Here is a 72,089-nt window from a genome sequence, read left to right as displayed (position 1 = left end):
GGGCTATAGAGATGGATTCTGTATCGATAATTTATTTTGCCATTATCTGGGACAATTTTATTATTGAGTGATCCTATTAAGACTGTGGGAACTAATTTTTGTTATTTGTTTGTTGGGAAATTTAACCTAATACTAACATTACGATTGTTTCCCAAAATAATTTTAAGAATATTTCACGTCTATTTGTACAGAACCCACAGAGCATACATTGAATTTTAGTGGAAAACGTGATTCCTCTGTGAATTATGAACTTTTCTAATAGGTTTAATTTCGACTGGCAGATATAAATCAGGTTTTCCAATATCCCATTGATGCACGGACTGTTTTTTTCTGTCCTCTTTTTCTATGGGCAGTTCCTGTGGCGCTAGTGTTTCCTTTGAAATTTTTGACCTTTTAGTTGCACTTTCATGGCGTGTGCGTTGGCACTTTCTGGGCTTGTTCCTTCTGAGTCTGTATGCTCCTCTTGTTCTGACTCACTGCCAGTTTCTGAAGAACTCGTGTTTGCAGATTCACTTCTTCGTTCTTTGGAAGAAGATATCTGAGATTTTGGCGTTGACCCTGCTTGTTCTTCGAAAATTTCTTCTCCTCTAGAAATAGAGGGTTTGTTTATTGATTCTTCTTGTTGATTCCTGGGATCAGGGGAATTGAATTACTCCTGGGAACTTGGTGATGCTTCAAACGTTTTGCTGAGGCTCTTCCATTGTTTGAAAGCCATATCTTCAGGGGGAAGGGGAATTGATTGCATCTTGATTTCTTTCCAAGATACCCAGTCCTTTGGTTTTGGTTTTAATACTGCAATGTCACGATATTGTCGTTCACTGGTAACTGGGTTTGCTCCATACAAACTTTGTCTGGTCTTAATCGGGTAATTAATTAGGTCCATGGCTTCTCGCAGTGTTTTCCTTTGTGTCTGGTTGGCTTGTTCTGGCTTTTGGTCACCCGGGGTGTCTATAGTCTTATTTAATTCATTAAATAACGTCAAAGGTCTGCCTATTGGGGTAGCTGGGGATATTATATCGTCTTGGAAACGTTTTAGAGGGTAAGGAGTCGAGATTATATCTGGAAAAAATTTGTTTTTTGGGGAAATTGTATAATCTAGATCTTCAGAGTTTTCAGTTGATGATCAATCGCTCTCCTTTTGTTTTGGCATAACTTGTGTTCTATCTTTCGGAGTAATCATATTTGTCATTGTTTGAAATTCGTAGAATTCTTCCTCGTCATTGCTGTTTTCAAAATGTCCTTGTTTAAAGTGAAAGGGTTTAAGTTCTCTTAATCTTGATGATAGTGTTTTATTTTCATCCTCGGAAAATATTTCTACTTTTCAAACATATGTATTATTTTTAAGAAGTGAATTTAATTGTAACAAAATATAACCAAATCTGATGAAAATATAATACTTTATTAACACGATTATGGAAACGAAAACAAAGAACTATGGAAAGCAGGCTGCCTAGAACACTCGACCTAGCCTTCTCTATCAGTGTTAATTAAGTGCAATCAGCCCAACTTATTAATTTTTTTTTCAAACCTTAGCGATCATTAAATGTACTTGACAGGAAGTATTGTAAATATTTCAATGATTACGAATGGTATTTACTTAAATTATATTTGGGTGTCTGCACCAGTGTTGCCAACGCTTTGGAAGAAAAAGTACCCCAAAACGCCCGAAAATTGTACCACTGATCAAAAAATTTGTACCATGTCGATTTTTATGGCGCAGAATTTTTTTGCTCTACGCGCAACACGCGGACGATCGGAGAAGTACATTGCAATAAAGAGAACAAAGTATCAGATATCTTCTTTCAAAGATATTTGGGAAATCCCCTTTCCCCTGCGGAGACCATTTTTGAGTCACTCCCGCAAAAAGCAGAATTTTTATTCAATAACGAACAATTGACAACATTATTATTTTATCGTCAAAAACTGAATATATAAATATATAATGTTTTAAGGGACTTGAGAATGAAACCTGGAAAAGATGCCTTTGTTCCACACCACCCTAGAGGTCAAGGCTAGTGGTGCGTCTTTTTAAAGAGGTTCCCCCAGTAGGCCTCATCCTCTGTGTCATGTAATTTAATAATTGAATTTCTTTCCTTTTTTTTGATTTTTTTATAAGAATTGAAAGAGAAAAGAATTGAAAGAGAAAAGAACTGAAAGAGAAAAGAACTGAAATAGAGAAGAACTGAAATAGAAAAGAATTGAAAGAGAAAAGAATTGACAGAGAAAACCATTATAGTTTAGCGACTTTTAAGAGTCGTTAAAAAGTTCTAAAAACTTCTCCTTCTTTTTCTTCTTTGTCTTTTTGGCCTTTATTTGTTCCGTAGCGGCAACTATTTGCTTTGCCACAGCCGTCATATCCTTACCACAGTCGAAAAGTGTTAGCTGCCTACTAATCCCTGTTTGCTTCTCTCTCATGAATCGCCAAGACTCCAGATTATCTCGATGAATCGTCTTGTGTTTGAATTTCCCTTGCTGTTCTCGGTTTTAATTTCCCTGACGATGCATCGCCGACTTCTTTTGGCTTCTTATTCTCCATCGTGACGGCTGCATCTCTCCGGCGTTTCCTGGCCTTACCGGACATGAGAAAAACGATTTCTTGACCTTCGTTGAAGTCACCAGGTCTGACGCCATTATCGTAATAAAGTTCTTCGCCAGCCGAGATATCCCTTGTTGCAACCAGAAATGGCCATTTGACATGTTCAAAAACCAACTGCTTCTATTTTAGGTTTGGGCCATCTTCATTAGCCCTGTGATTAATGAAGCGCCCAAAACAGGTCTGATGAGGATGACAATCACAGACCTCCTGTCTCGCGTCAATTGAATAATCTGTGGCGTGCAAAATGTAGTTGGCTCCATTTTATTCTCCCTTGAGGGTTTGGAGGAGTTTTTTGGCTTCCACGGTTGCCATCCGATTTCCGTGATATTCAACCACTACTTGATTCTCCCAGAATGGCAAACTCACATAAACGCCCATTCCTGCATCTTTCTCTTGGCTCCTGGCTAACGTCAGACCTATCCATGACTGATTAAGTATGCATTGAAGGAGAGTTTTATCCACGAGAGGTTCAATAGGATAGGTTTTCTTGGTCCTGTAGCTTTGGTATTTTGCCGGACATTTACAAGTGACGGCAAGGTGTCCTTGTATCCCAATCGACGTACTGCTTAGCAAAGTTCTCTTCTGTGAGGTTTTTCGAAATGTCCGTGCCAAGACCACGCTTCTCTGACATGGCTTTGAGGATTGCCTGAAGTCGGACCTGCCTAAGTCCTTTGCTATAAAGATCCTTAACCGACTTCAGTTGGCCCAGATCGGTCATATCAGGATTGTAGCGTCGTATTAGAGAAAGTTTCCCCGTTTTAAAGTTAGCAGATGCATCTAGGGGACGTTTTTATGAGAACACGGTTGAGAGCCTAAAAAGAGAAAAAAGAGTTGAAAGCCTGAAAGATAAGATAAGATAATATTTATTTTCAAAAGACTATCACAAGTACTATAGAGCCGAATTTGCTTTACATGTCAGTAAAAGCTAAGAAAAAAAATTCAAATCAGTACATTAAGTCAAACATTTAAAATTTGAAAGAAATTAAAACAACAAAATCATCAAAGATAAAGGGGAAGTCAGTAAGCTTGACAATTAAATTACAAGAACATTATTATAAATCAAAAATAAAAACGGTCAAAGAGGAAAAGGGGACTTTGGCAAATAAATAATCACAAATTGTTATAAAGGTGTTCCAGAATAAAGGGGATAAAACTTCTACAAAACCTTTTTGTAACAACATGGATTGGAGAGTAAGTTGAGATTGCTAAGGAGGCTGACCGGGGGAGTCGGAGTCTTATGGGACAAATGAAAATCGGGGAGTAAGTAAGAAAAGGGTCAAATAAGACTGCTTAAGAAGTCTATATTACAGAATGGAAAAAAAACTTACGTCATTGACCACCCTTTTCCTCGTTGCTTCATCCATGAATTTGATTTTCTTGGTCGTTGACTCCTCCTCCTCTTCGTCTGAATCTTCATTTGCTTCTGAAGCAGAACAACGACTCTGCAGTAAATTCCTGCTTGCGGTAATCCTCTTGAAATCGTAGGCTTCGTAATGATTTTTTGAAGTTATTTCTGAAAAAGACAGAATGGTTAGGAAAATCCTTCAGGAGGAACTAGACACTTATAAAGTTTTTTATAAACTAGAGGTAGACATTCTAACTAAAACAGTCCTGTAAGTTCATTCAGTTCTGGAGGAATCACAAGTGGCTAAGGGCCTCAGGAAAATGGTAGCTGGTTCCCACAATTAAATTTACAATAAGGTAATCATCAATTTTTGACTATGTTAAGGGGTGAACTCAGCTGGAAAGAATATTTAAATTATAAAAATTATATAGAATGAGCGAAACTTACCTGAGTCACAAACATATTCATCCATCATTTGGCACTCTTCCTGAGTTTTATTCGTCGCTCTTCTAATTATGGTTGTTATAAGGTGGCGGACAGTTGTTTTGGTCGGGACACTAGCCCCCCGCCTCATGTCATTTGGGAAAATCTTCCCCAGAAACCTGTTCATTATTTTCGACACATTCTGTAGCTTCCTTCCCTTCTGTGACAGCAAGAAGTTTTTTGGGACAGGCTCACTAGGCTTGAGCAGAGCAGGACGGGCAAATTTAAGGTACTCCAGAAAAAGCTTCTCTTCTTCAAGGCTAATTGCTATTCCAGCGGACTTTAAACTTGCAGTTTTGTGTTTTTCCACAGGGAGGACGTACATTGCTTACTCCTCTACTAACTGACGATTCATAAATTCCTCGATAGTCATAGTTTCCGGAACGCCAGGCCGATGACCAAACATAAACGACACCTGGAAGCAAAGGTAGGCCGTCAAGTTTGGTATGTCATCGTTAAGTAATTGATTTCTCGACACACGCCCGAGGACAGGAACCATAAAATTTTTGACGCCATCCTTCAGCTTTCTGTAATCTTCCATATTGAATGAATCGTAAACACTACCCTCCTCGTCACTATCTATGATATCCTCAGGGTTCGATTCAATATCTGCCCATCGAACCTTCTTATGGGGTCAAGAAGGCCCCATTAGAGGCTCGCCTGAGAAAGTTTCTCTCTGGCATCGCCAAGGCTGATGGCTCAAGGTCTGTCGGTGGAGCAACAGGAGTTTCGTGTCTAATGGAGACAGTTGGAGCTGCTGGCTCGGCTTCATGGATTTGAATTGTACAGTCCCGTACATCTCTGTTGTCAAAATACACGCCGGTAATCTCTATCAAGGCTTTGCTGAATGCGTGGAGTGTTTTGGATGTTATGAGTGCAGCTTTTAGCTCTGAAGTTGAGAAGTAGGATTTATCTCTCGCCCTCTCTTCAAGCTCATCTTTGGCTTTTTCATGAATGTCTTTTGCCTCTGCTTTGGTATACGAGTCTCCATTAGATTTTTTTACCACAGGCTCCTCTTTTTAACAAAAGATATTTTCAAGGTTTTCGAAAGACCAGTGGCAATTCGGACACACCTTCCAAAAAAATCGTTGCTTTTTCTTTTCCTTTGCTGGTGGTGCTGTCGGATTGATCATGACAGATTTCTTGGTTTTATTTCCGGTTACGGTCAATGATGGCTGGTGGGTAGGCTGATTCGGTTGGGGGGCCTTGGGTTCGGTTATGGACAAGGGGGGCTGGGGGGCTTTGTTGAAGCTAATATCAATCCAGAGGAAGCCAAGGTAGCAGACACGGTCGGTCCAGGGGCAGGCAAGGTCATTTCAGGGGCAGGAAAGATTGGTCCATGGGTGGGCAAGGTCATTTCAGGGACAGGTAAGATTAGTCCAGGGGCAGGAAAGATCAGTCCAGGGGCAGGCAAGGTCATTTTGGAGCCAGGCAGGGGCAGGCAAGGTCGTTTCGGATTGTTGTTCAGTCATGGTCGATTATTCCTTGTTTTTTTATTCGTAATGTAATATTCTTGTTGTTAAAAAGATTCTTTTGTAAAAATTCGGTCATGGACTAAAAGGGGCTGGGGGGCTTGGGTGAAGGCAATATCAATCCTGGGGCAGCCAAGGTAGCAGACAAGGTCGGTCCAGGGGTAGGCAAGGTCATTTCAGGGGCAGGTAAGATTGGTCCAGGGGCAAGCAAGGTCAGTCCAGGTGCAGGCACGGTCAGTCTAGGTGCAGGCAAGGTCATTTCGGAGCCAGGCAGGGGGAGGCAAGGTCGTTTCGGATGGTTCTTGGCAAATAATATTTTTAATCTTTCTGGTCATCTAAAAAGAGAAAATAGTGTCACAATGGGGAGAAGAATTTTTTTGGTGGGAGTATTTTAAGGGGGGAACTATATGGAAGGATCTTTAAATGGAGGAATTGGTCATGGAGGGAATAGAATTTCAATGAAGGGGACACAGGTTTTTCTAGCATTATTTAAGAAAATAATGAAAAATAAATATTTTTAAGTGACCAAAAAACTGGAGGGCAACTAAGCCCCCTTCCACGCTAATTTTTTTCAAAAGTCGCCAAATAAAAATTTTGAGATAGCCATTTTGTTTAACATAGTCGACACATCTAATAACTATATTTTTGAGACCTATTTGAGGCCCATAGTCCCTGGGAAGGGCTACAAGTTGTTAACTTTACGCATTGTTCACATATAGTATTTGTTACTGGTACATATATAGACTTTTTCATGGAATTGTTTTTGGATGGGAGGCGGGAGGAACGGGTTATGTGGGAAGATTGTTTTTATTCCTTTTGTTGAGGGAGGGGGGGAGGAAAAACAAATAGAAATTATTACGTCTATAATGGGGCTCATCCGATTGTCAATACCTCGCTGTTAACGCTTATATGTTTTTAGTAATCTCAACAGAACTATTTATTCTAATTCAAGGGCCATTGTGATTTAGTGGTTATTCTTAATAGAAATGGAAAAAAATTTGAACTTTAGCGTAAAGAGCAAGGTATTGACAAGGGGGCGAGCCCCTTCATATTATGCTAATGAGGAAGTTCGCTCCCTCGTCAATAAAAGGGATTATTAAAATTATCAATTGAAATTGTTTTTTTTTTTAATTTTTGACCCCCCCTCCCCCTCCGAACATTCTTGACTAATATTGGATACCCAAAAAACATATAGGCCCTTGAATAGAAACATCCCTGTATTTGTATGTAAACGGATGCACATCACTTGCATACATTTTTGTGATTTAGTGGTTATTCTTAATAAAATGGAACAAAACTTAAATTTTAGTGTAAATAGCAAGGTATTGACAATGGGGTGAGCCCCTTTATATTATATATATATGAAGAAGTTTGCTCCCTCGTCAATACAAGGGATTATTAAAATTATCAATTGCATTTTTTTTTTATAATTATTGCCCCCCTCCAAATATTCTTGCCTAATATTGGATACCAAAAAAATCCATAGGCCCTTGCATATAAACAGCCTCGTATTTGTATGTAAATGGATCCACAGTACCTTTATACATTTTCGTGAAGGGGCTCACCCCCTTGACAATACCTTGCTATTTACGCCTAAGCTGAAGTTTTATTCAATTTTATTAAGATTAACTACTAAATCAAAAAAATGTATACAAGTGCTGTGCATTTATTTACGTACAAATACGAGGCTGTTTGGATGCAAGGGCCTAAAGATTTTTTTGGTATCCAATATTAGTCAAGAATACTCGGGGGGGGGGGGGGTCAAAATTATAAAAATCGATTTCAATTGATAATTTTAGTAGTCCCTCGTATTGACGAGGGAGCGAACTTCCTTATATACAAAATATAAAGGGGATCGCCCCCTTGTCAACACCTTGCTATTTACGCTAAAGTTTAAGTTTTGTTCCATTTTATTAAGAATAACAACTAAATCATACAAAGAATTTTTGAATTAAGAATTTTTGGAGGGGGGGGGGTCAAAAACTACAAAAAAAATTTCAATTGATAAAATTAACAATCCCTTTTATTGACAAGGGAGCGAACTTCTTCATATACGTATATGAGGAAGTTCGCTCCCTCGTCAATAAAAGGAATTATGAAAATTATCATTTGAAATTCTTTTTTAAAAATGTTGACCCTCCCCCCCTCCCTGCAAATATTCTTGACTAATATTGGATACCAAAAATATATATAGGCCCTTGTATACAAACAGACCCGTATTTGTATATAAATGGCTGCAAAGCACTTGCATACATTTTTGTGATTTAGTGGTTATTCTTAATAAAATGGAAAAAAACTTAAGGATATTTTAATGAATTGGCAAGGGGATGAGCCCCTTTACAATACATATATGAGGAAGTTTGATCCCTCGTCAATACAAGGGACTATTAAAATTATCAAATGAATTTTTTTTTAATTTTTGATGCAGCCCCCTCCGAATATTCCTGCCTAATATTTAATACCAAAATAATCTATAGGCCCTTGCATACAAACAGCCCTGTATTTGTATGTAAACGGATGCACAGCACTTGCACACATTTTTGTGATTTAGTGCTTATTCTTAATAAAATGGAAGAAAACTTGAACTTTTAGCGTAAATAGCAAGGTATTGACAAGGGGGTTAGGTTAGGTTAAGTTAGGTTAGGTTAAGTTAAGTTAGGTTAGGTTTTGATCCTGGAATCTACCAAAATCATATTTTCCAGGAAGTAGTTACACTTCCAAATTTCAGCTTTAAATTAATCTTAGACACTAATAGATAGAGATCTTTACTTTTAGCATGAATATCAGCACTACTTTATACCCTTGTATTTTTTAACGATCCTACTAGTCTTTGGTTTACAATAACATACTCTATAAGGTTTGCTGTCTTACCATCACCATTTCAACTTATGGGCTATTTTATGACAAAACATAGTATCGATTATAGCTAGGTTGTTAAACAAAGAAAATTGCAAAAGTTTGAACACATTAATGTCTTCTCCTACACCAAATTTACTTAGGCTAGGATATCATCTATCGGTATTTCTACCAGCATGTGCTTTAAATTCTCCAAGAAAAAACACCACATTTCGACCCGATATCCTGTCTATTTCCTCCAATATCTGAATGTAAAATTCTGAGGTTTCTGGTATCTTCGTCAGTTGGTTCAACAGGGGCATACACTACAATAACTGATACCCTGAACCTTTTAGTCTTAAAATGATCAATTAGGAATCTATTATTAAGACTTCAAGCCTAAACAAGACTTAGCAGCTTCCTTATTCTTCCTGAACCCTAATCCGTACTTTTACCCCTTTCTTCCTGCCTGAATAAACAAATTCTATATCATCTAATTTCACGCTTCCTTCCCCTACGATGTGAGTTTTCTGAGATTTCTATTTAGTCCAGTTATAGCTATCTTAATTAATCAGTCAAAATATCGATACAATAGTGCTTTTTTAAAGTCAAAACATACCAAGTTTCAATTTTCGTGTTCTTTCAATAATTGAAATTATTTTGGCCTCAAGAAAATTAATGATCCCGGATACAAGTGCAGGACGGGATTTTTGATGGATGTATTTTTGAATTATATATTATAGGGATATTACATTGATGATGTACTTTGACTTTGGAACTATAGGGAAAATGATTTGTTCTTATCTCACAAGGTAACTGTGTTCTATTTCGGACATTGGTAATTCAAATCATTTTTCATCTCTAACAAATGATTTTTTTTTTATCTCCTTAACACATGTGATAGGAATTTAACAAAAAAACCTGGACATACTTCCCCGGATTCATCCTATCCATCTGCACAGCTTACAAAGCCATCACATAGCGAATTTATTTGTAAGCAATTTCAATACGGACAGTAAAATCTTCCGCTTGCACATTGATTTGTATTGGAACTCATGGTTAGAATGTCAAGTACGTTATCAATGCCAGTTCACTAGCCTAATATAAAATTTGTCTAAAAAACCGAAGAAATGTGATCATGCTTTTAAGCCAAAAGTAGGTCTAGGTAACTATTATGATTGAACACTCTATAACCTTCCTACCTAAGATACCATCAGCAACTCCACTAATTGTTTGTCTAAAATTATTCCATCCATCTTCCACATTGTCAAATTTTAAACACTCAAGTTTAGTAGCAAATGTTCCTGGAAAGTTTCTCTTATGTTTTGATCCTGTAGTCTACCAAAATCATAACTTCCAGGAGGTAGTTACCCTTCCAAAATTTCAGCTTTAAATTAACCTTAGACACTAATAGATAGAGATCATTACTTTTAGATTGAATAGCAGCACTGCTATATACCCATGTATATTTTAACGATCCTGCTACTCTTTGGTTTACAATAACATACTCTTTAAGGTATGTTGTCTTACTATCACCATGTCAACTTATGGACTGTTTTATAACAAAACATCATATTGATTATAGCTAGGTTTTTTAAACAAAGAACATTTCTAAAGTTTGAAGACATTACTGTCTTCTTATCCTAAACCAAATTTACCTAGGCTAGGATACAATCTATACCTATTTCTACCACGAAATATGTCTCATGCTATATGAGTTTTCTGAGATTCCTAGTAAGTCCAGTTAAAACCATCTTAATTTGTCAGTCAAAATATCGATACGATAGTGCTTTTTCAAAGTCGAAACATTCCAATTTTCATGTTATTTAAATAATTGAAATTAGTTTGTCCTCAAGAACAGCAATGATCCCGGATACAAGTGCAAGACCGGATTTTTCGATGGACGTATTTTCTGAATTATATCTTTTAGGGACATTGCATGGATGATATAATTTTACTTTGGAACTATAGGGAAAATGATTTTTATTTCAAAAGATAACTTTGCTTTATATCAGACATTGGTAAGTCAAATCATTTTTCATCTGTAACAAATTAATTTGATTTTATCTCCTTAACACATATAATAGGAATTTAACAAACCAAAAAAAACCTAGTCATGGTTCTCTGGATTCGTCCCATCCATCTGCACAGCTCACAAAGCCATCACATAGCGAATCTATTTGTAACCAATTTGCATACGGACAGTCAAATCTTCCACGTGCACATTGATCTGGAATAGAAGTTATGGTTAGAATGTCAAGTAGGTTATCAATACTGTATATTGTAACGATTCTGCTTGGCTTTGGTTTACCATTACGTACTCTATAAGGTTTTCTGTTTTACCGTCACCATGTCAACTTATGGCGTATTTTATGACAAAACTTCGTATTGATTATAGCTAGGCTGTTAGACAAAGAAAGTGAAAAAAGTTTGAAGACATTACTGTCTTCTTTTCCTACACCAAATTTACTTAGGCTTGAATACCATCTATCCCTAATTCTACCAACCTGGGCTTTAAAATCTCCAAGTAAAAACACCATATGTCGATCTGATACCCTGTCTTTTTGCTCCAGTATCCGAAAATAAAATTATGATGTATCTAGTATCTTCGTCAGTTGGTTCAACAGGGGCATACACTACAATAACTGATACCCTGAACCTCTTAATCACAAAATGATCAATTAGGATTCTAATATTAAGGCTGTTCAAGCCTAAGCAATACTTAGCAGCTTCCTTATTCGTCATGAACCCTAACCCCTATACATGTACCCCTTTCTTCCTACCAGAGTAAACAAACTCCATGTCACCTAACTTCATGCTTCCTAACACTACGAAATGAGTTTTCTAAGATTCCTATTAAGTCCAGTTAAAACCATCTTAATTTGTCAGTTAAAATATCGCTACGATATTTGAGGGGGCTCGAATGAGCCCCCTCTCAAGCTTACACATGCACACAAACAGCCACAAAAATACACAGAGCCCCATACACGCTATTAGGCAGGTTTATTCGGTTTCCCCTGCTTAGGGCGGGGGATCTGCCCTTACAAAAATAATGGGTTACCAAAAATATCCACCCCACTAAACATAATTAAATATAAACGGAAATCACCTAGTCTTCATGCCACTTATAAATTTTCTTGAATTGCCAATTTAGTACATTCTGTTAATCAGCATCAATATTGACTGGCTCCACTGCTACACAGGCATGAGGTAAAAGGTAATAGAGAAGAGGGACACTGGAACACTGAAAAACAGCTACTCTGGGTAATAAGTGAAAACAGCTACAAAGGGGACTAGCTGCATCAACAAAAGGGATCAGGTACAGCTACAAACTACATCGTTTGCTTTTCGGTAGTTAAATTAGAGTTAAATGTTTTAAGGGACTTGAGAACGAAACCTGGAAAAGATGCCTTTGTTCTACACCACCCTAGAGGTCAAGGCTAGTGGTGCGTCTTTTTAAAGAGGTTCCCACAGTAGGCCTCATCCTCTGTGTCATGTAATTTAATAATTGATTTGTTTTCTTTTTTTTTGATTTTTGTCTTAAAGAATTGAAAGAGAAAAGAATTGAAAGAGAAAAGAACTGAAGGAGAAAAGAACTAAAATAGAAAAGAACTGAAATAGAAAAGAATTCAAAGAGAAAAGAATTGACAGAGAAAACCATTATAGTTTAGCGACTTTTAAGAGACGTTAAAAAGTTCTAAAAACTTCCCCTTCTTTTTCTTCTTTGTCTTCTTGGCCTTTATTTGTTCCGTAGCGGCAACTATTTGCTTTGCCACAGCCGTCATATCCTTACCACAGTCGAAAAGTGTCAGCTGCCTACTTTTCCCTGTTTTCTTCTCTTGCTTCTCTCTCATGAATCGCCAAGACTCCAGATTCGCTCGATGAATCGTCTTGTGTTTGAATTTCCCTTGCTGTCCTCGGTTTTAAGCTCCCTGACGATGCATCGCCAACTTCTTTTGGCTTCTTATTCTCCATCGCGACGGCTGCATCTCTCCGGCGTTTTCTGGCCTTACTGGACATGAGAAAAACCAATTCTTGACCTTCATTGAAGTCATCAGGTCTGACGCCATAATCGTAATGAAGTTCTTCGCCAGCCGAGATATCCCTTGTTGCAACCAGAAATGGCCATTTGACATTTTCCACTACCAACTGCATCCATTTTAGGTTTGGGCCATCTTCATTAGCCCTGTGCTTAATGAAGCGCCCAAAACAGGTCTGATGGGGATGACAATCACAGACCTCCTTTCTCGCGTCAATTGAATAATCTGCGGCGTGCAAAATGTAGTTGGCTCCATCTTATTCTTCCTTGAGGGGGTGGAGGAGTTTTTTGGCTTCCACGATTGCCATCCGCTTCCCGTGATATTCAACCACTATTTGATTCTCCCAGAATGGCAAACTCACATAAACGCCCATACCTGCATCTTTCTCTTGGCTCCTGGCTAACGTCAGACCTATCCATGACTGATTAAGTATGCATTGAAGGAGAGTTTCATCCACGACAGGTTCAATAGGATAGGTTTTTCTTGATCCTGTAGCTTTGGTATTTTTGCCGGACATTTATAAGTGACGGCAAGGTGTCCTTGTATCCCAATCGACGTACCGCCTTAGCAAAGTTCTCTTCTGTGAGGTTTTTCGAAATATCCGTGCCAAGACCACGCTTCTCTGACAGGGCTTTGAGGATCGCCTGAAGTCGGACCTGCCTAAGTCCTTTGCTATAAAGATCCTTAACCAACTTCAGTTGGCCCAGATCGGTCATGTCAGGATTGTAGCGTCGTATTAGAGAAAGTTTCGCCGTTTTAAAGTTAGCAGATGCATCTAGGGGACGTTTTATGAGAACACGGTTGAGAGCCTAAAAAGAGAGAAAAGAGTTGAAAGCCTGAAAGATAAGATAAGATAATATTTATTTTCAAAAGACTATCACAAGTACTATAGAGCCGAGTTTGCTTTATATGTCAGTAAAAGATAAGAAAAAAAATTCAAATCAGTACATTAAGTCAAACATTTAAAATTTGACAGCAATTAAAACGGCAAAATCATCAAAGATAAAGGGGAAGTCAGTAAGCTTGACAATTAAATTACAAGAACATTATTATAAATCAAAAATAAAAACAGTCAAAGAGGATAAGGGGACTTTTGCAAATAAATAATCACAAATTGTTATAAAGGTATTCCAGAATAAAGGGGATAAAACTTCTACAAAACCTTTTTGTAACAACATAGATTGGAGAGTAAGTTGAGATTGCTAAGGAGGCTGACCGGGGGAGTCGGAGTCTTATGGGACAAATGAAAATCAGGGATCAAGTAAGAAAAGGGTCAAATAAGACTGTTTAAGAAGTCTATATTACATAATGAAAAAAAAAACTTACGTCAAACTCTTCTTCGTCTGAATCTTCATTTGCTTCTGAAGCAGAACAACAACTCTGCAGTAAAATCCTACTTGCGGTAATTCTCTTGAAATCGTAGACTTCGTAATGATTTTTTGAAGTTATTTCTGAAAAAGACAGAATGGTTAGGAAAATCCTTCAGGAGGAACTAGACACTTATACAGTTTTTTTACAAACTAGAGGTAGACATTCTAACGAAAACAGCCCTGCAAGTTCATTCAGTTCTGGAGGAATCACAAGTGGCTAAGGGCCTCAGGAAAATGGCAGCTGGTTCCCACAATTAAATTTACAATAAGTTAATCATCAATTTTTGACTATGTTAAGTGGTGAACTCAGCTGGAAAGAATATTTAAATTATAAAAATTATATAGAATGAGCGAAACTTACCTGAGTCACAAACATATTCATCCATCATTTGGCGCTCTTCCTGAGTTTTATTCGTCGCTCTTCTAATTATGGTTGTTATAAGGTGGCGGACAATTGTTTTGGTTGGGACACTAACCCCCCGCATCATGTCGTTTGGGAAAATCTTCCCCAGAAACCTGTTCATTATTTTCGACACATTCTGTAGCTTCCTTCCCTTCTGTGACAGCAAGAAGTTTTTTGGGACAGGCTCACTAGGCTTGAGCAGAGCAGGACGGGCAAATTTAAGGTACTCCAGAAAGAGCTTCTCTTCTTCAAGGCTAATTGCTATTCCAGCAGACTTTAAACTTGCAGTTTTGTGTTTTTCCACAGGGATGACGTACATTGCTTCCTCCTCTAGTAACTGAAGATTCATAAATTCCTCGATAGTCATAGTTTTCGGAATATCAGGCCGATGACCGAACATAAACGACACCTGGAAGCAAAGGTAGGCCGTCAAGTTTCGTATGTCATCGTTATGTAATTGATTTTTCGACACACGCCCGAGAACAGGAACCATAAAATTTTTGACGCCATCCTTCAGCTTTCTGTAATCTTCCATATTGAATGAATCGTAAACACTACCCTCCTCGTCACTATCTATGATATTCTCGGGGTTTGATTCAATATCTGCCCATCGAACCTTCTTATGGGGTCGAGAAGGCCCCATTAGAGGCCTGCCTGAGAAAGTCGCTCTCTGGCATCGCCAAGGCTGATGGCTCAGGTTTTGACGGTGGAGCAATAGGAGTTTCGTGTCTAATGGAGACAGTTGGAGCTGCTGGCTCGGCTTCATGGATTTGAATTGCACAGTCCCGTACATCTCTGTTGTCAAAATACACGCCGGTAATCTATATCAAGGCTCTGCTGAATGCGTGGAGTGTTTTGGATGTTATGAGTGCAGCTTTTAGCTCTGAAGTTGAGAAGCAGGATTTATCTCTCGCTCTCTCTTCAAGTTCATCCTTGGCTTTTTCATGAATGTCTTTTGCCTCTGCTTTGGTATACGAGTCTCCATTAGATTTTTTAACACAGGCTCCTCTTTTTAACAAAAGATATTTTCAAGGTTTTCGAATGACCAGTGGCAATTCGGACACACCTTCCAAAAAAATCGTTGCTTTTTCTTTTCCTTTGCTGGTGGTGCTGTCGGACTGATCATGACAGATTTCTCGGTTTTATTTCCGGTTACGGTCAATGATGGCTGGGGGGTAGGCTGATTCGGTTGGGGGGCCATGGGTTCGGTAATGGACAAGGGGGGGCTGCGGGGCTTGGTTGAAGCCAATATCAATCCAGAGGAAGCCAAGGTAGCAGACATGATCGGTCCAGGTGCAGGCAAGGTCATTTCAGGGGCAGGTAAGATTGGTCCATGGGTGGGCAAGGTCATTTCAGGGACAGGTAAGATTAGTCCAGGGGCAGGAAAGGTCAGTCCAGGGGCAGGCTAGGTCATTTCGGAGCCAGGCAGGGGCAGTCCAGGGGCAGGCAAGGTCGTTTCGGATGGTTGTTCAGAGCTAATATCAATCCAGAGGAAGCCAAGGTATCAGACACGGTCGGTCCAGGGGCAGGCAAGGTCATTTCAGGGGCAGGAAAGATTGGTCTAGGGGCAGGCAAGGTCATTTCAGGGGCAGGTAAGATTGGTCTAGGGGCAAGCAAGGTCAGTCCAGGTGCAGGCACGGTCAGTCTAGATGCAGGCAAGGTCATTTTGGAGCCAGGCAGGGGGAGGCAAGGTCGTTTCGGATGGTTCTTGGCAAATAATATTTTTAATCTTTCTGGTCATCTAAAAAGAGAAAATAGTGTCACAATGGGGAGAAGAATTTTTTGGTGGGAGGATGTTAAGGGGGGAACTATATGGAAGGATCTTTAAATGGAGGAATTGGTCATGGAGGGAATAGAATTTCAAATGAAGGAGACACAGTTTTTTCTAGCATTATTTAAGAAAATAATGAAAAATAAATATTTTTAAGTGACCAAAAAACTGGAGGGCAACTAGGCCCCCTTCCACGCTAATTTTTTTCAAAAGTCGCCAAATAAAAATTTTGAGATAGCCATTTTGTTTAACATAGTCGACACATCTAATAACTATATTTTTGAGACCTATTTGAGGCCCATAGTCCCTGGGAAGGGCTACAAGTTGTTAACTTTACGCATTGTTCACATATAGTATTTGTTACTGGTACATATATAGACTTTTTCATGGAATTGTTTTTGGATGGGAGGCGGAAGGAATGGGTTACGTGGGAAGATTGTTTTTAGAGGCTTTTTTTATTATTCCTTTTGTTGAAGGGGGAGGGTAAAAACAAATAGAAATTGTTACGTCTATAATGGGGCTCATCCCATTGTCAATACCTCGCTGTTACGGTTATATGATTTTAGTAATCTCAACAGAACTATTTATTTTAATTCAAGGGCCATTGTGATTTAGTGGTTATTCTTAATAGAAATGGAACAAAATTTGAACTTTAGCGTAAAGAGCAAGGTATTGACAATGGGGCGAGCCCCTTCATATTATGCTAATGAGGAAGTTCGCTCCCTCGTCAATAAAAGGGATTATTAAAATTATCAATTGAAATTGTTTTTTTGAAATTTTTGACCCCCCTCCCCCTCCGAAAATTCTTGACTAATATTGGATACCCAAAAAATATATAGGCCCTTGAATAGAAACAGCCCTGTATTTGTATGTAAACGGATGCACAGCACTTGCATACATTTTTGTGATTTAGTGGTTATTCTTAATAAAATGGAACAAAACTTAAACTTTAGTGTAAACAGCAAGGTATTGACAATGGGGTGAGCCCTTTTATATTATATAAATATGAAGAAGTTTGCTCCCTCGTCAATACAAAGGATTATTAAAATTATCAATTGCATTGTTTTTTTTTATAATTATAGCCCCCCCCTCCAAATATTCTTGCCTAATATTGGATACCAAAAAAATACATAGGCCCTTGCATATAAACAGCCTCGTATTTGTATGTAAATGGATCCACAGTACTTTTATACATTTTTGTGAAGGGGCTCACCCCCTTGACAATACCTTGCTATTTACGCCTAAGCTGAAGTTTTGTTCAATTTTATTCAGATTAACTACTAAATCACAAAAATGTATACAAGTGCTGTGCATTTATTTACATACAAATACGAGGCTGTTTGGATGCAAGGGCCTATAGATTTTTTTGGTATCCAATATTAGTCAAGAATACTCGGGGGGGGTCAAAATTATAAAAATCGATCTCAATTGATAATTTTAGCAGTCCCTCGTATTGACGAGGGAGCGAACTTCCTTATATACAAAATATAAAGGGGATCGCCCCCTTGTCAACACCTTGCTATTTACGCTAAAGTTTAAGTTTTGTTCCATTTTATTAAGAATAACAACTAAATCATACAAAGAATTTTTGAATTAAGAATTTTTGGAGGGGGGGATGGTCAAAAATTACAAAAAAAAAATTTCAATTGATAAAATTAATAATCCCTTTTATTGACAAGGGAGCGAACTTCTTCATATACGTATATGAGGAAGTTCGCTCCCTCGTCAATAAAAGGAATTATGAAAATTATCATTTGAAATTCTTTTTTAAATTTTTTGACCCCCCCCCTCCCTGCGAATATTCTTGACTAATATTGGATACCAAAAAAATATATAGGCCCTTGTATACAAACAGACCCGTATTTGTATATAAATGGCTGCAAAGCACTTGCATACATTTTTGTGATTTAGTGGTTATTCTTAATAAAATGGAAAAAAACTTAATGATTTTTTAATGAATTGGCAAGGGGATGAGCCCCTTTACATTACATATATGAGGAAGTTTGATCCCTCGTCAATACAAGGGATTATTAAAATTATCAATTGAATTTTTTTTTAATTTTTGATTCCCCCCCCCTCCGAATATTCCTGCCTAAAATTTAATACCAAAATAATCTATAGGCCCTTGCATACAAACAGCCCTGTATTTGTATCTAAACGGATGCACAGCACCTGCACACATTTTTGTGATTTAGTGCTTATTTTTAATAAAATGGAAGAAAACTTGAACTTTTAGCGTAAATAGCAAGGTATTGACAAGGGGGTTAGGTTAGGTTAAGTTAGGTTAGGTTAAGTTAAGTTAGGTTAGGTTTTGATCCTGGAATCTACCAAAATCATATTTTCCAGGAAGTAGTTACACTTTAAGATTAATCTTAGACACTAATAGATAGAGATATTTACTTTTAGCATGAATATCAGCACTACTATATACCCTTGTATATTGTAACGATCCTGCTAGTCTTTGGTTTACAATAACATACTCTATAAGGTTTGCTGTCTTACCATCACCATGCCAACTTATGGGCTATTTTATAACAAAACATAGTATCGATTATAGCTAGGTTGTTAAACAAAGAAAATTGCAAAAGTTTGAACATATTAATGTCTTCTCCTACATCAAATTTACTTAGGCTAGGATATCATCTATCGGTATTCCTACCAGCATGTGGTTTAAATTCTCCAAGAAAAAACACCACATTTTGACCCGATACCCTGTCTATTTGCTCCAATATCCGAATATAAAATTCTGATGTTTCTGGTATCTCCGTCAGTTGGGTCAACAGGGGCATACACTACAATAACTGATACCCTGAACCTTTTAGTCTTAAAATGATCAATTAGGATTCTATTATTAAGACTTCAAGCCTAAACAAGACTTAGCAGCTTCCTTATTCTTCATGAACCCTAATCCGTACTTTTACCCCTTTCTTCCTGCCTGAATAAACAAATTCTATATAATCTAATTTCACGCTTCCTTCCCCTACGATGTGAGTTTTCTGAGATTTCTATTTAGTCCAGTTAAAGCTATCTTAATTAATCAGTCAAAATATCGATACAATAGCGCTTTTTTAAAGTCAAAACATACCAAGTTTCAAAATTGGTGTTCTTTAAATAATTGAAATTATTTTGGCCTCAAGAAAAGTAATGATCCTGGATACAAGTGCAGGACGGGATTTTTTGATGGATGTATTTTTGAATTATATATTAATGGGATATTACATTGATGATGTACTTTGACTTTGGAACTATAGGGAAAATGATTTATTCTTATCTCACAAGGTAACTGTGTTTTATTTCGGACATTGGTAATTCAAATCATTTTTCATCTCTAACAAATGATTTTTTTTTTTATCTCCTTAACACATGTGTTAGGAATTTAACAAAAAAAAACTGGACATACTTCCCCGGATTCGTCCTATCCATCTGCACAGCTTACAAAGCCATCTCATAGCGAATTTATTTGTAAGCAATTTCCATACGGATAGTAAAATCTTCCGTTTGCACATTGATTTGTATTGGAAGTCATGGTTAGAATGTCAAGTACGCTATCAATGCCAGTTCACTAGCCTAACATAAAATTTGTCTAAAAAAAGAAAGAAATGTAATCATGCTTTTAAGCCAAAAGTAGGTCTAGGTAACTATAATGATTGAACACTCTATAACCTTCCTACCTAAGATACCATCAGCAACTCCACTAATTATTTGTCTAAAATTATTCCATCCATCTTCCACAAAGTCAAATTTTAAACACTCAAGTTTAGTATCAAATGTTCCTGGAAAGTTTCTCTTATGTTTTGATGCTGGAGTCTACCAAAATCATAACTTCCAGGAGGTAGTTGTTCTTCCAAGATTTCAGCTTTAAATTAACCTTAGACGCTAATAGATAGAGATCATTACTTTTAGATTGAATATCAGCACTGCTATATACCTATGTATATTGTAACGACCCTGCTACTCTTTGGTTTACAATAACAGACTCTTTAAGGTTTGTTGTCTTGCTATCACCATGTCAACTTATGGACTGTTTTATAACAACACATCATATTGATTATAGCTAGGTTTTTTAAACAAAGAACATTTCTAAAGTTTGAAGACATTACTGTCTTCTTATCCTAAACCAAATTTACCTAGGCTAGGATACCATCTATACCTATTTCTACCACGAAATATGTCTCATGCTATATTAGTTTTCTGAGATTCCTAGTAAGTCCAGTTAAAACCATCTTAATTTTCCAGTCAAAATATCGATACGATAGTGCTTTTTCAAAGTCGAAACATTCCAATTTTCATGTTATTTAAATAATTGAAATTAGTTTGTCCTCAAGAACAGCAATGATCCCGGATACAAGTGCAAGACGGGATTTTTCGATGGACGTATTTTCTGAATTATATCTTTTAGGGACATTACATGGATGATATAATGTTACTTTGGAACTATAGGGAAAATGATTTTTATTTCAAAAGATAACTTTGCTTTATTTCAGACATTGGTAAGTCAAATCATTTTTCATCTGTAACAAATTAATTTTTTTTTATCTCCTTAACACATATAATAGGAATTTAACAAACCAAAAAAAAACTAGTCATGGTTCTCTGGATTCGTCCCATCCATCTGCACAGCCCACAAAGCCATCACATAGCGAATCTATTTTTAACCAGTTTGCATACTGACAGTCAAATCTTCCACGTGCACATTGATCTGGAATGGAAGCTATGGTTAGAATTTCAAGCAGGTTATCAATTCCAAAACACTAGCCCAAAATAAAATGTTTCTAAAAAAAGTGCAACAATGCTTTTAAGCCGAAAGTACGCTTAGGTATATATTATGATTTGACACTCAATAACTTTCTTCCCTAAGATACCATCAGTAACTCCACTAATTCTTTTTCTAAGATTATTCTATCCATCTTCCACATAGTCAAATTTAAAAACTCAAGTTTAGAATCAAATGTTCCTGGAAATTTTCTCTTCGGTTTTGATCTTGGAGTATACCAAAATCATAACTTCCAGGAGGTAGTTACACTTTCAAAATTTCAGCTTTAAATTAACGCTAGACACTAATCGATAGAGATTTTTACTTTTAACATGAATATCAGCACTGCTATTTACCCTTGTATATTGTAACGATTCTGCTTGTCTTTGGTTTATAATTACGTACTCTATAAGGTTTTCTGTTTTACCGTCACCAAGTGCAGGATGGGATTTTTTGATGGGCGTATTTTTCAAATTACATCTCTTAGGGAAATTACATGGATGATATAATTTCACTTTGGAGCTATAGGGAAATATTTTTTATCTCACAAGATAACATGAAATTTCCTATTGAATGAGCCTTTTTTGAAATTTGTTCGATAATAAATTACCATCTTAAAATTTCTATCCGATGCATTTTGAGAAAACACGAGGTGTTGGAGAGGGGTATTTATACTCTGATCATTCTGAATCTTATAAAACACTAAAACTCCTGATTAGTAGTCGAATGAGCCCCCTGTCAAGCTTACACATGCACACAAACAGTCACAAAAATACACAGAGCCCCATACACGCTATTAGGCAGGTTTATTCGGTTTCCCCTGCTTAGGGCGGGGGATCTGCCCTTACAAAATAATTGGGTACCAAAAATATCCACCCCACTAAACATAATTAAATATAAACGGAAATCACCTAGTCTTCATGCCACTTATAAATTTTCTTGAATTGCCAATGTAGTACATTCTGTTAATCAGCATCAATATTGACTGGCTCCACTGCTACACAGGCACGAGGTAAAAGGTAATAGAGAAGAGGGACACTGGAACACTGAAAAACAGCTACTCTGGGTAATAAGTGAAAACAGCTACAAAAGGGACTAGATGCATCCACAAAAGGGATCAGGTACATTTACAAAATTGATCAGGTACAGCTACAAACTACATCGTTTGCTTTTCGGTAGTTAAAATAGAGTTAAATGTTTTAAGGGACTTGAGAATGAAACCTGGAAAAGATGCCTTTGTTCCACACCACCCTAGAGGTCAAGGCTAGTGGTGCGTCTTTTTAAAGAGGTTCCCCCAGTAGGCCTCATCCTCTGTATCAAGTAATTTAATAATTAAATTTTTTTTCTTTTTTTTCTTTTTTTTAAAGAATTGAAAGAGAAAAGAATTGAAAGAGAAAAGAACTGAAATAGAAAAGAACTGAATTGACAGAGAAAACCATTATAGTTTAGCGACTTTTAAGAGTCGTTAAAAAGTTCTAAAAACTTCTCCTTCTTTTTCTTCTTTGTCTTCTTGGCCTTTATTTGTTCCGTAGCGGCAACTATTTGCCTTGCCACAGCCGTCATATCCTTACCACAGTCGAAAAGTGTCAGCTGCCTACTTTTCCCGATTTTCTTCTCCTGCTTCTCTCTCATGAATCGCCAAGACTCCAGGTTTGCTCGATGAATCGTCTTGTGTTTGAATTTCCATTGCTGTCCTCGGTTTTAGGTTCCCTGACGATGCATCGCCGACTTCTTTTGGCTTTTTATTCTCCATCGCGACGGCTGCATCTCTCCGGCGTTTCCTGGCCTTACCGGACATGAGAAAAACCATTTTTTGACCTTCATTGATGTCACCAGGTCTGACGCCATAATCGTAATAAAGTTCTTCGCCAGCCGAGATATCCCTTGTTGCAACCAGAAATGGCCATTTGACATTTACCACCACCAACTGCTTCCATTTTAGGTTTGGGCCATCTTCATTAGCCCTGTGATTAATGAAACGCCCGAAACAGGTCTGATGGGGATGACAATCACAGACCTCCTGTCTCGCGTCAATTGAATAATCTGCGGCATGCAAAATGTAGTTGGCTCCATCGTCTTCTCCCTTGAGGGTCTGGAGGAGTTTTTTGGCTTCCACGGATGCCATCCGCTTCCTGTGATATTCAACCACTACTTGATTCTCCCAGAATGGCAAACTCACATAAATGCCCATTCCTGCATCTTTTTCTTGGCTCCTGTCTAACGTCAGACCTATCCATGACTGATTAAGTATGCATTGAAGGAGAGTTTCCTCCACGACAGGTTCAATAGGATAGGTTTTCTTGATCCTGTAGCTTTGGTATTATTATTTTATTTTGGTATTCTAATAAACTTATTTTAAATAAGTTTTCTACACCTTACATTAATAAAAAGCACCCGAACAACAAATGGGCTTACAAATGAATACCTGATTTCAATTTTTTTTTTGCATTGTAATTGATTTTACTTTGTTATAATTTAATTGTGTATTTACTTATTGTATTCAGCTTTCAATTGATCCCAGATTTTCGTAAACATTAAAGTTTACAATTAGGTTAAAATTACATCATTATAAAATCACTATTGGTACATTTTCATAATTTTCCACCATGTTTATTTGATAATTCACTCTTGGCACATTCTATTATCGTTCATCACTAAGTTTTTAATGTTTTCTTTCACACCTATGCCATAATTTTCACGTCTCTGCTCATTTCACTAATTGAATCGGTATATTATCTTTGTCGCAAATTAACATTAGCTTTTAGTTTGTTATCTAAATTACTTTTACTGTTTAAAATTTTCACGAGTTGTTAAAGTTTGTAACGTTTTTTAAACTTTCTTAAATTGTCTTAAGAGTTGTTTGACTTAGATAGTTCTGAAAACTTTACTTGGTATGTCGATTCAAAAGTAATAAAATTATGACTTATGTTGTTTTTTCCTATCTTCATAAGTGTTCGTGATGGTATTATTGTTGGGTTTCTATATAGTAGAATGCAGGTGATCCTTGTCTAGTCGTAGTTCTTGTTGGTGTCTACGTGGTGTGTGGTGGGTGTTCCTTCTCAGCTGAATACTGTGTCTTCTTAGGTTTACATTGTTCATTTGGAAGGAGAGAGATGATTGTAGGACAGCAACTGGTTCTTTCTTTTACACGATTGGTATTACTTGAGGTGTCTTATCTTGGTTGATAGCTGTTGGGTCGAATTAGATGTATGATGTTTTGGGCATTCTTCGGTGGTTTTTAAATCATGACAGTAGGTGTTACTTGTTTCTTTATTTTTGATCATGACGCATCTTTGGTCATTACCAGAGCATGCCGATTTCTATAATAAAAATTTCTTGGCAGAATCACATTCTTAATACGCAAAATGACATATAATAGTATGTAACATTGTCACAACAAAAATATATATAGCACATGATCATTGATGAATAATATCTTAAGCGTTATTATTTTGACACTATCTATATGTCACTACTGTGACATGTAAATATAGGAGCACTGTTTTAAAAGGATGGTGAAAAATGGTAAATAATAGAGGTCTTAATTTTACATATTATATTTTCTCCAAATGCTTTATACTTTCAATTTATGATTGTTCCGAAAATAAACACAATTTATTGTGTCATAACCTGCCAACTATCATTCATCAGCAACATTTTCGCCTTGAGGACAGGATATTAGAATTTACAAGAGACGACGTCTTAATTTTGTTGTATTTCTATAAAAATGGATAAGTACTTGGTAATTGTTAGAGGTCTTGATTTTACATAAAATTATTTCTGCCAAACGTTTTATATTTCTGTTATAATTGTGTCGAAATGAAACACAAGCTATTGTGTCATAGCCTTTCAACTAACGTACATCAGCAATATTTCTTTACGGTAGGACATGATTTATAAATGTGCAGGAGAAGACCTCTTATTTCTCTTGTTTTGTTATATCCTCCAAGTTCTGATGCCGTACATATCGTCGGGGGCAGCCGGGTTTAATTGACGCATTTCTTGTGCCTCAATAAGTCGTTTTTGGACTTTGTCAATGGAAAATAATATAAGCTTCACGTCCTGATCACCCAGGTCAGATGTTTCTTTTAAGGTGGAAAGATTGCGGTAGCAGACATTAACATCAACTAGACGGAATGGAGAATTCTCTTGAAAATTTTTACAAAGGTTTTGCCGTCCTTGGAACTCATTGATGTAGTATGCTCCAACAGCATATTTGACGTAATACTTAGCCCATTTAATCTTCATTCAGTTGTTGTCCTGCCGCAATTGCATGTTCTTTGGCACTGGTGAATCTGTCAACAACTTCACTTCTTCTCCTTTAAAGTTGTGCACACGAAATCTTGAGTTTCCTGTACGTTTTCTGTTATGTTTCTTGTAGAGAATGAAGAACCTTGCAACAAAATCTGAAAAGACGAGATCTACACTGATTTTTTTCAAACTCTGAGATTGGACAACTGAAATAAATCCAATGGGTTCAGGGGTTTCCTTATAGCAGACACAATATAGACATCTAAAGAACAACTTACAAAAAAATATTGCGATCAATAAATATGGAAAATAAGATAAGCTCCACGTCCTGATGCCCAGGTCACATGTTTTTTTAAGGTGGAAAGGTTGCAGTAGAAAACATTAACATCAACTAGATAGGATGGAGAATTCTCTCTTTGACAATTATTACAGAGGTTTTGCCGTCTGTGGAACTCATTGATGTAGTATGCTCCAACAGCATATTTGATGAAATGCTTAGTCCATTTAATCTTCATTCAATTGTTGTCCTGCCAGAATTGCATGTTCTCTGGCACTGGTGAATATGTCAACAATTTCACTTCTTGTCCCTTAAAGTTGAGTTTCATACATCTTGAGCTTCCTGCACGTTTTCTGTTATGTTTCTTGCAGAGAATGATGAGCCCTGCAACAAAATCAGAAATGACAAGATCTACACTGATTTTTTGAAACTCTGAGATAGGACAAGTGAAATACATCTGATGGATTCAGGGGTTTCCTTCTAGCAGACACAATCTAGACATCTAAAGAACAACTTTACAATAAAATATTTCGGTCAAAAACATGGCAACTAGATAGGATGGAGAATTCTCTGCTGGACAATTCTGACAAAGGTTTTGCCGACTTTGGAGCTCATTGATGTAGTATGCTCCAACAGTATATTTTATGAAATGTTTAGCTCATTGAATTTTCATTCAGTCGTTGTCCTGCCAGAATTGCATGTTTTTTGGCACTGGCAAATAGGTCAACAACTTCACTCTTTCTACCTTACGGTTGTGCACACGAATTCTTGAATTTCCTGTACGTTTTCTGTTGTTTCATGTAGGGAATGAAGAACCCTGCAACAAGATCAGAAGAAACAAGATCTACACTGATCTTCTTGAAACTCTGAGACAACTGAAATATCTGATGCGTTCAGGGGTTTCCTTATTGCAAACATAATTTAGACATCCAAAGAACAATTGTGAAATTGAAAATTGCGGTCAAAAGCATGTCACCCAAAAAAAGACTAAAGGATTGGAAGCTTGAAGGATTGATATTGGAAATGATATCAAAGATACCGATATCAGCACTATAACATATTTTTTTCTATCGTTCTAGTATTTTGTCAAACTGTCCAGTATACATTTAATCTGATGTCGGAAACAACTGAAGTGACAATATATAAACTGCACCAACAACGAAATAACAGGCTTTCAATATGAATAAATGAAACCTGACAAAAAAAAATTTTGGACCATTATTCTTTCTTCACTTTTACAAATTGTCCCCTGTGCACTGGCGAAACAAGTACAGATAGCATTAAAAAATACACCAATTTGTATACCCAATTTGTATAATTGTATGTACAGATATTCTTGCACATCCTTGAAGTTTTATGGTTCGCATCAATATAGTGAGGCATTGTTTAAACGTCACTGGAAAATGATACAAGCTTCACGTCCTGATCACCAAGGTCACATGTTTCTCTTAAGTTGGAACAGTTGCAGTATCAGACATTAACATCAACTAGATAGGATGGAGAATTCACTCTTTGACAATTTTGACAAAGGGTTTGCCGACTGTGGAGCTCATTGATGTAGACAACCTATATGATGAAATGCTTTACCCATTGAATCTTCATTCAATCGTTGTCCAGCCAGAATCGCATGTTCTCTGGCACTGCGAATAGGTCAACAACTTCACTTCTTCTCCCTTACGTTTGTGCCTACGAAATCTTGAATTTCCTGTACGTTTTCTGTTATGTTTCTTGTAGAAAATGAAGAACCATGCAACAAAATCAGAAAAGACAAGAACTAAACTGATCTTCTTGAAACTCTGAGATTGGACAACTGAAATATCTTTGATGGGTTCAGGGGTTTCCTTCATGCAGACACAATTTAGACATCTAAAGAACAATTTCGCAATTAAAACTTGTGGTCCAAAACATGACACCCAAAAACAGACTGAAGGATTGAAAGCTTGAAGGATTCATATTGAAAATGTTATGAAGGACACCGATATCAGCACTATAACATATTTTTTTTCTATCTTCCCAGTATTGTCACACTGTCCAATGTTCATTTCCTCCGATGTCGGTATCAACTGAAGTGAAGATATAAAGACTCTGCCAGCAACAAAATAACAGGCTTCCACTATGAATAAAACAAACCTGACAAAAAAAGTACTGGGACCATTATTCGTTTTTCACTTTTACAAATTGCCCCCGGGCACTGGTAAAACCAATACAGATTGCAATTAAAAACACACCAATTTGTATACCCAATTGTATGTACAAAATTCTAGCGCGTCCTTGGTAATTATGGTCCACAGCAATAAATAGAGGCAATGTATAAACGCCACTGGAAAATGATACTAGCTTCACGTCCTGATCGGCCAGGCCACATATTTCTTCTAAGGTGGAAAGGTTGCAGTAGCAGACATTAACATCAACTAGATAGGATGGATAATTCTCTCTTGGACAATTTTGACAAAGGTTTTTCCAATTGTGGAGCTCAATGACGTAGTATGCTCCAACAGCATATTTGATGAAATGCCTAGCCATTGAATCTTCATTCAGTCGTTTTCCTGGCAGAATTGCATGTTCTCTGGCACTGGCGAATAGGTCAACAATTTCACTTCTTCTCCCTTACGGTTGTGCACACGGAATCTTGAATTTCCTGTACGTTTTCTGTTTTTTTTTCTTGTAGAGACTGAAGAACCCTGCAACAAAATCAGAAAAGACAAGTTCTACACTGATCTTTTTGAAACTCGGAGATTGGACAACTGAATTATCTCTGATGGGTTCAGGGGTTTCTTATTGCAGACATAATTTAGACATATAAAAATAATTTTGTAATTAAAAAGTGTGGTTAAAAACATGGGACCCAAAAAAAGGCTGAAGGATTGAAAGATTGAAGGATTGATATTTGGAAATGATATCAAGGATAACTATATCAGCACTATAATATACCGACTAAAAAAATATTTAGTTGTACCTTTCTGTTTACACTAGAGAAGGATACATTAATTATACTGATAGAAAAATGAAAATTCCCTGTTAATAATCTTCCTTGGATGGTCCTCACTTTTATCTTAGGCCATTTTGCAAATAGCGGGTAAAACATAAAGGACAAGTTAACTAGAAGTAAGTGAGCGGAAACAGGGAGGTTCCAATTTGTAACAGTTCAGTTGGAATGATGTTTGTACTAAAAATGTCAATAAGCCAGATTTATCGTGTACGTTAGTGCTGTCATCATTTTAAAATTGTCTACACAAAAAAACCACTATTGTGCCCACATCGCTCTTTACTTATTCAGCGTTATTGCTATGATAATATGAAAAATAAGCATAATCGCTCAATCGATTAAAGATAGACTCTTCTATCATTGGGTTGTGAGCCCATTAGCTTAACTTACTCTTCAATACCGCCGAGGCAAGAAGACCCCACCACTAACCCCCAAGAAAGCTTCGTCATTAACTGTTTTGAGCGAGGGAGTTCTTCTAGTTCGTCTTTGTTGAAGAGCCGCCATAATTATAATTTTCGCCACTTTTTGTGTCAACTTTAGGGGAAGTAAGAGTTTGGGCATTTTCACACTTTAAGGGCCTCTTTGTACTAAGGCATTTTCTCGGGTCAAGATCAACAAGTCTATAATTAATCATATTGAAGTAGGTCACAACATTTCTTAAATGTAGCTCTTGGGCTGAGTTTGAACGATTTTAGGGGGTTTCTGATATAGAAATTTTAAAATAATTTATGTATACAGAGGGTCTCTATAGTCAAATTAAATAGAAAATGTATTTGAATAGTATGAACATATATGAACAGATATAAACTTACCGTAGTATTTTTGACAGAAACGTGGAAACCCAAAATAATATTTTTGGCGTAATTGATTCTAACATGAACGATCATTTCACTAAAATCTAAGAAAAGCATTGTTAGCATAACTATATTCATAAGAATATACACCCAAAACCACAAAAAAATACCCAAAAATTAAATATACAAAATTAAAACCTTATATTACAACTGCCACTTAAGATACACAAAATGCTGACGTTATGTTTTGTTAGTTTTTTCTTATCTTCTCTAATTTTTATATTTCTTTTTCTTCTTTTTCTGAATGTAATGCTTCTGTCAATTCCAAAAAAAATTCAATTAGTTTAAATTGAATTAAAACCCAAGAAAAAACTGAACTTAAACAAAATAAGAAAGAAGAAAGAGAATGACAAATAATAAAAATGACAGGAACCAAGTCTGTGTTTCTACTCTTCTAACTTTAATTTTAGCCTGTATTTAAAGATTTCAAGAATTTGTACGATCTTTACCTACATTTCAGCAGATGTATTTGAAAATGGCTTAAATTGCAGATTCTGTAAAACCTAAATTCAGCACAACATTGTAAGGTTCCACCCTATGGAGTGAGTATTCGAATACTAGTGCTTTGAACTATGGTAGCGTGTCCCTAGTATTCAATGTGCGAATAGGTTCACTTTTCTATCTACTATAGCAAGAGTCTATCTGTTTCCTAAGGCCTATTATAAGTCACAATCTCTCTAGACAAGGAATTTTATTTTAGAAGGAGTATATAAAAAACAGGTAAAGAAATATAAACTGGAAAGAAGTTGAGCTGGAGAGTTCTTTCTGGTTGATGAAAAGTCCTTGCTTGGGCGATGAAGTATAATTCTTGAAATAAAAAAACTTAGGTAAAATCTTGTAAATACACACGACAGGATGTTCCTCGTATTAATTGATAAGCCAAATAAAAGTAGCAGGGTTGTTGTATCTATCTGTCGTCCAGAAATTGTGAATCAGAACTCCCCGAATATTGTTCTAACATTCGCTTTCAAGGGTCATCCTCTTCAGTCCCGTTTTGAAATAAATTAGAGATTTGAGTTTCACCGTAAGTAAAGGTTACGTAACGGTCGAGGAAAACAAAATTGGTAAATAAGAGCAGATAAACAAGACTTTGAGGATGTAAGCCTGTCGTATAATTATATGTCGTATAACTATGTCGTATATTGTATGTTATATTATTGAATATAATATAAGGCAATAAATAAATAATAGAAAGGGACTTTCTCACATACTCCCCAGTTTCGAAAAAGTACGGCTCGGTGCTACACCAACAAGCCGCCTTTGTGTTGATGAAACTGTTATGGTGTAATTTGTATCATCTAGGTATCTACTATACGAGAAGAATCTGAAAAATAGAGGGTATAAAACATTGAACATTAAACCCTAAAGATCGAAGTGTCTGGAAAAAAAATATTTATAACACCCTAACCCATCAGGTTTCACAAAATGAAAGATTTCACGAAAACAACAAACAAACAGAAAATGATAAAAACATGACGAAAAAGAATTTTTTTGTTGATTTTTTTTTGCTCTTTGTCCTAGGGAATTCAATATAGTTTTGGAATAATTGTAAGAGAGGTATGATGTATTAGTAAAGTGATTTAAGATGTCATCACGTTTATCCATGTCTTCCCTTAATATTATTTGCTCTATAAGTTAATCACTTTGAGTTGTGTGTGAACTTATGTCAACTTTAGAATTTAAACTTGTGTCGAACAAGAACTCATTACACAGCACATAATATATGGTTATACAATGATATACCATCACTAAGGCAAAGCTACGGAAAACATTGGTTCTTGTCAATATTAGTATTGACTTGTCAAGTATTAACACTGCACAAATACATAAAGTGAACACTACTGAATCTTTGACAGAACTTAATCTTTGACAGAACAAAATCTTTGACAGAACAAAATCTTTAACAGGACATAATCTTTGACAGAACAAAATCTTTGACAGAACAAAATCCTTTCACAAGGAACATCAAGAAAAAATTGAATTAGATGATAAAAATCTGTTTATCTCTTTTTCTTTTTTTTTCTTTTTTTCCTGGATCGCCGGAGTTATCATTCTTTTTTTTTCTTCAGTCTTGTTTTTTTTTCAAGCGTTCTCTTTTTTTTCAGTGTCTTCTTTTTTTCAAGGGTTCTTTTTTCTTTTCTTTAAAATCGGTACACTACACACATTTTATTAACGTTAGCGGTTATTCGAAGCTGAATTTTAAAGGAATCTCCCTGGTGCAATACCCCAAAAATCTTTACTGATATGAACCTTTCGAAAGAGTTTGAAATAGTTCGGTAAACAAAATTTATTCTACGAATATATTTCCTTTAGTCTAGTTATGAAAATTCCCGATTGTGGTATATTTATACTTACGTAGTATCCGTCAGAGTGTTGACCCCTTTGTTTTGTCATATAAACTCGACATGCCTGAGCAGACAGAAAGGGTTTTATGCGAATCTGTATATGGTGTCAAAATATAGGATTGACTAACCACATAATATATCGACTGTTTTGCTGAGGAGTGCATTTTTTCCGTTTGCCAGGTAACGGTAGCACGTCCGTTTTTGCAATAAGGTTGTTGAATAACCCTTAATTGTCAATCACTTTACTTTGAAGAACGTAAATACCCCTCGTGGGAAATTTAAGAACTTCAGTTATGAAGAGCAAGTAATGAATATGGAGGGGGGAGATAATGTCTAAGTAATTGTTTTCTCTTTTCCATATTCCTCCCTTAATCCTTATTTAATGTTTATTTATGTATAGTAGGCTCCCAGCTAAAAATTCAAATTTTTCCTCAGTTCCGATCAACCTTTTTGAGCATTTAGTCACAAGATAAATTTTTCAAAAGGCTCCTTCTTCTGGAAGTATTCCTTCTCTCAGATTTTGGATAGGCATAAACATTGTATCATAATATTTACTAACTTCTCTGTATAAATGTACATGCATGCACATACATAAAATAACTGCAATTGGTAATATAGTTAAGAGTATAAAAATAGGTGTTAATGATGATGGATGAGTACTGGTTGGTTCGTCCGTCAAAAAGAGTTCGAGTGGAAGTTCAATAGTTTTGTCAGTTGTATTTGTTTTTTTTTATTAATTTTTCTTGCCAGTACTCATTCAGTTCTTTAATGGTAAACTTTGACGTAACTTGATCTAATGGTAAAATAAGCTTTTCAGCCTCTGATACGAGCGAAAAAGATTTGGCATGAAACGAAGTGACAGGGCTATAAAAATCTTGAATTATAATAGACGAATGACTAATTTTACACTCGCTGATGATAGAAAAAACTTGGGCCTCACTAACGTTGATTGAATAATGTTTACAAGTTTGATTAGTTAAAGATAAATTTGATTCAGGACAGAAAACATTCAGGGTAACTGGTCCTGACGAAGGGCTTGCAAAGACATATGTGTCTTGGTCTAAACCAGCTGCAAATGGCGAGGAGAACGCTGTTACCTTCCTTTCGTATAATTGTTTAATTGCACTTGTATCCTCCGTAAAAACAGAATATGAGCATGATTTGAAACTAGCTTTTCTCAGAACTATATGGCTATCACAAATGGTTTTCTGCTTATAGGATACACAATTAAATTCTAAATCATAACGGTTCAATAACAGGTATGAATCAGCATCATTTGTTACAGCAAAAAAGTCGGAAGAAGGTTGAGTTTTAATGTAATGTTGGGAATCACTTATTCTGTACGGTACTGATATTGTTTCATACAAGTTAAATTCACTGCCTATTTGATTCAGTGGTAAATAGCACACAACTATTAACTGTTCTGAAGTTGACATGAGTTCACAATTTACAATTTTAACCAGGTCCAAAAGATTTTCATTGGAAGAAATGGCTAGCGCATAGGGATTTGGGAGGGATTGGACAATGTTAGTCAGAATATAACTTAAATCGGATGGGTCTAATAGCTGCACCGGAAAACCTTTTAGGGATGTAGTCATAACTGCATGTAAAATCTCGTATAACCGATGTTGTAGGTTCCGGATTTCTGCAGTTAAATGCCATGCGACACGTTCCAAGTTTGTTTGGAGCGATGCAACTCCGAAAATTAGATTGCTAACTATTTCTTTTTGGTTGTCCATTATTGATTTTTGAAAAGCTAGGAGAGTTTCATTAACTATGTTAAAAGTGTCCTTTTGAACCCTTGCGACATCCTGTTCTAAAGAATGAATAATGCTAGTTGCTGAGGAAAAAAAATGTGAAACTGTCGTTTGTTTTCTTTATGTCATTTAGTTGTTCTTGTACCTCCTGAACCTGACTATCAGTGGCTAATCCAGCGACATAACCTCTGATGTTGCCAAGACCAGGTATTAAACTTCTGGGAATTTTATTTCTTTTCACTTGCATAAGAGATCTAATGCTATTTAAGACTTTTTCAGCCAGCTGGATTTCGCAGTCCAGCAAAGAGTTGCGCTTGGCGATGACCCTCTGTTTTCATTGCGGAATCTAGGCCAGTTAATTAATTGAGATCCTAAAATTTGACTTTCGTGAAACTGCTCGAACAAGCGTTTGGCTGTTGGTGCAGGTGATATTAATCCTTTTGGCTTTAAACCAAAGGATAATTGTTCCAAAATTTTATTTGTACTATTGGTTATTTTATTTCCGATTGCATCTAATCCTTCGTTAATTTGAGAGATATTGACGTGAATAATAATTTCCGCTGTTAGGGGTCATTTTTCCTACCTTGCGGAAAGCCATGCCTTGTGACACAAAACTTTTAGTTCGATCCTTGACAGAGTCGGATACCTCTGCGACGAGAAGGATAAAGAGCCATTTTGACCACATTCCACAGAAAAGAGTTGTGTGATTGCCGAGAGTCCTGCAATGAAGGAAATCGTTATAGGGCCCCAATAAACTAGGTACCGACTTGACCTTTTCTCCAAGAGCGTTGACTGATACAAGGATTTTAAGTGTTAAGCCAAGTCACCATACTTTGAAAATGGGATATTATGGAACTCTGAATGAACAATCTTCTATACAAATTGACCTAGTGAGTATTCGGACTTCTTCCTAGCCATTCTCTGAACAGTTGACTAGTGAACTAATGCGAAAAACCAACAGAATTTTTTTCTTTACCAATTACCTATCCCTGACCTACTAATAAATGACACGAGAGTAAAACAACAACCAAGGCTATTTCTCAGAATCGACGACCTCTTATTGGGACAGGACTAAGCTTGTAGAAGCCAGCCGGCTTATATGTACCTTACTTAGGTCGATTAGGGGTGGAAGTTGTTCCTGTATTGTCCAATTCGACGATGGGTAACCTTTCCTCCTGACAGATATTGGGTTCATCTGGACCGTGTGCAGACTCGTCGGACTTTTCTCCTTTATCCTCGCGCATACTAAGGAAAAGAATCGAGTTTGATAGCGGACTGCATTCTGGATGCGACAGAATCTCCCAATTTTGGTTCTGGGCTGGGGGTCAGGTGTCGATGCTATCTTGTGCCATTTGGATGTTTTTATCGGTGTTATTTAAATAATTTCTATGTTGTCTAGTGTCTTCTGGTTTCCTTGAAAATATATTTCCAGAGCGCAGCGCGAATGTTCTCATTATTGGATTTGTTCTAGATCCGTTAGTAGAACTACTCGGCTACGTCTAACTCGAGAAAGCGTGAATAATGAGTTTATAACTTCCGCTGGTAGGGGTCATTTTTCCCACCTTACGGAAAGCCATGCCCTGTGACACAAAACTTTTAGTTCGATACTTGACAGAGCCGGATACCTCTGAGACGAGAAGGATAAAGAGCCATTTTGACCACATTCCACAGAAAGGAGTTGTGTGATTGCCGAGAGTCCTGCAATGAAGGAAATTGTTTTAGTGCCCCAATAAACTAGGTACCGACTTAACTTTTTCTCCAAGAGCGTTGACTGATACAAGGATTTTAAGTGTTAAGCCAAGTCACCATAGTTTGAAAATGGGATATTATGGAACTCTGAGTGAACAATCTTCTATACAAATTGACCTAGTGAGTATTCGGACTTCTTCCTAGCCATTCTCTGAACAGTTGACTAGTGAACTAATGCGAAAAACCAACAGAATTTTTTTCTTTACCAATTACATATCCCTAACCTACTAATAAATGACACGAGAGTAATACAACAACCAAGGCTATTTCTCAGAATCGACGGCCTCGTATTGGGACAGGACTAAGCTTGTAGAAGCCAGCCGGTTTATATGTACCTTGCTTAGGTCGATTAGGGGTGGAAATTGTTCCTGTATTGTCCATTTCGACGATGGATAACCTTTCCTCCTGACAGATATCCTTTATCCTCGCGCATACTTTGGAAAAGAATCGAGTTTGATAGCGGACTGCATTCTGGATGTGACGGAATCTCCCAATTTTGGTTCTGGGCTGGGGGTCGGGTGTCGATGCTATCCTTTGCCATTTGGATGCTTTTATCGGTGTTATTTAAATAATTTCTTTGTTGTCTAGTGTCTTCTGGTTTCCTTGAAAATATATTTCCTGAGCGCAGCGCGAATGTTCTCATTGTTGGCTTTGTTCTAGATCCGTTAGTAGAACTACTCGGCTCCGTCTGACTTGGGAAAGCTTTCTCCATCCCCTTAGAAACTATTGGATGTTTTGAGAGGAATACTCGACTCTCACCAACAGCCTTAAGTAACTGGATGTTGGCCATTCTCCTTTTATATGGATCCTGTAAGGACTTCAAAAGAAATACATTTTATGCATTTCTTGCAAAACACAGTATGGACCGATATATCGAAAACTAACGCCCTTTGGGGTACCAGGTTTTATTGTGTCATCCTTGATGTAGACTACGCTTCCAACAGACAATAATGGGACCTTGGTGCAACCCTTATTAAACTGCTCTGCTTGTCTTCCTCGCTCTTGTAGGAGGACCTTACTGGAAATGTGGTAGGTAAGGAAAATTTCCTTCAAAAGCTGGACTGCGTAGTCTTCGTCATCTAGATATACCTGGAGTCGATGTCGTGAGATCTGCATATCAAGGAGATTAATAGGTTCATGAGCAAATGCTAAGGCATAGGGCGAGAACCCTCTTGGATGACTGATCGAACTGTTTAAAATAAATTGACACAGATAAATAAATTCACTCTAGGATCTTGAAGTTACATCAATATATTTACAAATTAGACTTTTGCAGAGTTTGACCTTATTCTCTGCTGCTCCATTCGTGGAGGGAGCTCGAGGACTGGTGAAGCGTTTCTTCACCTTCAAGAAACTCATGAGTCGTTTGAAAAGACTTGAGTGGAAAACCGCTTGACTATCTGTCAATAGGAAACGAAACATTCAAAATAAGAAATAACGTGACGCAGTAAAAATTTACAAATAGTCTCTGAAGTAACATCAGGTACGGGTTCTAAGAAAACTAAGGAAGTACGGACATCTATGCATACAACGACATATTTGTTGCCTCCAGACAAAGGCAAAGGGCCTAAAGTGTCCAAACACCACGTTTCAAAGCTTATTTCAGCGGAGACATTCTTTTGTAGCTCAGGCACAATTTTGGGGGTAATATTTCTACGCAAGCGAATATGGCAATTCTGAGCCTCATTTATGATATGTGTCGACATCTTGTCGAAATAGCGGAAATTTCTTAGTTTGACTAGGCTTCTTTCCACGTTATGGTGGGCGGTCATGAGGACTTTTAAATGCGACAGTTGTAAAACACCAGAAGTCAGGCACCTAGGAATCATTAATTGTAAACTTTGCGCATTTGATTTTCTGCCTTCTTTCGGTGGCGGCATCCGATACAAGATCCTCTCCCATAAATGAGCTTGTCAACTTCCTTCTGCAGCCATAGCACAATATTACACTTTTCCAGTAACTTTTCAAGCTTTCTTGGATTCATTTGTGGATCTATAAATATACATTCATTTCCTTTCATATCATTTAATTTTTCATTTTTTCCGGAGTATCAATATAATCAGGCTGGTCTTGGAGACTAACAGCCTCTCCTAAGGAGTCATGGTTCTGTGGACTAACTGTAACATGGCTATTTTTGCCATTTCTATCTTCATTAAATCTCAACCCGGTGTCCCGGTCTTCCTGTCTTTGCAGGGCATCCCTCTTTGTGCTACTAAATTCAAATTTTGCGTAATCATTTGTCCCGTGCTGAAGCATTAAGCTTATAATTGGTCCTAATTCTACGTCGTTCATCTGGTACTTACTAATCTGTTGACATTCCAAACCTAGAAAGTCTAAGTTTCCTTTCGGTGAAGACGAATTCACCGACGTTGGTTCTGTCTGTACCGTCGCTGCCAAAAACCCTGCTTCTTCATCCGCGAGTGAGAACGGTCGAGTTTGAAGAAGTGTGTCGTCTGGTGGTCGGCTTAATATATCAACTGTGTTGAGCTTCCTCTTAATATAGATCCATTTTATATTTTTGTCTGACAACATGACACTGATTCTATAAAGTTTCGAGTCGACATCCATTGACTTTTGCATGTAAGTTATGGCTTTGCAGTCTGTCAGTATATAAGTTTCTCTTCCAAAAATCTCGTAAGAAAATCTCTTTAATCCATCAACAATTGCGAAAAGTTCTCTAGTGAAGTTGAAAGATCGACTCATTGCTAGACTGTGTACTCTTGAGTGTGTGGAAATAAGTCACCACCTGTTGTCGTCGTCCTTTTGTAACAGAGCGCTGGCGGATACGTCCTTGCTGCTGTCAGTAATGATGTAGTATGGTCTGCCGTCATGGTAAGGAAACTTCAAGAAGACTGATTTAGAGAGTTCTTCCTTCAAAAGATTGAAACAGGATTGCTGCTCTTCTTCCCATTCCCATTTTGTGTCCTTGCGAAGCAGCCGTGTAAAACAGGAGGTCAATTTAGCGTAGTTCAAGACAAAATCTTCGGTAAAATCCTGTGAGTCCGAGACACGAAGTTCTTTGATGTTGCGTGGAGGCTTCAACTGTACAATTTCTCTGATTTTGCTCTCCTTTGGTTTCACTCCTTCTGATATGATGATGAAACCCAATAAGGAAACTTTCTTTGCGAAAAATTGACATTTTGTGCTTTTTATGTTCTGCTCTGTCATATCTCTGAAACACCTTTTCCAAGTGAGAGAGATGCTCGTCTTCGGATTGACTGAAGATTACCAGATCATCGATGTAAAAACGTACAAAAGATTGCATTCCCTCAAACAGAATAGACATAAATTCCTGAAAAATCTGCGGAGATGGAGACGCTCCTTGTGGAAGTCGCTGGAAGATCATTTGTTGACCTGTAACTCGGAAAGAGAAACTAATATATTTTTCGCTCTTTTCATGAAGATTGACATTGTAGAATCCATGCGACACGTCGATAATAGAGATGAAACGAGCTCCTGACAAACCTAAGGTGCTAAAGATGTCATCTGCCCTTGTCAGAGGCCACACTGATCGATGTATAGCTTGATTAACGTGGCGGACATCATTCAGAAATATAGAATTTGTTACGTCCAGTTGACTGCGCTCTGGAATGACTCCATTAACTGTTTTTGCGATGATAAAAACTGGAGACTGGTAAGGTCTTCTTCCTGGCTTGATAATGCCCGCCTTTAACAGAGCCTGAACATGGGATTCTAAGGCCTTTTGTTGTAGCAAAGGGAGGTTGAACTGCTTAACCTTGTGTATTGGTACGTCTGGGTTGATGTCAATTTCTTCTTCCATAGTGTTGTTTTGACCAACGTCGTAGGTTGATTGCGCGAACATTCTCCCGTACATTTCCAATAGCCTCCGTAATTTTTCCTTTAGTTTTTGATCCAAATGGTCCAACTTTACCTTGTCAATTTGTTCTTCTATTTTCGATGTGTTTTCAGAATTTTTGTAAGCGGCCAGAATAAGGTCTCCCTCTTTCCAAAATTCCTCCAGTGGAAAAGCTTGGTTAAGGCTATTGTCGTCGATTTCCTGAAAATAACCAAGAAACTCTCCTAGAAATTTCTCTAACGTCCCCACTATTGTTGAAATACGGAATAAGAAACCTATTATCGGAGTATTCGAGAGCTTAAGGATGTAATGATGATTTTTCTTTTGCTGGAGTGAAAAGAACTGCTGCTCCTGCAGGAAGCTCCTGACCCATTGACCTAACACGACAATCTAAGAGGAAAAAGGAGGGATAGATGTCTTCTTAGCCAAGGTAATACAGCCACGAGCTAAATTTTCAGAGCTGAAAAATTATCGGAGTATTCGAGAGCTTAAGGATGTAATGATGATTCTTCTTTTGCTGGAGTGAAAAGAACTGCTGCTCCTGCAGGAAGCTCCTGACCCATTGACCTAGCACGACAATCTAAGAGGAACAAGGAGGGATAGATGTCTTCTTAGCCAAGGTAATACAGCCACGAGCTAAATTTTCAGAGCTGAAAAATGCCAAATCCTTTTAATCTGAGAAAGAAATTGAAGGAGCATTAGGAAGAATCGTATGAGTGGCCATGTCAAGGTAGCAATTTAGATGACGTAAAAAAGATCGTACCTTAACATTACATCGAACAATAATCCACGAATTACAAGTGCTAGCCAGTGAACTGGGTGAAAACCTGGTATAGTGATGAGTACCTCCGTTTCTCCTGCGACATCAAGAAAATCTCCAGAAAGTGATTTTACCTTTGAACCAGTGAATATTAAATTTTTTGCTGGAAGACTTTTTCGAAATAAATCATACTCAATTAATAATCCAATGCAGCCCGTGTCAACAAGACAAAAAAATGTCTTGGCTATTGACCTTAACCTTGTGTAAAAATGGAAAACCTTGACTTTTGAGCTTTCCCTTTGGTCTCCAGCTATATAACTGACAAAACAAACATCTAACGGTTTTGAAGGGGAAAATGCCGGTTCCACCGTTAGTGCCGGAACCTGGCGTTCAAGTTTAAAGACCCGTCTAAAGGGGAAGATAGATCTTCATTGATATTGGCTATATCTTCAAAACGGTTGAAAGGTGACCTCGGGTCGTCATAATTCTCCGCCATGAAACCAGCTTCCCGGTGATTTTTCTGAAAACGGACATTTCTACGCTCCGGTGCAGGTATCCCACGATAACTATTCTGACCCCTCATCCGTCCTCGACCTCTACCAATCTGTTGTTGAGACCGATTAGAATTTCGACCTCTCTGACTTTCAAACCTGCCACCATAATTATTTCGCGAAGGGGAAAACAAAGCTAAATCGGAACGACCACCACTAAACTGCGATCCTTGGTGTGAGTTAAAAGCACCGTGGTAATTTCTTTTTACCATTTCTATTCGGGTCGCTCCTAACAAAATATCTATTTTCTTCATAATTAAGCCCTGAATTAAGTCGACCTCTAAAATGTGGAGTAGAGCTACCTCTTTGATCAAAATGACTTATAGAGCTAGAATAATTATAGCCATCTCTGGGATCTCTTTTATAGTGCCTCCCTGGACCTTGTGAATGCAATCCCCGTGGCCCTTGATAATTTCTAGACTGAAAAAAAGTATTCCACGTATTTGAGTGCCCGGTCATCTGGCGTGGACCCTGCTGGTAAAAATTGTATTGACTTGAAAAGTTATTACCACGGGCAGCCCTTCCTGCTTGCCCATGAGAAGTTCTGTTTCTATTATTATTTATTTCTGCGACCCCTGCCGTAAGATATTCAAATTGGTCCATCAAAGCTTGGGAAGAGGTCTACATGGTCTAGTGGAGGAGAAATACTCACAAAGTTTTCTGATGGTAAAGTGATTACTGTCAAAGAGGTATCTCAAGTTGATACTCTCTATCAGTTAATTACAGCTCATCCAAGTCCATCCAAGCCCCTCCCAGGACTGAAATAAATCATTTCTCTTTTTTCAGCTCAAAATAAAATTTATTGAAAATTTATTTATGATTTAATAGTTTTTCTTATGTTTGCATAATGTTGTTTATTATTTTTATTCCCTTTGAACCTAGTAGTTTATTATTGTCTTTGTTCTTGCAGTTGTTTTCTTTATTGTTGCCTATATGTCTTACCTTTCAATCCACCCTCTCTTACTTCAGCCTGCTTGTATGGATATTGTGTTCATTTGTAAAGTTGTTGTATACATTTGTCATGTGTAGTATATATGGGTGATTTCTCCTTTCTTTTGAATTCATCTATTCTTAATTCAGTTATATTTGATCAACCAAGTAGTGCTGGTAGACAAGAGGCACACACTTTTGACCCTCTCCTTGAATCTATGGTTAGTTCTAGCTGCAATTATCACACCACCATTGATTATTGTGATAACATTTTGCCCTTACTCTCTTCAAATAGTTGCTTTAATGTATTTTGTTTGAATGTGCGTGGAATAAGAGATAAGTGGGACAGTCTTAAATCGTATTTGTGGTCTAATAATTCTTGCCCTTTTGATGTCATAGGCTTGACAGAAACATGGTTATCTGATAGTGATAATTTTACAGCTTATGATATGGATGGTTATATGGCTATTCATGTCCCTAGAATGGTAACAAAGTGTTCTGGGGGTATTTCTTTGTTTATAAAATCTAATATTGAATTTTGTAGAAGATCTGACCTTGAATCCTTGTTTACATCAGTGGTGTCTAATAGTAGGACAGTTTATTCTCTTGTCTTTGATCTGAAAAGCCAGTTTGCATGTGATACTGTTTGTTTGTTTTATAAGCCCCCTCCTTTTCCAACACATCTGTTCTGTGATTTGCTTGATCAGCTTTCCGGTGTGGGGACTTTCTCTAAAAACGAATTTGTGTTTTGGGAGACTTTAATTGCAATATGTTAAATGTTGGATCAAATGATGAATGTGACCATCTTTTTGATGTATTTTCTTCTTCAGGGCTACTTCCTTCAATTTTTCTTTCCTTCTCGTGTTGACCCTTCAAGAAATTCTGCCACTTTAATAGATAATATTTTCACTTCTCATTCTCCTAACTTGAAGTTCTCTTCTGGTCTTGTTTTCACTGATCTTTCTGATCACTTTCCTATTTATCTATCACTATCTGTGCCTAAAACTGAGATTACTGTGGATGAGAAAGGTAAGTCTTCTTTCAGAACTTTTACAGATAAGGAAATTTCTAATTTAATATATGGTCTTCAGAGTAATGATTGGTCTAGTGTTCTTGAAGCTAATGATGCTGATTGTGCAACTAGATTATTTTTGTGTCGTATGGGGACTCTGTTGGATAAGCATTTTCCTCTTAGAAATAAGCCAAGGAATTTTACACCCAAATGCCCATGGATGTCTAGAGGTCTGATCAATGCAACCCATATGAAAGCGTCTTTGTTCAAGGCTGCATGTAAAAGTAAGACATAGGAAGATCTTTTGAAGTATAAACATTACAAAATTTGCTCACTTCTTCAGTTCGTGTAGCAAAAAAGCTGTATTTTTCGCGTCGAATTAATGAATGCAAGGGGAATTTGCGCAAGGTTTGGACTGTAATTAATGAAGCTCTCTCTCGCAAGAAACACAAACATTCCTCTCCATGTTTTTATAGAAATGCTGATGGTTCTGTTGTAGACAAAAAATCCTCAGCGAGTGCCTTCAATTCGTATTTCACCACACTTCCTTCAGTTCTAATTCCATCCCCGAGTAGAGTAAGTTGTTTTCCCTTGGCAGAGAAGTCTTTTTTCCTTTCCCCATGTAGTACTACTGAGATTTCTAGTATTATTTCCCAACTTCCTAGCAGTCGTTCAGTTGATAGTTTTGGTTTGAGTAATAATGTCCTTAAAAAAATTAGTCAGTTTGTTTCTCATCCGATTTCACACATAACTAACCTCTCTCTTTCTTCTGGTATTTTCCCTCGTTCATTTAAAGTTGCTACTGTTCTACCTTTGCATAAAAAAGGTGATTCGTCTCTAATTTCAAACTACAGACCTATTTCTCTTCTTCCCGTCATCTCAAAGGTTGTTGAAAAAGTAGTGTATCGTCGACTCTCTTCATTTGTATTTAGTACTAATTCGACTGATGGAAATTCTCTCATTACTAACCATCAGTATGGTTTTCGTCCCTCATTCTCTACCTTACATGGACTTACTGATGCTACAGTGTTTGTGCGTGTTAATCTGGACAAGGGCTTGTGTGTTTTGGGTCTATTTCTTGACTTTTCAAAGGCCTTTGATATGGTTGACCACAATGTTCTTCTGTCTAAACTATCCTTATTTGGTGTGCATGGAGTCCCACTAGATTGGTTTAGGTCCTACCTCTCAGATAGAACTCAGTATGTTTTGGTTAACCGTACTTCTTCCACTACTTTGCCTGTATTGAAAGGTGTCCCACAAGGCTCTGTGCTTGGACCACTTTTGTTTCTAATCTACATTAATGATCTTGTTGATGGTATTCATCCCCATATTCACCCTGTTCTTTTTGCTGATGACAGTAATTTTTTCATTGCTGCGGTGGACCTGCCATCTGCCACTTCTATAGCTCAAGGTCTTCTTGATAAAGTAAAGGATTGGTGCTGGTCAAATGGTATGGCTCTTAACAGCCGAAAGAGTGCCATTGTCAACTTTAGGACCCCTTACCGCATGAGAGACGTACGGGAGCCAATCACCCTGACTTTTGGGAATGATATTATACCACAAGCTACTATGGTGAAACTTCTTGGTGTGTATCTTGACTGTTTTCTTTCTTTTAAACCGCATATAACTCACACCCGTTCCTTAATACTCCGCCAGTCTTCATTGTTGCACCGGATTAATTCATTTCTTCCTCCTGATATTATGGTTTCTCTTTATCATGCTTTTATTCATCCTTACCTTTCTTATTGCTGCTCTGTCTGGGGCAATACTAATAAATCTCTTCTCTGCTCACTTCAAAGAGCCCAAAATAGGGCAGTGAAGGCTACTTTTCTTCTCCCTCGGCCTTACCCTTCCTCTGATCTTTATAATGATACTGGAATAGCTCCGCTGGATCATATTATAGGTAAAAATACTCTTTATTTAGCGCATTCTGCTTTTCTAGGTACTCTTCCACCGACCCTGCAGCAGTTTTTCTCAAGGACAGGCTCAGGTAGGTACTTTTCTTCTTTGCGTAATTCTTCTCGACGATTTATTTTACCAAAACGATCCTCTACAGCAGCTCAGAGGTCTCCTGTATATCAGTCAATTCTATTATGGAACTCCATCCCTTTGGATGTCCCTCTTTTTCTTTCTGCAAATGCATTATTTCGTCGGGCCTTTCCAGTTAAATAATTCTTGTCTCTCTTTTAATTCTATCCCAATTTGTATGTCACTTCTCTTCTTTTAAAATCTTGTCTTGTTCCAGTGTTTTTTTTTTTTTTTTTTTTTTTTTTTTTTTTTGTATATATTTTATAAGTGTTTTTTTTTTGTTCTCTGTGACCCATTACAAGCATAGCTTCTTGGGCCTATTAATTGATTTACTTTGTAATAGTTTTCTTTAGTATTAATAAATTGATTGATTGATTGATTGATTGATTGGCTGTTAGATCTGAGGCTAGATTTTACTGACTCGATAGTTTGGGCGATCTCAAGTGCTTCGTCTAGATTATCATAATCGTCTTGTCTTAACTTAACCACTTCTTGGAGCTCAATCCGCAGCCCCGTCTCAAACGCTTGCAGAACAATTGAATCGACTAAGGCAAATGCATCTATACTTTTTAAGTTGTCTAACCCTTCTGCTTTACAATAATCTGTCTTTCCCGTTTTTAATCTCATATAAAATTCCAAAACATTTTCCTTTGGTTTTTACTTCATTTTTACTAGTGCCTGCAGACATTGCCGAGGGGTTTTTCTAGCGCCTACATTTCTTAACAATTTTTCGCATAGGTCATCGAGCGTAAATGTGCTTTCAGACTCAATTATTTCGTCCACATACCGCTGGAAAATTCCCTTACAGGTGTTTGATGCCATAACTAAAGTTTAATCATCGTCCCATTTTAGAGTAGCCTTCATGCTTTTAAGTTGTCTTATCCAAGTCTTTACTTCCGATAGTTTTGTTAAAGTTTGAATGTGTGAAAATGGTTCAACTACCATCTGATGGGTTATTTGAGAAGGGACCTGTTGATAGGCTTATTGAGAATTATCTGGGATATTTGTCGTTTTATCTTTCCTTGAATTTCCGGTGGACATCTTAAATCTTTGCAATAAGCAATAAAATTTATTAGGAGACAGATATGCTGTGTTAATTTTAGTTTGAGTCAATAAAAATCTACTGATATTACAGACAGTAAAGATATATAAAAAAATGAGCTATGGATAATTTAAAGAGACTAAATTCATGAATTAATGAGAAAAAGACTTATCGTACTTAAACTTATCGTACGTTAGACTTATCGTACGTTAGTCTATAGACAAGAAAATTCTAGCTTATAGATAGGAATATGGGACTCTCCTTTGCTAAAAACGAACCGACTCGGGCGAAGAAAAGAAATTGTAGGGGGAAAATCTAATGAAAAAAGAGATAGAAAACAGCAAGAATGCCACCATAGAGCAGAAAAGAGCACCGCTAGCCACCACTTTGTAAGGTTCCACCCTATGGGGTGAGTATTCGAATACTAGTGCTTTGAATTATGGTGGCTTGTCACTAGTATTCAATGTGCGAATAGGTTCACTTTTCTATCTACAATAGCAACAGTCTATCTGTTTCCTAAGGTCTATTATAAGTCACAATCTTCCAAGACAAGGAATTTCATTTTAGAAGGAGTATGTAAAAAAACAGGTAAAGAAATATAAAGTGGAAAGAAGTTGAGCTGGAGAGTTCTTTCTGGTTGATGAAAAGTCCTTGCTTGGGGGAAGAATTATAAATCTGGAAATAAAAAAACTTACGTTAAATCTTGTAAATACACACGACAGGCTGTCCCTCGTATTAATTGAAAAGCTAGTATCCAAGAAAAGAATGGTGATCCAAGAGGAAAGTAGATAAGCCAAATAAACGTAGCAGGGTTGTTATATCTATCTGTCGTCCAGAAATTGTGAATCAGAACTCCCCGAATTTTGTCTAACATTCACTTTTAAGGGCCGTCCTCTTCAGTTCCGTTTTGTAATAAATTAGAGATTTGTGTTTGACCGTAAGTAAAGGTTACGTAACGGTCAGGAAAACAAAATTGATAAATAAGAGCAAACAAGAATAACAAACAGATAAACAAGAATTTGAGGATGTCAGCCTGTCGTATAGTTATGTCGTATAGCTATGTCGTATATTGCACGTTATATTATAGAATATAATATAAGGCAATATATAAATAATAGAAAGGATGTATGTTATATATAATAGAAAATAATAGAATAGAATAATAGAAAATAATAGAATAGACTTTCTCACATTCTCCCCAGCTTCGAAAAAGCACGGCTCGGTGCTACACCAACAAGCGGCCTTTGTGTTGATAAAACTGTTGTGGTGTAATTTGTATCATCTAGGTATCTACTATACGAGAAGAATCTGAAAAATAGAGGGTATAAAACATTGAACATTAAACCCTAAAGATCGAAGTGTTTGGAAAAACTATCTAAAACACCCTAACACATCAGCTTTCACGGAATGAAAGATTTCATGAAAAAAAAAAACACAGAAAATGATAAAAACATGACGAAAAAGACTTTTTTTTTGTTGATTTTTTTTTTGCACTTTGTCCAAGGGAATTCAATATTATTTTGGAATAATTTTAAGAGAGGTACGATGTATTAGTAAAGTGATTTAAGATGTCATCACGTTTGTCCATTTCTTCCCTTAATATTATTTGCTCTATAAGTTAGTCACTTTGATTTGTGTGTGAACTTATGTCAACTTTAGAATTTAAACTTGTGTCGAACAAGAACTCATTACACAGCATATAATATATGGCTATACAATGATATACCATCACTAAGGCAAAGCTACGAAAAACATTGGTTCTTGTCCAAATTATTCTTGTCAATGACTCGTCAAGCATTAACACTGCACAAATACATAAAGTGAACACTACTGAATCTTTGACAGAACTTAATCTTTGACAGAACAAAATCTTTGACAGAACATAATCTTTGACAGAACAAAATCTTAGACAGAACAAAATCTTTGACAGAACAAAATTTTTGACAGAACAAAATCTTTGAAAGAACAAAATCTTTGACAGAACAAAATCTTTGACAGAACAAAATCCTTTCACAAGGAACATCAAGAAATAATTGAATTAGATAATAAAACTCTCTTTATCCCTTTTTCTTTTTTTCCTGGATCGCCGGAGTTATCTTTCTTTTTTTCTATTTTTTTCTCCAGTCTTGTTTATTTTCCAAGCGTTCTCTTTTTTTTCAGTGTCTTCTTTTTTTCAAGGGTTCTTTTTTCTTTTCTTTAAAGTCGGTACACTATACAAATTTCATTAACGTTAGCGGTTATTCGAAGCTGAATTTTAAATGAATCTCCCTGGTGCAACACCCCGAAAATCTTTACTGATAAAAACCTTTCGTAAGAGTTTGAAATACTTCGGTAAAAAAAAATTATTCTACGAATATATTTCCTTTAGTCTAGTTATGAAAATTCCCGATTGTGGTATATTTATACTTACGTAGTATTCGTCAGAGTGTTGACCTCTTTGTTATGTCATATAAGCTCGACATGCCTGAGCACACAGAAAGGGTTTTATGCAAATCTGTATATGGTGTCAAAATATAGGATTGACTAACCACATAATACATCGACTGCTTTGCCGAGGAGTGCATTTTTTTTCGTTTGCCAGGTAACGGTAGCACGTCCGTTTTTGCAATAAGGTCGTTGAATAACCCTCAATTGTCAATCACTCGACTTTGAAGAACGTAAATACCCCTCGTGGGAAACTTAATAACTTGAGCTATGAAGACCAAGTAATGAATATGGAGGGGGAGATAATATCGAAGTAATTGTTTTCTCTTTTCAAAATTCCTCCCTGAAACCTTATTTAATGTTTATTTATGTATAGTAGGCTCCCAGCTAAAAATTCAAATTTTTCTTCAGTTTCGATCAACCTTTTTGAGCATTTAGTCACAAGATAAAATTTTCACAAGGCTCCTTCTTCTGGAGGAATTTCTTCCCTCAGATTTTTGATAGGCATAAACATTGTATCAGAATATTTACTAAGTTCTCTGTAGAAATGCACAGACATACACATACATAAAATAACTGCAATTTTTAATATAGTTAAGAGTATAAAAATAGGTGTTAATGATGGTGGATGAGTACTGGTTGGTTTGTCCGTCAAAAAGAGTTCGATTGGAAGTTCAATAGTTTTGTCAATTTTATTAGGTTTTGATATTAATTTTTCTTGCCAGTACTCATTCAGTTCTTTAATGGTAAACTTTGACGTAGCTTGATCTAATGGTAAAATAAGCTTTTCCACCTCTGATACGGGCTAAAAACATTTGGCATGAAACGAAGTGACAGAGCTATAAAAATCTTGAATTATAATAGACGAATGACTAATTTTACACTCGCTGTTGATAGAAAAAACTTGGGCCTCACTAACGTTGATTGAATAATGTTTACAAGTTTGATTAGTTAAAAATAAATTTGATTCAGGACAGAAAACATTCAGGGTAACTGGTCCTGACGAAGGGCTTGCAAAGACATAGGTGTCTTGGTCTAAACCAGCTGCAAATGGCGAGGAGAATGCTGTTACCTTCCTTTTGCATAACTGGTTAATTGCACTTGTATCCTCCGTAAAAGCAGCATATGAGCATGATTTGAAACTAGATTTTCTCAGAACTATATGGCTATCACAAATGGTTTTCTCTTTATAAGACACACAATTAAATTCTAAATCATAACGGTTCAATAACAGGTATGAATCAGCATCATTTGTTACAGCAAAAAAGTCGGAAGAAGGTTGAGTTTTAATATAATGTTGGGAGTTACTTATTCTGTACGGTACTGATATTGTTTCATACAATTTAAATTCAGTGCCTATTCGATTCAGTGGTAAATAGCACAGAACTATTGACTATTCTGAAGTTGACATGAGTTCACATTTTACAATTTTAACCAGGTCCAAAAGATTTTCATTGGAAGAAATGGCTAGCGCATAGGGATTTGGCAGGGATTGGACAATGTTAGTCAGAATTTGACTTAAATCGGATGGGTCTAATAGCTGCACCGGAAAACCTTTTAGGGATGTAGTCATAACTGCATGTAAAATTTCGTATAACCGATGTTGTAGGTTCCGGATTTCTGTAGTTAAATGCCATGCGACACGTTCCAAGTTTGTTTGGAGCGATGCAACTCCGAAAATTAGATTGCTAACTATTTCTTTTTGGTTGTCCTTTATTGATTATTTAAAAGCTAGGAGAGTTTCATTAACTATGTTAAAAGTGTCCTTTTGAACCCTTACGACATCCTGTTCTAAAGAATGAATAATGCTAGTTGCTGAGGTTAAAAAATTTGAATCTTTGTCATTTGTTTTCTTTTTGTCATTTAGTTGTTCTTGTACCTCCTGAACCTGACTATCAGTGGCTAATCCAGCGACATAACCTATGATGTTGCCAAGACCAGGTATTAAACTTCTGGGAATTTTATTTCTTTTCACTTGCATAAAAGATCTAAAGCTATTTAAGACTTTTTCAGCCAGCTGGACTTCGACCAGCAAAGAGTTGTGCTTGGCGATGACCCTCTGTGCAAATTCATTGCGGAATTAGTCAGTGGAAGGCCAGTTAGTTAAATGAGATCCTAAAATTTGACTTTCGTGAAACTGCTCGAACAAGCGTTTGGCTGTTGGTGCAGGTGATTTTAATCCTTTTGGGTTTAAACCAAAGGATAATTGTTCCAAAATTTTATTTGTACTATTAGTTATTTTATTTGCGATTGCATCTAATCCTTCGTTAATTTGAGAGATATTGACATGAATAAAGAGTTTATAACTTCCGCTGGTAGGGGTCATTTTTCCTACCTTACGGAAAGCCATGCCTTGTGACACAAAACTTTTAGTTTGATCCTTGAGAGAGCCAGATACCTCTGATACAAGAAGGATAAAGAGCCATTTTGACCACATTCCACAGAAAAGAGTTGTGTGATTGCCGAGAGTCCTGCAATGAAGGAAATCGTTATAGGGCCCCAATAAACTAGGTACCGACTTGACCTTTTCTCCAAGAGCGTTGACTGATACAAGGATTTTAAGTGTGAAACCTAATCACAATACTTTGAAAATGTGGTATTATGGAACTCTGAAGGAACAATCTTCTATACAAATTGACCTAGTGAGTATTCGGACTTCTTCCTAGCCATTCTCTGAACAGTTGACTAGAGAACTAATGCGTAAAACCATCATAATTTTTTTTTCTTAACCAATTACCTACCTCTAACCTACTAATAAATGACATGAGAGTAAAATAACTACCAAGACTATTTCTCAGAATCGACGACCTCGTATTGGGACAGGACTAAGCTTGTAGAAGCCAGCCGGTTTATATGTACCTCGCTTAGGTCAATTAGGGGTGGAAGTTGTTCCTGTATTTTCCATTTCGATGATGGGTAACCTTTCCTCCTGACAGATAGTGGGTTCATCTGTACCGTCCGCAGACTTGTCTGACTTTTCTCCTTTATCCTCGCGCATACTGTGGAAAAGACTCGAGTTTGACAGCGGACGGCATTCTGGATGCGACGGTATCTCCAAATTTTTGTTCTGGGCTGGAGGTCGGGTGTCGATGCTATCCTGTGCCATTTGGATGTTTTTATCGGTGCTATTTAAATTATTCCTTTGTTGTCTAGTGTGCTCTGGTTTCCTTGAAAAAATATTTCCAGAGCGCAGCGCGAATGTTCTCATTGTTGGATTTGTTGTAGATCCGTTAGTAGAACTTCTCGGCTCCGTCTGATTCGGGAAAGCTTTTTCCATCCCCTTAGAAAATATTGAATGTTTCGAGAGGAATACTCGGCTCTCACCAAAAACTTTAAGTAACCGGATGTTGGCCATTCTCCTTTTATATGGTTCCTGTAAGTACTGCAAAATAAATACATTTTATACATTTTTTTCAAAACACAGTACGGACCGATATATCGAAAACTAACGCCCTTTGGGGTACCAGGTTTTATTGTGTCATCCTTGATGTAGACTACGCTTCCAACAGACAATAAAGGGACCTTGGTGCAACCCTTAATAAACTGTTCTGCTTGTCTTCCTCGCTCTTGTAGGAGGACCTTACTGGAAATGTGGTAGGTAGTGAAAATTTCCTTCAAAAGCTGGACTGCGTAGTCTTCGTCATCTTGATATACCTGGAGTCTAGGTCGTGAGATTTGCATATTAAGGAGATTAATAGGTTCATGAGCAAATGCTAAGGCATAGGGCGAGAACCCTCTTGGATGACTGATCGAACTGTTTAAAATAAACTGACACAGATAAATAAATTCACTCTAGGATCCTGAAGTTACATCAATATATTTACAAATTAGACATTTGCAGAGTTTGACCTTATTCTCTGCTGCTCCATTCGTGGAGGGAGCTCGAGGACTGGTGAAGAGTTTCTTCACCTTCAAGAAACTCATGAGTCGTTTGAAAAGACTTGAGTGGAAAACCGCTTGACTATCTGTCAATAGGAAATGAAACATTCAAAATAAGAAATAACGCGACGCAGTAAAAATTTACAAATAGTCTCTGAAGTAATATCAGGTACGGATTCTAAGACAACTAAGGAAGTACGGATATCTACGCAGACAACGACATATTTCTGCCTCCAGACAAAGGCAAAGGACCTAAAGTGTCCAAACACCACGTTTCAAAGTTCATTTCAGCGGAGACATTCTCTTGTAGCTCAGGCACAATTTGGGGGGTAATATTTCTACGCATGCAAATATGGCAATTCTGAGCCTCATTCTTCATATGTGTCGACATCTTGTGGAAATAGCAGAAATTTCTTAGTTTGATTAGGCTTCTTTCCACGTTATGGTGGGAGGCCATGAGGACATGTGAATGCGATAGTTGTAAAACACCAGGAATCAAGCACCTAGGAATCATTAGTTGTAAACTTTGCGCATTTGATTTTCTGCCTTCTTTCGGTGGCGGCATCCGATTGTGGGAGAAGAAGATCTTCTCCCACAAAATGAGCCTGTCAACTTCCTTTTGCAGTCATGGCACAATATTCCACTTTTCCACTAACTTTTCAAGCTTTCTTGGATTCATTTGTGGATCTATAAATATACATTCATTTCCTTTTATATCATTTAATTTTTCATTTCTTTCCGGAGTATCAATATAATCAGGCTGGTCTTGTAGACTAGCAGCTTTTCCTAAGGAGTCATGGTCCTGTGGACTAACTGTTATATGGCTATCTTTGCCATTTCTATCTTCATTAAATCTCAACCCGGCGTCCCGGTCTTCCTGTCTTTGCAGGGCATTCCCCTTTGTGCTACTAAATTCAAGTTTCACGTAATCATTTGTCCCGTGCTGAAGCATTAAGCTTATAATCGGTACTAATTCTACGTCGTTCATCTGGTACTTCCTAATCTGTTGACCTTCCAAACCTAGAAAGTCTAAACTTTCTTTTTGACGAAGTTTAATTCATCGACGTTGGTTCTGTCTGTACCGTCGCTGCCAAAAACTCTGCTTCTTCATCCGCGAGTGAGAACGGTCAAGTTTGAAGAAGCGTGTCTTCTGGCGGCCGGCTTAATACATCAACTGGGTTGAGCTTCCCCTTAATATAGAGCCATTTTATGTTTTTGTCTGACAACATGACACTGATTCTATAGAGTTTTGAGTCGACATCTCTTGACTTTTGCATGTAAGTTATGGCTTTGTAGTCTGTCAGTATATAAGTTTCTCTCCCAAAAATCTCGTAAGAAAATTTCTTTAATCCATCAACAATTGTGAAAAGCTCTCTAGTGAAGTTGCAAGATCGACTCATCGCTAGACTATGTACTTTTGAGTGTGTGGAAATTAGTCGCCACCTGTTGTCGTCGTCCTTTTGTAACAAAGCGCTTGCGGATACGTCCTTGCTGCTGTCGGTAATGATGTAGTATGGTCTGCCGTCATGGTAAGGACACTTCAAGAAGACTGATTTAGAGATTTCTTCCTTCAAAAGATTGAAACAGGATTGCTGCTCTTCTTCCCATTCCCATTTTGTGTCCTTGCGAAGCAGCCGTGTAAAACAGGAGGTCAATTTAGCATAGTTCAAGAAAAATATTCGGTAAAATCCAGTGAGTCCGAAAAAACTACGAAGTTCCTTGATGTTGCATGGAGGCTTCAACTGTACAATTTTCTGATTTTGTTCTCCTGTGGTTTCACTCTTTCTGGTGTAATAATGAAACCCAATAAGGAAACTTTCTTTGTGAAAAATTGACATTTTTTGCTTTTTATTCGTATGTTCTGCTCTGTCAATCTCTGAAATACCTTTTCCAAGTGAGTGAGATGCTCGTCTTTGGATTGGCTGAAGATTATCAGATCATCGATGTAAAAACGTGCAAAAGATTGCATTCCCTCGAACAGAATAGACATAAATTCCTGAAAAATCTACGGGGATGGAGACGTTCCTTGTGGAAGTCGCTGGAAGATCATTTGTTGACCTGTAACTGGGAAAGAGAAGCTAAAGTATTTCTTGCTCTTTTCGTGAAGATTGACATTGTAGAATCCATGTGACACGTCGATAATAGAGATGAAACGAGCTCCGGACAAACCTAGGGTGCTAAAGATGTCATCCGCCCTTGTCACAGGCCACGCTGATCGACGTATAGCTTGATTAACGTTACGGACATCTATCAGGAATCTAGAATTTTTTACGTCTAGTTGACTGCGCTCTGGAATGACGCCATTAACTGGTTTTGCGATGATAAAAACTGGAGACTGGTAAAGACTTCTTCCTGGCTTGATAATGCCCGCCTTTAACAGAGCCTGAACATGAGATTCTAGGGCCTTTTTGTAGCAATGGGAGGTTGAACTGCTTAACCTTGTGTATTGGTACGTCTGGGTTGATGTCAATTTCTGCTTCCATAATGTTGTTTAGACCAACGTCATAGGTTGATTGTGCGAAGATTCTCCCGTAAATTTCCAATAGCCTCCGTAATTTTTCCTTAAGTTTTTGATCCAAATGGTCAAACTTTACCTTGTCAATTTGTTCTTCTATTTTTGATGTTTTTTCAGAATTTGTGTAAGCGGCCAGAATAGCGTCTCCCTCTTTCCAAATTACAAAATTCCTCAAGTGGAAAAGCTTGGCTAAGGCTATTTTTGTCGATTTCCTGAAATTAACCAAGAACCTCTCTCCTAGAAATTTCTCTAGCGTCCCCACTATTGTTGAAATACGGAATAAGAAACCTATTCCCGGAGTATTCGAGAGCATAAGGATGTAATGATGATTCTTCTTTTGCTGGAGTGAAAAGAACTGCTGCTCCTACAGGAAGCTCCTGACCCATAGACCTAGCACGACAATCTAAGAGGACCAAGGAACGAGGAGGGATAGATGTCTTCTTAGCCAAGGTAATACAGCCACGAGCCCAATTTTCAGAGCTGAAAAATGCAATGTCCTTTTCATCTGGGAAATAAATTGAAGAATCATTAGGAAGAATTGTACGAGTGGCCATGTCTAGGTAGCAATTTAGATGACGCAAAAGATCCTACCCTAAAATTACATCGAACGATAATCCACGAATTACAAGTGCTAGCCAGTGAACTGGGCGAAAACCTGGTATAGTGATGAGTACTTCCGTTTCTCCTGCGACATCAAGGAAATCTCCAGAAAGTGATTTTACCTTTGAACCAGTGAATATTAAACTTTGTGCTGGAAGAATTTTTCGGAATAAATCATACTCAATTAATAATCGACTACAGCCCATTTCAACAAAATAAAAATGTCTAGGCTATTGACCTTAACCTTGTGTAAAAATGGAAAACCTTGACTTTCGAGCTTTTGCTTTTGGTCTCTAGCTATATAACTGACAAAACAAACATCTAACGGGTTTGAAGAGGAAAATGGAACCTGGAACCTGGCATTCAAGTTTAAACACCCTTCTAAGGGGGAAGATAGATCTTCATTGTTATTGGTTATATTTTCAAAACGGTTAAAAGGTGAAATCGGATCGTCATAATTCTCCGCCATGAAACCAGCTTCCCGGTGATTTTCCTGAAAACGGACATTTCTACGCTCTGGTGCAGGTATTCCACGATAAATATTCTGACCCCTCATCTGTCCGTGACCTCTACTAATCTGTCGTTGAGACTGATTAGAATTTCTACCTCTCTGACCTTCAAACCTGCCATCATAATTATTTTGCGAAGGGGAATACAAAGCTAAATCGGAACGACCACCACTAAACTGCGATCCTCGGTGTGAGTTAAAAGCACCGTGGTAATCACCATTCCTATTCGGGTCGCTCCTAACAAAATATCTATTTTCTTCATAATCAAACCCTGAATTAAGTCGACCTCTAAAATGTGGAGTAGAACTACCTCTTTGATCAAAATGACTTCTAGGGCTAGAATAATTAAAGCTATCTCTGGGATCTCTTTCATAGAGATATTGAACCAACGTCAGAGATGAATTTGTTCATCTTAAATACTCTTTCCATTTTCAATCTTCTTTTCTGCTTTGATCGTGGGGTATAGAAAGATATATCATGTACGCTATTTGCCCATAACTTTGAATTTTCAAGTGACCTGATATTTTCATGAGAAATTTGTTCTGCTACCTTGAGCTTAATTTTTTGAATCTTGGACTTTTGATTGCTCATATTTGACACTTTCAAGTACGTTTTCCCCCTTTGTATGGTCAAAAGCTGACTTTCAACGAAAATAGAAGGATATTTCTCTACCGTATAAACCTTCTACTAAAGCAGTAATTCGCTGATTGGGATCAGTATTTGTTGTTACTAAAATCTGAACGCAAGTCTCTGCCTCTATTTTTACCTTGTTATTGAGCTGTAATTCATATTGTTGGCAAGGATCAGTATCTTGCAATGTTCTGCAATTAAAATCCGGTTTTACTGTGTGGCTAGCGATTTTGATTTCATAACTGGTCGGATTCCAAATTATACCATCTTTTTGCAGTGTATCTACCCCTAGTATGCATGGAAATGGCAGTTTCTCTTGCCTCATGGTCCAATTGTCTTAAATTCAGGCAGAAATGGCTGTTTCCTACAAATAATCATCCGTACGATGATCCTTTCTTTATGTGTATGAAGTTTTAACTGACATTCGCCCAAAGTACTCAACTGATGACCTCTGACTGATTTTAGGCTATTCCTACATTTTCGAATTTTATTTTGTATATTTGACGGTTGTTTGCTAAATATTTCCAATTGTCCAATTGTCTTAAATTCAGGCAGATATGGCTGTTTCCTGCAAATAATCATCCGTACGATGATTCTTTCTTTATCTGTATGAAGTTTTAGCTGGCACTCGCCCAAAATACTCAACTGATGACCACTGACTGATGTTAGGCTATTCTTACATTTTTGAATTTTATTTTGTATATTTGACGGTTGTTTGCTAAATATTTCCTCTCTGATCATTCAAGTCGAGGCCCCCGTATCAGTTAGACAAGGTACATTTTTAAGACACTCTATACTAAAACAACAAACTATGGGTAAATTTGTCGAATTGTTAAAATTGCAACATTGAAGACTGTTTAAGGGTCTAATTAGACTCGCTGCCTTTTTGACCCTCGAAGCCTTTAAATGCACCCCATGATCGTTTCCTGATATGTAGTTTGGCCAAAATGAGCTGGGTGTAGGATCGTCTGTTGACTCATCTGCTGCATTTGCCAGAGCAATTCCTTGGTTTCTGAGGATGAATTCTCTAACAAAATGTCCTCCATCTCTCCCATGTGCCTAAGTGTTGCTTGGTCCTGGGATGTCCCTGTTAGCGCTAAATGGTCTGAAAAATCGTCGTTTGCCCCTTCCTCGAGGACACTTTGGATTGTTTTCCTCTGGTTCTACAATTTGTCTGATTTTCCTGCCTTTGGTATCCATATTCTCTATAACCTATTTATCCATTACGAAATCTGGTACGACATTCAGAAGCATAACAATTAGGCCTTCCGCAGTAATGGCAGGTGATCCCCTGTCTTTTCAGATTTGTCCTTTGGTCTCCTCTTTTGTCTTCCTTATGAAATCGCTTCCAATTGCCATTTGCCTCCTCAAATCTCGTCCAAAAAAGCTTCTAGACCCGTCCTGCTGAGTTTCATCCAAAAATCTTACTCGCTTTCTACCCCGAATGCTCTTCTTCTGTTATATGCTCTTCTTCCTTGTAATGCTCTTCTTCTGTTATATTGATCGACATTTGTTCAAATGTTTTCGTTGTTTTATCTTGTTCTTAGGTTTTTTAACAGAAGCCTCAACCAAAGGACCAACCTCGGAAGACAGTTCTTGACTCACAACTTCTGCCATTGCAGTTTGATTATTCAGAGAATCTGCAATCAGCTATTGATTGCTCTTTAGGGTGTTAATAAATGAGATGAGCATAGCAATCTGCTCTTTAATAGATTCAGCACCACTGAACTTCATGGAACTGTCTGATCGCATCTCTCTGGTACTAGGAGGTTTATAACTCTTTTTTTGAGGTATCACCCATGATGTAGGCTAAAACGAACTCCAGTTAAACTAGGCGAATCAAGCTACAAGCCAAAAAAGCCAATAAATTAGTAAAAGACAAGGGACTTCTTGCTGGCACGAGCAGTTATCAGAAGCATCAAGCATGAAGCACAAAATAAAAAGAGTGTACTTGGATGGTGACAATGAGTCGTTCACTAAACAATCCAAACCCATCAAATTTTTCTCTAGCTTGAATTGCTGCACTTTCTGTATTGTAAACTGCCAAATAAATCACTTCCTGATCCCTTGGAAATTTTGAGCTGACTGCAGTTTTATTCAAACAGACTAAACCGGGTAACAAATTGAAATGATTTTACAGATCGCTTTGATTGAATGTAGAGGGAGCTATTACCAATAGATTATAGGAAGGCTTGTCATCTGTTTTTGGTTTAATGATGAACTAAAGTATCGATCTTGGGTAACTTTGAAGTAAATTCAATGAAGATTTGACCTGACCTTGTAACAAATCAAAACATAGCTTTTGTTTCTATGTCTAAAAAGAAAAAAAGATGGTTTTATTATTAAAAATTAACAAAACAAGTAAATAGCCCGAAGCAAAGCTTGTTTTGGGCTTACATCCCCAGTACACATATGAATGAAAGCAATGCGAAAAACGAGAGAAAAATTAAAAAGAAAAGGTAGCTATCTATAGCTTGAGTTAGGTTTGATTGAGTCTGACCTTGTCTTGTTTTGACACCGAGTCTGAATTCTGGTCCTTATTAGACATACTTAGGATTTGATTTATTTGAAATTGAATCTGTAATGTTATCACTCAATTAAAGTTGGTTTGTGTTTGTATTTATTCAGGACTGGGAGTGTTTTTAGGACTTCGGAATATTTTCACTAACTTTTCAGGTTTCCGTTTTTATTTATTTTTTTCTTAGGGAATTGTTGTCCCCTGGATTTCAAAAAATGTTCAAACAAATTTCAAATTCACGACCTTCCTGTGTCCAAAACTCACTGGTAGAGATGGTAATAAAACTAATAATTAAGTTATAGCTGAAGATAGAACCAAAGCATTGAAACTTAATAGACTCGAAAACTCGGCTTCTACGTTATCTGAAGAATTGCTAGCACGGTAGACATATGATGGACTTACTTCTTTATAGAAGCTGAGTTTTTTAAGCAGATATTGTTCTAATTTTTGCAGCAAATGTCGTCTATTCACCTAGCATCTGTATACATCTTTGTCGAAAGAAACTACCTTTTTCTCCGCTTCTAGAAGCACACGGCCACTCTTTATTTGGATGCTGAGACAAGTCGACAATAATTGCAAACTTCGAGGGAGTTTGGGGAAGGAACCTGGAATTACTGCTTTTGGGAACTCAGTCAGCAAAAAATACTAGAAAATTTTCAAAAAATATTTATTTTTTCTAAAGTAAAAATGAAATTACTTAAAATAATAAGGTTTGATCTCAAGACAATGAAAATTGCACCCATGCTGCCAACAATATTTATATTCACTTCAACCGTCCAAAATTGGAATACATTTTGTATAAAAAAGAAGAAACATTGTTTTTCAAAATTTGGTCTCCCTCCCCCTCCCCAAAAGAAGAGGGACAGTGTAAATAATAACTTTTGGAATGAAAAACATATGAAACTAGCTGGTGTTTAATAAGCAAATGCAATACAGTTATCTAGAATAATTAGAGCAGTGGTTCCCAACCGATTTTGGTGGAAAACATTTGCCTGAATAAAACAATTGTTAAACATTGTATGATGTCAGTACAAAGCTGTACGTTTTTTGCGCTTTAAATTCACGTGAATGTGACGTCATTCTCATGAAAATGTCTGTTTTTTCAGAAATAACAGCTAAAGTATTGTCAGTAAAAAGGTACACGTACTGTCATGACCCACCAAAATATTGTCGTACTTTCCCGGTGGGGAAAACGCCCCACGTTGAAAATCAGGGTTTTAGAGTTTGGAAGTCTTTCAAAACGGGAAAAAGTATAAAAAGAAAAATGTGTATTCCTTTATTGCCACTGAGCAGTTTGGACTCAGAATAATGTTTTCCAACTTTAAGAGTTACCAAAGACCATTATCTGTTCATTTCTAGAAGAACCAATAAGAATAGAAATATGAGAGGGCAATTAAAACGGAAGCTTTGTTTCTTCAGCTAGCAACACCACAATAAACAAATAGATGAAAGAATGATAAAATTATCTTTCAGGGTATAATTCAATCTAATATTTAGCAAAAGAAAAACAAAGTGACAAAACTGGAGAAAAGAAAAAGCCTTTAGCGTTATATTTTGATTTTAAAATGCATATAAGAAAAAGAGACAAAAGCAGAGATAGGCCTCTCCCTCCTTGTCCTCAATTCTAAACATGATTGTGCATCTGTTTTTTGTAGACCCGAAACGGACATTATTATAATAATCCTTTTTTTATATGATCAAGTTCAGAATTCACACTTATCTCAATGATTAAAGTTTGGCAATATCAAATCAAAAATTCGTTGACAATATCAAAAGCGTCAATAAAAAAAATTTGTTTCAGTTATAATGAAGATATAGTTTTTCTTATTCCAAAAGGATCAAATTTTGAGGGGATGGGCTACAAGCCTCTTTGAAATTGTTAGAGTTGTATAATTTTTCATACAATTCCTATTAATTTTGGTATAATTCACTTCTTTTTGGTGTTATTTTATCGTTGTGCTCCAACTTTCTCCGCCTACAAAAAATATTTAGTTGTACCTCTCTGCTTACACTAGAGAAGGGCCTACATTTATTATACTGAAAGAAAAACGAATATTCTCTGTTAATAAAATTTCTTGGATGGCCCTCACTTTTATCGCAGGCCGTTTTGCAAATAGCGGGTAAAACACAAAGGACAAGTTAACTAGAAGTAAGGAAGCAAAACCAGGGAGGTTCCAATTTGTAACAGTTCAGTTGGAATGATGTTTGTATTAAAGATGTCAATAAGCCAGATTTATCTTGAGCGTTAGAGGTGTCGTCATTCAAAAATTGTCGCCACTAAAAGAAGAAAAAAACACCATTGTCTCCACATCGCTCCTTACCTATTAAATGTTATTGCTATGATGATATGAAAATTAAGCATAAAAAGGGTTATGAGCCCATTAGCGTAACTTACTCCCCCCCCCCTAACCCCCAAGAAAGCTTCCGTCATTAAGTGTTTTGAGTGAGGGAGTTCTTCTAGCACGTCTTCGTTGAAGATCCGCCATAATTATAATTTTTGCCATTTTTTGGGTCAACTTTAGAGGAAATCTGAGTTTAGGCATTTTCACACTTTTAGTGTGATAACTTTAGTAAATTATTTTTTCGGGTTAAGATCAGCAAGTCTATCATTAATCATGTTTAAGCAGGTGACAGTATTTCTTAAATGTAGCACTTAATCTTTTGACTAAGTGAGTTTGAGCGATTTTAGGGGTTTCCCGATTTAAAAATTTTAAAACAATTTGTGTATACAGAGCGTTATTATAATTAAATTAAATAGAAAAAGTAATTTAATGGTATGAGTATATATGAACAGATATATACTTAGCGTAGTATTTTTTTTAGAGAAAAGTGGAAAACAGAAATAATACTTTGGCGTAATTGATTTTATCATAAACGATTATTTCACTAAAATCTAAGAAAAGCATTGTTGGCATAACTAAACTCATACGAATATACACCCAAAACAAAAAAAAATACCCAAACATTAAATATACAAAATTAAAACCTTACATTACAACTGCCACTTAAGATACACAAAATGCTGACGTTATTTTTTGTTAATTTTTCTGATCTTCATTAATTTTTATATTTCTTTCTTCTTCTTTTTCTTCTTTTTCTGAATGTAATGCTTCTGTCAATTTCTTCAAAAAATTCAATAAGTTTAAATTGAATTAAAACCCAAGAAAAAACTGAACATAAACAAAATACGAAAGAAGAAAGAGAATGACAAATAATAAAAATGACAGGAATCAAGGCTGTGTTTCTACTATTCTAACATGGAATTTAGCCTGTTTTTAAGGATTTCAAGAATTTATTATCTTTACCTACATTTCAGCAGTGGTAATTGAAAATGGCTTAAATTGCAGATTCTGCAAAACCTAGATTCAGCATAACATTGTTTATTATGAATGATAAATTACAATAAAAAAGCAAAAAATTGAAAATGTAATTTTTCTCTAATTATCTAAGAAATAACTGTAGACTGATTAAGTGCTCTGGAGTACTTTTTTTTTCTGATACTGGTTTGAATATTCAAAACTGACATGCTCTTTTGATATTTAAAAATTTGATATTAAATCTTGCTTTCGTAAACTTGGTATTTTCAAAGATTTGGTATTTCAGCTTTCTCAAATCTAAACAATAAATGTTGTTTGAAAATTGAAAGCATTATAATTTCAAAAGACAAAATTGGTGTAGTCATTGCACAAATTAAAATGTACTCATTATTGAAAAGAGCATGTCGTTATATAGAACAAATGAAAGAATAGAGAGAGTCAATTTCAGCAATTCTTTTGTCAACGTCTTCTATTATTTTTTGATCTGAGTTGGGCAATGATAGGGAACAGGATACCCTTTCTTTCCTTCTGCGCATCCTCACTTGGTTGCAATCCTTTGTCTGATTTTAGGAATTGAAAAAAGGATTCCTTTAATTTGTCAGTATTTTTCTTCAGTCTCACTACTTGTTGGAACAATGTTTTAAACGGCTTATAATCTAGTTTCATAAATATTTTCCACACATTGTTACTTGTTAGAAGCGAATGTGCGTGCTTGAATAATACTTTATGTTTTACGATGTCCTCTGCATTTGTATGAATAAAAATGCTCATCAAAATCGTTATGAGCTTCGTTTTCATTTTCTAAAATTAATAATAATATTATTTGTGTTCAAAAGTAATTCTCTTAATTTTTCTTGTTCAAAAGTAATTCTCTTGATTATACTTAATTTTTTTTTTAGTATGTGTTTTTAGATAGAATATTTGAAAGGTAGTTTTTTTTATATATTTTATTATCTATTCTGAAAAATGCTCTACTTATAGGTCGTAATTATTGACCATATAATATATTAGTCATAGAGTTCCGCCAAACATAGATTTGTTGGTTACAGGGCAAGAGACACAATTTCAAGAAATTAGGAATTATTTATAAATAATAAAAAATTATTTAATTGCACACATAAAAATGATAAATCGTGGCAAGAACGCCAGTTAAATTCTTATATTTGAGAACTTCAGACTGGTGACCTCCAGTGCCATTAGGGCTACACTACTTATTAATTTAAAAAAGGATATAAAATTCAAAAAAATAATAAATTACCAGCAATATCGGTTTACATTTTGTTGTTGAGGTTTTGGGCAGGGTATCCTCTAGTACCTTTAGGGCTACACTACTCGTTACTTTAAAAATAAAATCAATCTATAAAAATAATAAATTGCCAACAATATCAGTTGAATTTTGATTGTTGAGGTGTTGGGCAGGACGACCTCCCTATGGCCACACTACTCATTAATTCTGTTGTTAGTAATTTCTATCCTGTAGTAATATAATAGGGAATAATTAGTTTTGTTATCAATTATGTTATTGTGCATAACAATTATAGATCAACATTTCATAATTTTCAAAACAGTGTTTTAATAATATTAGAATATCAATTGTAATTCTCTTAGGTCACTTGGTTCACTGCGACTGAAGATTGTACTACCCCAACGGTCAACTACCAGGCGTGAATCTTTTTCTAGGGTCCTTAGCGGTTGTTAAGGCGAGCCCGCCAGGTTCGAAACACCCAGTGCTAGCAGCCACAGGCGTAGATAGCTGTAGCACCAAAGTCGATCCTGAATGCCTAAACAGGTATGTGCTGGTCCTAACCGAGGTCAAACTAAGGAAATCCGAGGTTCTCTTTCAGCTACTGTATTAACTGAAAATGCAGTGCAAGCATGAGACAACCAATAACATTTATAAAAACGCCTAAAAAAACTAAATCAAACTTACTTATGCTATATCCTTTTTAGACAACAAATGACTTGAGAAAACAAGATCCAAGGCTAGAAAACTTTACTCTTTGGATTTTTCTCCTCTGGGTCTACAATTTGTCTGATTTTCCTGCCTTTGGTATCCATATCCTCTATAGCCTCTGTCTCCATTACGTATTCTGGTACGACATTCAGAAGCATAATGATTAGACTTTCTGCATTAATAGCAGGTGATCCCCTGTGTTTTCAGATTTGTCCTTTGGTCTCCTTTTTTGTCTTCCTTATGAAATCGCTTTCAATCGCCATTTGACTCCTCCAATCTCGTCCAAAAAAGCTTCTTGACCCGTCCTGCTGAGTTTCCTTCAAAAATCTTACTCGCTTTCTACCCCGATTACTGTTATGCTCTCCTTTCGTTATATTGATTGACATTTGTTCAAATTTTTTCATTGTTTCATGTTTTTTTCTGTTTTTTAACCGTGGCCTCAACCAAAAGACCAACCTCAAAAGACAGTTCTTGACTCGCAACTTCTTCCATTGTAGTTTTAAGAGCTTGATTATTTAGTGAATCTGCAATCAACTTTTGCTTGTTCTCTCGGGTGTTAATATGTGAGGTGAGCATAGCAATCTGCTCATTAATAGATTCAGCACCACTGAACTGGATGGAGCAGTCTGATCTTATCTCTCTGGCACTAGGAGGTTTATAGCTCTTTTTTGAGGTATCATCCATGATGTAGGCTAGAGCAAACTCCAGTTTATCTAGGCTAATTAGGCTACAAGCCAAAAAAGCCAATAAATTAGCAAAAGACAAGGGACTTCTGGCTGGCACGAGCAGTTATCAGAAGGGTAATTTTATAACTAAGCAGAGATGTAGGCATCAAGCATAAAGCACCAAATAAAAAGAGTTTACCTGGAGGGTGACAATAAGTCGTTCGCTAAACAATCCAGACCCATCACATTTTTCTCTAGCGTGAACTGCTGCACTTCCTGTATCGTAAACTGCCAAATAAATCACTTCCTGATCCCTTGGCAAGTTTGAGCTGACTGTAGTTTTATCAAAACAGAATAAATCGGGTAACAAATTGAAACTATTCGACAGATCGCTTGATTGAATATAGAGGGAGCTATTACCAATAGATTACAGGAAGGCTTGTCATCTGTTTTTGGTCTAATGATAAAATAAAGTATCGATCCTGGGTAACTTTGAAGTAAATTCAATAAAAACTTGACCTGAGATTATTTGCAGGAAACTGCCATTTTCATTCATACTACGGGTAGATACACTGCGAAAATATGGTATAATTTGGAATCCGAATAGTAATGAAATCAAAATCACTAGCCCCGCAATAAAATGGGATTTTAATTGCAGAACTTTGCAAGATACTGATCCTTGCCAAAAATGTGAATTATGGCTCAATAACAAGGTAACAATAGAGGCAGAGACTTGCATTCAGATTTTAGCACCAACAAATACTGAGCCCTATCAGCGAATTACTGCTTTAGTAGAAGACTATACACTAGAGAAATATCCTTCTATTTTCGTTGAAAGCCAGTTTTTGACCATGGAAAGGCGGATAACGTACTTGAAATTGTCAAATATGAGCAATCAAAAGGTCAATATTCCAAAAATTAAGCTAGGAGTAGCAGAACCAATTTCTCATTAAAATATCAGGTCACTTGAAAATATCAAGTTATGGAGGAATAGCGTACAGGATACATTTTTCAATACCCCACGATCAAAGCAGAAAAAAAGATTGAAAATGGAAAGCGAATTTAAGATAAACTAGATCATCTCTGCCGTTGGTTCAATGTCTCGGCCTAGTTACCCCTCATATGTTTTCAAATGCCTAAATTTAAGACAATTACACCAAGAAGCAAGAGACAGAGGACAGAAGCCTTTGATAACTTGGAAATATAGAAAGTAATCAAATGTAGTGGCCCATTGCTCACATACAAATGTAGAGAAAATGCTTGACATAGTGATGGATGAAGAGATCACTGGGTTAAAGTGTCAGCCTATATTAAGAGATCACAGTAAATGAGCATATGGAAGTCGCAAAAAATTGTAAATAAATTATTTCAGGAAAGAAGTGAAAAGAACTTGACGAGGTCATTTCAAAAAATGTATATGAAGGACAGCAATATTGACTAAAAAGACACAATGAATTTTAGGTTGAACTATTGAGATACACTAGAGGAACTAGATTCACCATAGGTAATACACTGCATAAGAGAGCGTGGACGTATTCAGAAGAGCCGTATTGGTATGGTACTCGCGGAGGTTTCCTGTTGTCTTTTAATTGCTGGGGAAAAGTAATACGGGTCACGCACTTCCCATCTGATCTTCTTTAGTTCAGTTTTTTCCACTATTAAAGTCAGTTTCAATATGAAAAGGACAAATGTAAATATATATTTCTTCAAAAGTTAATGTAAGATTTAAGAAATCTCCTTGCTGTAATAACTTTTTCTTATTCACTCATAAATTCAGATATACATCTATTATTCTGTGGTGATCTCATTTGGAAAAAAAAAGAAAATAAAAAAATGCAAATGGGAACAAAAGGCTAAAGTCGTTTAGATTTTGTTTTACTAAAGTTGAAATTTCTTTCTTTATAGTTTCTTATGAATTTGTTCTTTCGTACTAAGATTGATACGGGTACAAAAAGATAAATTTTCGTACCCGTTGTGAGCATTGCGGAAAACATTGAGATTTTTTTCTGCAGACAAGAGTAAGTATGGATTTGTCTTGTAAGGGCTATTTAACCGAACCAACCCCCATCGCTGGTGTCCCATAAAGACATTTCGATAGAGAGGGGCATGCGAATTTCATAAGACAAATACGCGCAAAAAAAATCAAATAGTGTTGGGCTGACACTGGTACTAATAAATCCATGGTATGAACTTGTGTATTAACTGCTAATCATTTCACCAATCTCTAATCAAACCAAAAGACCAACTTGTCTGCGAGATAGTTCCAGCATTAGAGATCTATTAACCCATATGATCAAAGGATCAAAGTGAACAAATAACCTTGGAAAATAATCTATAAAATAATATTGATACTTAGAATAAATTACGGGGACGTCTTTTCCGTATGGAGGGAGTATTGTAATAAGTATAACTAAATGAATATAAACTATTATTGATTAAATGTTAAAAACCATTCCTTTCCAAAATTATAATTAATAAATATTTATCAAGTTTTAGCCGATTCGACGTACGTCATTAAACCACAGAAAAAGTACCTGGCTGGAAAAATGTGGTTTTTTGGGAAAGTATAAAAAGTAAAGTTTTATAGCTTTGGAGCTTGTTTTCTTAAGTCATTTGTCGTCTAAAAAGGATATAATTTTAATAAGTGTAATTTAGGTCTTAGGTTTTGTTAGGCGTTTTTATAAATGTTATTGGTTGTCTTCTGCTTGCACTGCATTTTCAGTTAATACAGTAGCTGAAAGAGTACCTTGTATTCCTTAGTTTTAACTCGGTCAGGACCAGCGCACACTTGTTTAGGCATTCGCGATTGACTGTGGTGCTGCAGCTATCTACGCCTTCAGCTGCTAGCACTGGGTGTTTCCAACCCGGTGGATTTGCCTCAACAACCGTTAAGGACCCTCGAGAAAGATTCACGCCAGCCAGTTGACCGTTGGGCTAGTACAATCTTCAGTCAAAGCAAACCGAGTAACCTAAAGCATTACAATTGATATTCTATTATTATTGAAACACTGCTTTGAAAATTATGACATGTTGATCTATAATTTTTATGTACAATAACATAATTGATAGCAAAACTAATTATTGCCTGTTATATTACTACAGGATAGAAATTACCAACAACAGAATTAACGAGTAGTTTGGCCATAGGGAGGTCGCCCTGCCCCAGACCTCAACAATCAAAATTCGACTGATATTGTTGGCTATTTATTTTTATTATAAATTTGGTTTATTTATAAATTTATGAGTAGTTTAGCCCTTCTGGTACTAGAGGTTACCGTGCCCAAAACCTCAAGAACAAAATATCAACCGATATTGCTTGTATTTTTTTTTTATCTCCTTTTTTAAACTAATAGTAGTGTATCCCTAATGGCACTGGAGGTCACCTGTGTCCAGTTCTCAAAAATAAAAATTTAACTGGCATTTTTGCCGCGATTTATCATTATGTGTGCAATTAAAATTTTTACATTATTTACAAATAATTGCTCACTTCTAGAAATTGTGTCTCTTGCCCTGTAACCAACAAGGCTATGTTTGACTGAACCTAGACTAATTTATTATATGGTCAATAATAACGACCCATGAGTAGAGCATTTTTTCAGGGTAGATTATAAAAATATAAAAAAACGACTACCTTCCAAATATTCTATCTAAAAACACAAATATTAGTCTGAAAACTTAGTATAAGTAAAAGAATCACTTTTAAACAAGGAAAATTAAGAGAATTACTTTTGAACAAGTAAATTAAGAGAATTACACTTTTGAACACAAATAATATTAAAGTTAATTTTAGAAAATGAAAATGAAGCTTATAACGATTTTGATGAGCATTTTTATTCATACAAATGAACAGGACATCGTAAAACATGGAGTATTATTCAAGCACGCACATTCGCTTCTAACAAGTAAATATGTGTGGAAAATATTCATGAAACTAGATCATAAGCCGTTCGAAACATTATTCCAACAAGTAATGAGACTCAAGAAAAATACTGACGAATTAAAGGAATCGTTTTTCAATTCCCAAAATCAAACAAAAGATTGCAGTCAAGTGAGGATGCGTAGAAGGAAAGAAAGGGTATCCTGTTCCCTATCATTCCCCAACTCAGATCAAAAAATAATAAAAAACTTTGATAAAAGAATGGCTGAAATTGACTCTCTTTCGTCTTTTATTCTAAGTATCAATATTATTTTATAGATTTTTTTCAAAGGTTATTCGTACTGTTCGATCCTTTGATCATATGGGTTAATAGATGTCTAAGGCTGGAACTATTCGCAGACAAGTTGGTTATTTGGCTTGATTAGAGATTGGTGAAATGATTAGCAGTTAATCCATAAGTTCATACCATGGATTTATTAGTACCAGTGTCGGCCCAACACTATTTGATTTGTTCTGCACGTATTTGTCTTACGAAATTCACATGCCCCTTTCTATCGAAATGTCTTTATGGGACACCAACGATGGGGTTTGGTTTGGTTAAATAGCCCTTACAAGACAAATACACACTTACTCTTGTCCGCTGATAAAAATCTCAATTTTTTCCGGAATGCTCACAACGGGTACAAAAATCTGAATTTTTGCACCCGTATCGGTCTTAGTACGAAAGAACGCATTCCCAAGAAAGTATAAAGAAAGAAATTTCAACTTTAGTAAAACAAAATCTATGTGATTTCAGTCTTTTATTCCCATTTACATCTCTTTATTTTCTATTTTTTTTTCAAAGGAGATCACCACAGAAAAATAGATGGCTTCCTGAATTTTTGAATAAATAAGAAAAAGTTATTACAGCAAGGAGATTTCTTAAATCTTACAATAACTTTTAAAGAAATAGATTGTTAAATTTGTCCTTTTTATATTGACACTGACTTTACTAGTGGAAAATACTGAACTAAGGGAAATCACATGGGAAGTGCGTGACCCTTATTGCTTTTCCCCTGCAATTTAAGACAACAGGAAACCTCCGCGAGTACCAATACGGCTCTTCTGAATACGTCCACGCTCTCTTCTGCAGTGTATTACCTATGGTGAATCTAGTTCCTCTAGTGTATCTCAATAGTTTGAACTAATATTCATTGTGTCCCTTTTAGTTAATATTGCTGTCCTTCAGATACATTTTTTGAAATGACCTCATCAAGGTCTTTTCCCTTCTTTCCTGAAGTAATTTATTTACAATTTTTTGCGACTTCCATATGCTCATTTACTGTGATCTCTTATAGGTGCTCACACTTTTCCCAGTGATCTCTTCATCCATCACCATGTAAAGCATTTTCTGTACATTTTTATGCGAGCAATAGGCCACTACATTTAATTTCTTTCTATATTGCCAGGTTATCGAAGGCTTATGCCCTCTGTCTCTTGCTTGTTGGTCTAATTTTTTTAATATCAGGCATTTGAAAATATATCAGGGGTAACTAGGCCGAGACATTGAACCAACGGCAGAGATGAGCTTGTTCATCTTAAATTCTCTTTCCATTTTCAATCTTTTTTCTGCTTTGATCATGGGGTATTGAAAGATGTATCCTGTACGCTATTCGCCCATAACTTGGTGACCTGATATTTTAACAAGAAAATTTTTCTGCTACTCCTAGCATAATTTTTGGAATCTTGACCTTTTGATTGCTCATATTTGACACTTTCAAGTACGTTGTCCCCCTTTCCATGGTCAAAAGCTGGCTTTTAACGAAAATAGAAGGATATTTCTCTAGCGTATAGCCTTCTACTAAAGCAGTAATTCGCTGATTGGGCTCAGTATTTGTTGTTGCTAAAATCTGAATTCAAATCTCTGCCTCTATTGCTACCTTGTTATTGAGCTATAATTAATATTTTTGGCAAGGATCAGTATCTTGCAAAGTTGTGCAATTAAAATCCCTTTTAATTGTGGGGCTAGTGATTTTGATTTCATTACTTGTCGGATTCCATAGTATACCATATTTTCGCAGTATATCTAAACGTAGTATGCATGGGAATGGGAGTTTCCTGCAAATAATCATCCGCACTATGATCCTTTTCTTATCTGTACGAAGTTTTAAATGACATTCCCCCAAAATGATCAACTGATGACCATTGACTGATGTTAGGCTATTCGTACATTTTTGAATTTTATTTTGTGTATTTGACGGTTGTTTCCTAAATATTTTCTCTCAAATCATTGAAGTCGAAGCCCCCATGTCAATTGTACAAGGTACATTTTTGAGACACTCTATAGTAAAACAACGAACTATGGGTAAATACGCAGAATTGTTAAAATTGCAACATTGAAGACTGTGTAAGGGTTTAAAGTGACTCGCAGCCTTTATGACCCTCAAAAGTTAGACTTTTCGTTTAAATTCACCCCATGATCGTTTCCTGATATGTTGTGTGGCCAAATGAGCTTAGTTCAAGATCGTCCCATTACTCCTCTGCTGCATTTGACAGAGCCATTCTTTGGTTTCTTGGGATGAACTCTCTAACAAAATGTCCTCCATCTCTTCCATGTATGTGTTGCTTGGTCCTGGGATGTCCCTGTTAGCGCTAAATGGTCTGAAAAATCGTCCTTTGCGTCTTCCTCGAGGAGACTCTTTGGATTTTTCTCCTCTGGGTCCACAATTTGTCGGATTTTCCTGCTCTTGGGATCCATATCCTGTGTAACCTCTGTCTCCATTACGAATTCTGGTACGATATTCAGGAGCATAAAGATTAGGCTTTCCGCAGTAATAGCAGGTGATCCCCTGTCTCTTCAAATTTGTCCTTTGATCTCCTCTTTTGTCTTCTTTATGAAATCGCTTCCAATCGCCATTTGTCTCCTCCAATCTCGGCCAAAAAAAGCTTCTAGACCCGTCCTGCTGAGTTTCCTTCTAAAATCTTACTCGCTTTCTACCCCAATGCTTGTTATGCTCTTCTTCTGTTATATTGATCGATATTTGTTCAAATTTTTCATTGTTTAATTTTTTTTTCAATTTTTTAACAGAGGGCTCAACCAAAGGACCAACCTCAGAGGACAGTTCTTGACTCACAACTTCTGCCATTGTAGTTTTAAGAGTCAGTGAATTTGGAATCAGCTTCTTCTTGTTCTTTAGAGTGTTAATATGTGAGGTGAGCATAGGAATCTGCTCATTAATAGATTCAGCACCAAACCTTATTAATTAATACCTTCTATTACCACTGCCATTTAAGATACACAAAATGCTGACGTTATTTTTTGTTAATTTTTTTATTAATTTATCTTCATTAATTTTTATATTTCTTTATATTATTTTTCTGAATGTGATGCTTCTGACGGTTCCTACAAAAAAATTCAATAAGTTTAAATCGAATTAAAACCCAAGGAAAAACTGAACATAAATAAAATAAGAAAGAAGAAAGAGAATGACAAATAATAAAAATGAAAAGAATCAAGACTGTTTTTCTACTATTCTAACATGAATTTTAGCTTGTTTTTAAGGATTTCAAGAATCTCTACGATCTTTACTTACATTTCAGCAGTGATAATTGAAAATAGCTTAACTTGCAGATTCTTTCAAACCTAAATTCAACATAATATTGTTTATTATGAACGATAAATTTCAATAAAAAAGCATAAAAACTTAAAATTTAATTTTTCTCTAATTATACAAGAAATAGCTGCAGACTGGTTTAGTACTCTTGAGTACTAATTTTTTTTCTGATATTGGTTTG

The sequence above is a fragment of the Artemia franciscana genome, unplaced genomic scaffold (assembly GCF_032884065.1).
Source record: "Artemia franciscana unplaced genomic scaffold, ASM3288406v1 Scaffold_320, whole genome shotgun sequence".
Lineage (NCBI taxonomy): Eukaryota > Metazoa > Arthropoda > Branchiopoda > Anostraca > Artemiidae > Artemia > Artemia franciscana.
Note: the sequence above shows the minus strand (reverse complement) of the source record.